This window comes from Glycine soja, chromosome 10 (assembly GCF_004193775.1).
Source record: "Glycine soja cultivar W05 chromosome 10, ASM419377v2, whole genome shotgun sequence".
Lineage (NCBI taxonomy): Eukaryota > Viridiplantae > Streptophyta > Magnoliopsida > Fabales > Fabaceae > Glycine > Glycine soja.
This window is the reverse complement of record NC_041011.1, coordinates 41,742,411-41,795,366: the sequence shown is the minus strand read 5'-3', so window position 1 is coordinate 41,795,366 and position 52,956 is coordinate 41,742,411. Positions and strand designations below refer to the sequence as shown.

The window sequence follows — 52,956 nt, the reverse complement described above, 5'->3', positions numbered from 1 at the left end:
GCCCAATCAAAACCCACGCCGCCACAAACCCACACACAATCGCGGCCCACGGTTCCACAACGGCACAGCCCGATGTAATGGCAGCGAACCCGCCAAGCAGGCCGTTACACACGTCAATCACGTTCCAGTGGCCAGCCAATAACCGCTTGCTGAACAACGTCGTCAGAGCCGCAGTGCTCCCAGCCAATGTCGTCGTGACAGCTGTCCTCCCTATAGCGCTCCATTGACCATAATACCCTCCACTTCCATACCCCTTGGCTATTGTCAGAAACGAACCAGGGTTGAAGCCGTACCAGCCGAACCATAACAAAAACGTACCAAGCACAACTAAAGACGCGCTGTGGCCACGTAAAGCAACCGACCGGCCCGAACGGTCGAACCGGCCGATTCTCGGGCCTTCAATTAAAGCCCCCCACAGGCCCGCTATCCCGCCAACCATGTGAACAACGCCTGAGCCCGCGAAGTCGATGACTCCAGACCCGAATAAAATATTTCCGTCGCTACGACTCGCGCTGGCCCAACCGTCCGAGGACCAGAACCAATGCGAAACGATGGGGTAAACGAAACCGGTTAAGAAAGAAGAGTAGATAAGGTAAGCCACGAACTGTGTTCTCTCGGCGATGGAGCCGCTGGTGATTCCTGCGGCGGCGATGGCGAAGGCCCACTGGTAGAGGAAGAAGCTGTAGTCGCCGGAGGGAGAGGAGCCCATCGGGTAATCTCGTAGGCCGAAGAAGTGGCGGCCGATGAAGCCGTTGGAGGGGCCGCCGAAGGCGAATGCAAAGCCGAATAGGTAGTAGGAGAGACCGCCGGCGGCGGCGTCGAGGACGTTGGTGAGCATGATGTTCATGGTGTTTTTGGCTCTGACGGAGCCGGCGCAGAGCATGGCGAAGCCGAGCTGCATGGCGAAGACAAGATACGCTGAAAACAGAAGGTAGGTGTTGTCGACGGCGTAGGTTGTTTCGGCGAGCTTTCTAGAAATGGAATCGAATTGGGCGCAGAGGTAGTTGGCGGCGGCGGTGTCGTTGAAGAGTGGGGCAAGGTCGTTGGCGGAGCAAGAGAGAGAAGCCATGCTTTGGCTGTTAGAGTGAGACAAGAGTATGGAGAAGAAGTGATGGCGGCAATGATTTTATATATATACTTAGGATTGATGAGGGCCACTTGCTGTTATTTTATCTCTTTGGAGTTCAGCTATTAGGGTTAGTGGTTTTGAGAGCTGCAGAGGGAATCTTTCAATTATAAATCACATGCGCGAATAAATCCTCGTCAAATATTGTGTTGGAATCCTACAGATTGAGTTCCGGATTCGTTGGCTCCTCCTCAACCCTACGTATTTAGATATCTTTCCTCTCCTTTTTTTCTGGCTCACTCACTCCGCTACAACTCTTCTTCTTTGCCTTTCTTAGTCTTAATTTGACAGTGAAATTATATATATTTCAATGGAGGATAATTTTTTATTTTTTAAAATAAAAAATATTATAAATTTAATGTTTCGCTGCTTTGTTTGTTTTTATAAATATCAGATAACTCTCTAAACGTCAAACATATATATTTTTAAACATTATGGTGAGTACATTAGTTAACAAATCAATAAATAAATTTTGTATCAAATTTTTTCATGGGGTTGGCAGCGTAAATATTATGTTTCTTATAAAACATTTTCACTTTTATTTCTTAAATAGTAAATATTATGTGTGTGTTATTAATTGTTATATATATCAAATAAGTATTATATGTTCAGTATATTAATGTTAATTAAGCTTTGGATGGTTGATGTTTAGAAAACTGAACACACTATATGTTTGTGTAATAATAAAAAGTGTTTTACCTACATTTCAAAATCCATTCTTTCTCCTTATAGCATTATACTTCATTTCTTCTAAAACTCTCTCCTTAATTAAGCTTTCAATTTAACTAATAGTTTTAAATTTAAACTTTAAATATACAGTTTGAGATTAAATATTTAAAAAAATTGTCACCTGTAATAAAGATATTTTAAGTCGAACAATATTATTCTGGTGAAAGATATTTGCCGCCTCGTACTAAAAAGAGCTTCTAGATACACCCATCCTTATTAATATTCTCTCAACAATTTTATATCACAGTTTTGAGACAGCAATAATCTTTCTCCCGTAATTCCTAGCCATTCTTTTGTCACATCTGTTCATTCGGATTTACTTTCTTGTTTGCTCTTTAACTGGCATGCTATCCTGTCACAATTTCGTGCCGCAAAATTGAGACCCCTTAACAAGCCAAAGCCATGTTGATAGGTGCATGGAGACTTACTAGCCGAATATTAACCCCATGTCCCTTAAATTTTATATATATTCCGATATTTAAGCAGGTTGATCTCCATATTCACACTAGATGTAATTATTATTAATTTATTTTGGTTAAGGAAAAATTAGGATTTCAGGATAATTACCCCAATCGAAATAGTGCAATATCATAATATTAAACAAATTCAAACTCCCATCATGTATATATATTATGAACAAAAATAACAATAGTTTAACCGTGAGACTCAAAATGATCATATAAAATCGTTTTATATATATTTTATCATTTAATTATAAATTATTAATTTTATGATTTTTAAGATAATTTTATAAAAATCAATAATTTATCATAATTTTGGGTCAAAGACTGCCGATTTTCTATATATATCAGTTAGTTTCTATTAACTGAAAAAAACATAAATCTACTTTAAAAAAACATAAAGATATTTATCATATCTAAACAAATAAATTATTTTTAATTTATTACTTAAAATTTACTTTTTGTTATTTATGTATATTTGTTATGTTTCAATATAATTTAAGTTAGTTTCATTAAGTTAAGTGATAATGTAACAAACAAAATATCATATTATTAATTAAGTTGAAGTTATATTATTATTTATTATTTAATTTATTTTAAAAATTTAATTATTATATTTTATTAACTAATAAAATTAAAAAATAAATAAAAGTCACGTTTTTTTTTTCTTTTTTTTCTCATTATTTTCCCATTTGACCCTAATTCTCTCTTCTCTCTCATCACACGAACTAAGTTACCGTTCCCAACTACACCTTTAGGCCACCTTCATCCTTTTCTACCCTTCATCTTAAAATTCCAAGAGTTAAAACAACAGAACAGAGAAGGCAAAGCACAAAAAAAACCAAAACAAAAAAAACTTCATAATGTATAAAGTTTCTCAGATCTGAGAATCAATACAAAATCAAAAACAAAAATGTACAACACGAGTCTTCGATAAACAAATCTGTATTTGAATAAAAAGAAAATCGAAACTTGAACCAAAGTGAAACCCGCAGCACCCACCAATGTGGCAAAACCAAAGGCCAACAAAACGAAAGCACCACGAACCACCGCAACATCACCACGATCCACAATGAAACTCACCGCAATGCGAAACCACCGCGAACCTCCGAGGAATCTCACTGCCGCGTTCGCGCTCAGATCACTCTGTTGTTGGGTCTGTTATTCATGGAGATTCATCTAACAACTCCGCAGACACCTTAAACGACGACGTCGTTGAAGCCGTCATGACAAAGATGGAGACCCAGCTCTAGCACCTCTTCGACCGCCTTCATGCGCCACCGACGTTCGTCATCAGCAACACGTTTCTCTTCTGGGTCGTCGCCGTCGGGAAACACAAGGGCACGAGTGCACCATAAAAATTAGGGTTATTAGAAAAAACGAACGTTTTTGTGAAATTGAGGCAAAAGGGTGAAATGGGTCAACCTTGGAAGTTCCATTTGAGGAAGCATCGGAGGAGTCTGAGATTTTGGGGTTGGGAGGAACAACAGTGTCGTCTTCTTAGATCTGAGGCTGAGATCTGAGTTTTCTGAGAACGAAGAAACCGGAGAGCGTTGTCTGCACCAAACCCTACCTGGTCGCGCAGGTGACGTGGCTCGAGGACCGCCCTTCTCCTTCCACCGTTAACGGCGACGGCACCGTTTACATGGCATCCGCGGATGGGAGTATTAAGGTTTGGAGGAGGGAAGGCGAGGCGAAAGGACACAAGTTTGACGGAGGTGGTGGCGCGGTTGGACGGTGGTGAGAAGTTGTTTTCCATTAAAAAATAAATAATTGAATTTTTTAAATAGTTTAAATAATAAAAAATAATATATGGGTGATTAGGTTTGATTTTAGCAGAATAAAATTAATTACAATTAATATCAAAAATAAATTTTAGATAATAAATTAAAAATAACCTATATTTTATATATGAAAAATATATTTTAAAAAAAGTAATAAAAATATAAAATAGGACACTGTCAATAATATAAACGCGGCTAAGATCACCAATGAGTCAATATTTCGCACAACTCGTTATGGTTTGCATGATAACTCTTTTGTTTTGTTATATTTTTAACTATAAGCAATCATCTATCAATTGTTCAATTGTAAGTATTCAAATAGTAAGTTATATATGACCCAGTATAAATAGATACGGACAGTCAATGAAAAACATTATAATTTGTTCTGGATCATATATATAGTTTAACTAACTTAAAAGATCCAGCTCAAATGTAATATCCATTGGCACAAAAATTTAGTTTAACATATAATAACCAATTAAATAACAGTATAATTAACGAATAATTAACTATCATCCTAAATGATTAATCTTACTCGTGATAAAGAAGCTTCCAGATCTTGTATATATTTTAAATTTTGCATACATCTAAAAAAGAAAGCAGAAACAAGGGAGATTAGTATCTAATGTGAACTACACCCATTGGGTCAGCCAATATAAAAGGGGTTAACTGAGTTGGGCAAACATTCCAATTGAGAAAGGCATTTTCATGCATTGCACCGTATTTGACAAGCTAGTTCGCGCATGCATTATCTTCACGAAGAGTATGCCTATAAGAGATTGTCCACTGCAAATTCATGATAATTAAGACCGATCGTGAATAAGTTGAATCAAGCTGGCAGAAAGGAATTTTTGTCCATACAGCCTTCAATTATCTAACAGAAATAAATTACTAGTGTATAGATATAGGAAATGGTGAAAGGAATTTTTTTTTTACCCAAAAGTTTAAGGAAAAAATATTGACCGATTTCAGTATAAATAATATATCACGATTAAAAGACAACTTCTATGAGTTTTTAAAATGTAATTTAACTTTAAAAGATTACATGATATCTAATATAAATCGTCTATATATGATTATATAGACAAAATTTATTCTTCTCACTCTTGTTTATATGAAGTTATAATATTTATACTAAAATATCAATTTTCTTGATAAAAATTACTATATATTATTAAAAACAAGTAAAATAACAATCATCCTCTTCTGTTGGTAGTATTCTTAATAATGAGTCAATGAGATTATTTTAGAACTCAATTATCATTCGTATAAATAACAGTTTTGTTGTCATATTCTTCATAGCTGACTTTAAAATTTAACATATGATAATAAATTAACTATTTAAACTTCTAACTTGCAAACAATATAAAAAATGAGTTAGCTTATGTAATTATTTTAATTAATGACTAACGTACTATTCTCTTGAAGAAAAATATCTAGCATTATAGTTAGATCTATAAGATAATATTTTCCTGTGCGTCATATGATACTGACAAAAATAAGTGAATGACTTAATACGAAAGAGAAATATGCAACCTTTGGCGATTATTAAATTTATTGTAGGGTGTATACCCTAATAGAAGTTGTCTTCTCAGTGAAGCTGCCGGCCATTACAATCATTAAAACATCCCACCCACAGTAGAGAAGGCTTAATTATATGTTTTATTCTCTCAATTCTAAAAAATGTTTATATATATATATATCAAATAAAAAAATTATGTTTTTTAGCTCCTTAAATTCTGACGGAGAGTCTATTTTTTTTTTAATTTGAGAAACTAAAAATTTTATTTGAAAGATTAAAAAATAAACCCCATAATTTAAGAGACCAAAAATATAATTAAGTCTTCTAAGAAATTAAGTTAATATAGATGATAAAAATTTATTAGTTTATCTTTTAGTTGAAATTAATTTAGTTCTTTAAAAATATAATTGTTATGTTTCGGTCTTTTAAAATATGTGCAACTGGTGTGTGTAGAAAAGAGCCTAACATATTCACACACACACAAAAAAAAAAAAAAAAATTGCCTAACATAAGAGTAATGTATTTTCCACACCCGTTTGTGAGTAGGAAGCGAATCAAAGGAAAAAAAATGAAGGAGAATGTAAAAGATGTAATGAAAAAGGAAAAAAAAAATAGGCAGTTAAAAAAAGGATATATAAGAAATATAAGAAAAAATGAGTGTGAATAAAATCAAAACTCTTCTTTATTAAAAGTCCCTAGAAAAATATACTGAAAAATATGATGGAAGTGTTGATGATTGATTAATTGTATTTGGTAGATTAATTGTCATTATTAGCCCAAGACAGCGCGAGCACGGACCATCGATCGATGATTGGTTAAGTTTTTATTTTGATGTGTAAAATGTTATTTTATGCCCTCTTGAACCTCCAGTCTAACCCCTCTTCCCTCCAACCAAAAAAAAAAAATCACATACGCAAGTGTAGAGTGGACTTCATGCAATATACAAATCCAAATTATTACGACACTAGGAATCTGAGTATTTTAAACATGAATCTTGAGATTAGCGGCGTCGTGGCTGATCAATTTGTGACTGGCAACTACCAATAGTAATTTTAATTTTGCAGAGAAGTAATATATGATTCTCTCATTCAAAATAAAATAAAGCAATTTGGCCATGTCAACGAGCATGGGTGAATGTGCATGTTGCCGCATAATCTCTTCAACAAGGTGCAACAATAAGGAAAGGTAGAGTGAAATTCACACTGATAACGAAACTTTGCAAGTATTCCACAATTATGCAATTGTAAGATGTAACATTTCTAAGAGTCTTCACCAAATGCTAATAGAAAATGCAATAAGTTCCAAACCGCTGACGAATGGTGTGACGACCCTAATCAAAATGCTAACCAGTCATAGCAAGGGGGAAATCGACAGCATTTTTTTTTCATATATAATTTAATAATCATTAATTGATGATCCTGTACAGTTTTACCACTGGATCTAACCTCTCGTTGTGTTCCCACATGCATGGCAGCATATAAGATTCCGAACATTACCTGCTCTGCTTTGATTTATTTATTTATTAATTTTTATACATCGATCATTTCCATTAAACTTGCTATTCTCTAAATAAAAGAAATTAGTTCTTTATAGTTTACACTAGAGATGACGAAGAATCAGTTTTGTCCGCATAAACCAATTTGCCCTAATCGCACCGGATGCCCTTATTGTTCCATGTATATGACACCAAGATATGGGTACTTCCTATATTCCAACTCAAGTCACGTATTAGTTATCCAAATTTCCAATGTATGACACCAAGATATGGACTATAGCTATAGCTATCTAGGAAGTATATTAGATTCACCAACTGCCTCAACTTTGTCGAAGTTGTTAGAATTGATAACTTATTTGAGAAAAAATATGTGACTAATAAATAAATAAATAATAATTAATAATTAAATTGTAATTGAATTAAATATGAAAAGTTTTTAGAAATAACCATTAGGGATTAGCGATTATAGAGGGATTAATACCTACTAACGTGAAGCAATGTCATCTTTCTGATAGACAAATGTTCTCTCCAATCCCTAGCTATCACGAACTTAGAAAGACAAAAAGAATAGTAAAAAAAAAGTAAAATTTTGTTTCTCTCTTATTTCAAAAAATCAAAGTGTACGGGAGAAAAGTTTTGTTATAGAGAAAGATATACATTGTTTATCTATTATTTGTGAAAATCATATATTTCAAGATCTTACTGGTTTTTTATAATTATTAATTTAGTAAACCCTTAAGATTTACATATGATATCAGAACACAGGTTATAAAATTTATAATTTTTCAAAAATAATTTATTTTCTCTCAATTATGCATGAATTCTAATTATGAAATTTAGGATTTTAATTTCCGTTGGATGTACCTTCAATTATATGTTTGAATAATATGTTTTTGGTGTTGATTTTGTTTTCCACTGTAAAATATGAAATTTTGTATCAAAAAGGAATATTATACGAAACTTCAATGGCATTGGCCTGCACAAAAGGTTTGAACCTTTGTAAAGTTTTCATAGTGTGACGTGTTCAATGTTGGAGAAATTATTGACATATTTAGATACCCTATGACTTACGCACGAAGGACGACTCTTTGGTATGAATTCGGAAATAGGACAAAAGGAAATAAACAATATTGAAAACCATTACATTACATTACATTAAATAAAATTCATTTAAGTGAAATAATTCATGTACGTGAATGTGATTAGAAAAGTTTATTTTATGAGTTATAATGGGAATGTATGATATATATTATGGTTTGGAATAAAATTAATAAAATGATTATGAATTGTTAATAATAATAAGTATGTGTAGGTCTTATATTTGATTGGAATTAAGTGTATGATGAATTTGTTAGTCACCAAAGTGGTCAAATATATAAGATTATTTAATTTCAAATTAATGATTATTTCAATTAATCCTGCCTAGGTTAGTTTTGCTATTCTTAGCCGGTCCCAAGCCCGGATAAAAGGAGAGGGTTGTGTTAGGCTTTCGACAGCCAACGTTAAACTTTGTCGAATCTTTATGATATGGATCAATTACGTAATAATGTGAATGCTAGGTCGTTGCCCGGAAGCAACGCGCTGTATGGCTCGAGTACAGTGTCAAAAGAGCAAGGGCCGCTGCATCGCCGCCCGGATGTAGTGAAAAGTAAGCAAGGGTTCCCACATTTTCGTGAACGGGTGTGGGTAAAGAAGCTAGTTCATGACAGGAGGATTCGCTTTGGTACATGGAATATAGGCACACTTACTGGAAAATCTATGGAAATAGTGGATGTTATGGTGAGGAGGAAGATCAATTTTATGTGCCTACAAGAAACTAAGTGGACAGGTGAAAAAGCGAAAGAATTAGACAACTCGGGATTTAAGCTGTGGTATACGGGAAAAATCAGATCAAGAAATGGGGTAGGGATTATTGTGGACAAGGAGTGGAAGAAGGATGTCGTGGATGTAAGAAGAGTAGGAGATCGTATAATAGCCTTAAAATTGGTAGTGGGACAGGACACCTTTAATGTTATTAGTGGGTACGCACCTCAGGTTGGGTTAGCAGAACACTTTAAGGTAAAATTTTGGGAGGATCTAGAAGGGGTACTTCAGGATATACCCCAAGGAGAGAAAGTTTTCCTAGGAGGGGATCTCAATGGACATGTAGGTAGCGTGGCTAGAGGTTTTGAGGGGGTGCATGGGGGTTTTGGCCTAAGGGAGATGAATGGGGAGGGTAAATCCATCTTGGAGTTTTCGGAGGCTTTGGATCTTTCTATAGCCAATACATGGTTTAAGAAAAGAGAGGAACATCTTATCACTTACAAAAGTAGAGGGACATGTTCTCAGATAGATTTCTTCCTTATCAGGAAGTCTGATAGGAAGTATTGCTTGAACTGTAAAGTTATCCCGGGAGAGAGCTTGACTACCCAACATAGAGTTTTGGTTATGGATGTAAGAATTAGAGATAGGGCAAAGAGAAGAAGTCCTATGGTAGCACCAAGGATCAAATGGTGGCACTTGAAGGATGAGAAACAAGGAATCTTCCAACAAAAGATATGGGAGGGATGGTGTGGACAATCACAAGGAAGTGCAAATGATATGTGGAACAAGATGTCCCAAGAGATTATTAAAGTGGCTAAAGAGACGTTAGGTGAATCTAGAGGTTTTGGACCTAGGGGTAAAGAATCGTGGTGGTGGAATGAAAATGTTCAGAGCAAAGTTAGAGTAAAAAAGGAGTGTTTCAAGGAGTGGTCTAGGTGTAGAAATTCTGAAACTTGGGATAAGTATAAGATAGCTAGAAATGAAACCAAAAAGGCGGTGAGTGAGGCAAGAGCCCAAGCTTTTGACGGACTATACCAAGCTCTAGGAACCAGGGACGGAGAAAGATCTATATATAGGCTTGCTAAGGGTAGAGAGAGGAAGACTAGAGATTTGGATCAAGTAAAGTGTGTTAAGGATGAAGAAGGCAAAGTCTTAGTGCATGAAAAAGATATCAAGGAAAGGTGGAAGGCGTATTTCCACAACTTATTTAATGATGGATATGGATATGACTCTAGCAGTCTAGACACAAGAGAAGAGGACCGGAACTATAAGTACTATCGTCGGATTCAGAAACAGGAAGTAAAGGAAGCGTTGAAAAGAATGAGTAACGGTAAGGCGGTGGGGCCAGACAACATACCTATTGAAGTGTGGAAAACTCTTGGAGATAGAGGTCTTGAGTGGCTCACCGAACTCTTTAACGAAATTATGAGGTCAAAACGCATGCCGGAGGAATGGAGGAGAAGCACGTTAGTGCCAATCTATAAGAACAAGGGGGATATACAAAATTGTGCAAATTATAGGGGAATCAAGCTCATGAGTCATACCATGAAATTATGGGAAAGAGTGATCGAACGGAGATTAAGAAAGGAGACTCAAGTTACTGAGAATCAATTTGGTTTCATGCCGGGAAGGTCGACCATGGAAGCGATTTATTTATTACGGCGGGTGATGGAGCAATATCGCATGGCCCAACAAGACTTGCACTTGATTTTTATTGACTTGGAGAAAGCGTATGATAGAGTGCCTAGAGAGATTTTGTGGAAAGCTCTAGAGCAGAAAGGGGTTAGGGTTGCATATATTCGAGCTATCCAAGATATGTATGATAGGGTATCGACTAGTGTTAGGACACAGGGTGGAGAGTCAGACGATTTTCCCATCACAATTGGTTTGCATCAAGGGTCAACCCTTAGCCCCTACCTTTTTACCTTAATTCTGGATGTCCTCACGGAACAAATCCAAGAGATAGCGCCGAGATGCATGCTTTTTGCAGATGACATAGTCCTCCTTGGAGAGTCGAGGGAGGAGTTGAATGAGAGGTTGGAAACTTGGAGACGAGCTCTAGAAACACATGGCTTTCGCCTAAGCAGAAGCAAATCGGAGTATATGGAATGTAAGTTCAACAAAAGAAGGAGGGTTTCTAACTCAGAGGTGAAAATAGGAGACCATATTATCCCTCAAGTCACATGGTTTAAATATCTTGGGTCTGTAATACAGGATGATGGGGAAATTGAAGGGGATGTGAATCATCGCATTCAAGCAGGATGGATGAAATGGAGAAAAGCATCGGGGGTGTTATGTGATGCAAAGGTACCGATCAAGCTAAAGGGAAAGTTTTATCGGACTGCGGTAAGACCGACGATTTTGTACGGAACAGAATGTTGGGCGGTCAAGAGCCAACATGAGAATAAAGTAGGTGTAGCGGAGATGAGGATGTTGCGGTGGATGTGTGGTAAGACTCGACAGGATAAAATTAGAAACGAAGCTATTAGAGAGAGGGTTGGAGTAGCGCCTATTGTAGATAAGATGGTGGAAAATAGACTTAGGTGGTTTGGGCATGTAGAGAGAAGATCGGTAGACTCTGTAGTGAGGAGAGTAGACCAGATGGAGAGAAGACAAACAATTCGAGGCAGGGGAAGACCCAAAAAGACTATAAGAGAGGTTATCAAAAAGGATCTCGAACTTAATGATTTGGATAGAAGTATGGTACTTGATAGAACATTATGGCGGAAGTTGATCCATGTAGCCGACCCCACCTAGTGGGATAAGGCGTTGTTGTTGTTGTTGTTGTAATGATTATTTCAATTACTCATAGAATAATGGATGTTAAATTATATGATTATTGGTTTATAGGTAATTGAAATTCATTGTTATAAGGCATTTATGATCACCCAAAGGTTCATTAGTTGTTCTTATAGTTAATGAATATAATTGTAGACGATTTGTGTGTATAATTAGTTTTATTTATATATCAAAGGTAATAAGTACTACTAATTGGTGCATATTTAATTTTCAAATAATGGTAAGAGTTTTATTAGCATCATATTGTTTGTATGTTTCGTGTTGGTGTATCTCCCAAAGGAGAACATCTATATGCATTGATTGTTATATCAATGAATTATATGTATGACATGTGTTTTATGTCTCAAAATACTTATGTGAAATTTATTATAAAAAATACTTGATCCCAATTCACTGAATTTTCATGTATCATTTGTGCCAAATTTTTAATGGGCTTAACTTCTTTGATTAGAATGAGCAAGTCCAATTTCACCTTGGTGTATTGGATCTTGATCTTGCTATATTGGAAGAGAAGTTTGTTAATATTACTAATGTCAATAGCAATGAAGAGAAAGCTCATTATAAAGCTTGGGAAAGATCTAACAAATTTAGCTTAATGTTCATGAGAATGACTGTTACAGACAATATTAAGACAATTCTCCCTAAGATCAATAGTACTAAAGAGTTTATGAGATTAGTGAAAAAACACTCTCAAAAAACTGATAAGTCTCTTGTTAGGACATTTAATGAGTACATTGACCACCATGAAGTTTAATGGTTTGCGTATTATGCATGAGCATGTAATTGAAATGACAAACATTACAACAAGACTTAAGATCTTGGGAATGGTTGTGAATGAGAACTTCCTTGTTCATTTTATTCTAAACTCATTACCATCTGAGTATGGCTCATTCCAAATGAGTTATAATACCCTGAAAGATAAATGAAATGTGCATGAATTGCACAATATGTTAGTTCATGAAGAAACAAGGCTTAAGAATCAAGGAAGCCACTCAGTCCATTGTGTAAGTCACCAAAGGAATCAAGGAGCTGGAAAGAAATTTGTGAAGAAACATGATAAAGGCAAGGGGCTATTAAAGATCAATGACAACCCTATGCAAATCCAGGAAAATGCATAAAAGAGCAATAATTTCCATTTTTGTGGGAAATCTGGACACTTCTAGAAGGATTGCCTAAGTCTTGGTTCGTAAAAAAAGGTAAGTTTAATGCTCATGTATGTTTTGAATCAAATTTAATGAAGTTCCCCATAATAAATGGTGGATTGACTTTGGATGCACGACTCATGTTTCTAATACTATGCATAGATTCCTTACAATCCAAACCATAAGTCCAAATAAGAAGTTCAGTTTCATGGGGAATAAAGTGAAAGCTCTAATGGAAGTTTATCTAGGAATTTAGTTTCATTATCTAAACTTGATGTTACTGGATACTCTTTTAATTTTGGTGATGGATGTTTTTCAATTTTTTTAAGCATAATCATCTCATTGGTACTGATGTCCTTTGTGATGATTTATATAAATTGAAATTAGATGGTTTATATGTTGAAACCGTTTTAAGTATGCATCATAATGTTGGCACTAAACATAGTTTAGTGAATGAACAATTTATTTTCTTGTGGCATAAACGGTTAAGTTACATTTCTAGAGAAAGGATGAAAAGATTAATAAAGAATGAAATTCTTCCTGATCTAGATTTTACGGATCTTAATATTTGTGTGAATTGTATTAAGGAAAAATAAATAAAACATACAAAGAAAGGAGCTACAAGAAGCACTTAGCTTCTTGAAATTGTGCATACTGATATTCATGGGCTTTTTTATGTTAATTCTTTCGGAAATAAAAGATATTTTATCATCTTTATTGATAACTATTCACTTTACGATTATGTCTACTTACTGCATGAGAAATCTTAGGCAATGGATATCTTAGAAATTTATTTGAATGAAGTAGAAAAACAATCAGACATAAAGGTGAAAGTTGTTAGGTCTGATAGAGATGGTGAGTATTACGGAAGATACGATGAAACTCGACAACACTCATGTCCATTTGCTAAGCTCCTTTAGAAACGTGATATTTGTGCGCAATACACAATACCTAGTACAACACAACAAAATGGTGTATCAGAAAGGCGTAACAAAACTTTAATGGATATGGTTAGGAGCATGTTAAACAATTCAACTTTACCTGTATCTTTGTGGATGTATACCTTGAAAATTGTCATGTATTTGTTTAATAGGATTCCTAGTAAGGCAATTCCAAAGACACATTTTGAATTGTGGACGAATAGGACACCTAGTATAAGGTACCTGCATGTTTGGGGTTGCCAAATAGAAATAAGGATTTATAATCCACAAGAAAGAAAATTGGATGCAAGAACAATCAATGGATATTTCATTAGTTATCCAGAAAAGTCAAAGGGATATATGTTTTATGATCCTAATCATAGTATAAGAATTGTTGAAACTGGAAATGCAAGGTTCATTAAAAATGGTGAAATCAGTGGGAGTACAGTTCCACGATATGTGAAAATTAAAGAAGTTAGAGTGCAAGTTCCTTTAACTTGTGCCTCTAGCAGTAAGGTGATTGCTCATTTAGTTGTTGTTCCAAACAACAATAAAGAAGAACAACACAATAATAAGTCCATGATACATAATGAACCTATTATGGAAGAACCACACGAAGTAGCATTAAGGAGGTTTCAAAGAGAAAGGAGATCGGCTATTTCGAATGACTATGTGGTATATCTACATGAAACAAAAACAGACTTAAGCGTTAATGATATGATCTAGTTTCATTTTCACAAGCTGTCAGCTATGAAAATTTTGAGAAGTGGTTAAATGCCATGAAATAAGAGATAAATTCCATGGAATATAGTGGTGTTTGAGACCTCGTATAATTGCCAAAGAGTTATAAGAGAGTTGGTTGTAAGTGGGTCTTCAAGACTAAGCGTGACCCTCATGGCAACCTTGAATGTTACAAAGCTAGACTTGTTGCTAAGGGATTTACTCAGAAAGATGACATTGATTATAAAGAGGTGTTTTTACCGATCTCATGAAAGGATTCTTTCAAGATTTTCATGACATTAGTAGCCCATTATGACTTAGAGCTACATCAGATGGATGTGAAAACTACTTTTCTTAATGACAATTTAGAGGAGAATTTTTATATGGACCAACCAATGGGGTTCTCAATTAAAGGAAAGGAACACATGATGTGCAAAATTAAAGAAATCAATATACGGTCTTAAGCAAGCTTCCCACCAAGAATTGTCGACAATATTGCTACAAATTCAACTTCCATGGTAGATGCAACAACAACTTATGCATACGAAATTGCTTCCATTTGTTTTCGTTCCAGATCATTTCTAGGACATTGTACAAAACTAAATTTGTCTCCTTTCTGAATTGGAATGGGTGATGCTGACCACTTTTCCATCTTGAATCTTTCTAGTACTTTATTGATACATGCTTTTTGGGACAAACCCAACAATCCTTGTGATCTATTTCAAAATATTTCTATCCTTATCACATAGCTTGCCTCACCCATATTTTTGCATCTACGGAACTTTATTTCAAGGCTTTGAATTGTCGACAATATTGCTAGGCCGCTAAAAATGTATTGTGATAATCCCGCAACAATATTTTTCTCTAAGAATGACAAGTACTCTAAGGGTGCTAAGCATATGAAATTGAAGTATTTTGGCATGAAGCAAGAAGTTCAAAAACAAATAATGTCAATAGAACATATTAGCACAAATCTCATGATAGTTGACCTTTTAACAAAGGGATTACAACCCTAGACATTTATAGAACATGTTGAAAGTAAGGGCATTATTGTTATTGATAATCATTAACTGTAATTTAACTTATGCATTTTACAGACACTCTGAGTTCATTTATGATATGTTTCTGATTATTTATTCTCTATGTTTGCATGCATATTTGTTTTAGAGTAATGTTAATAGGTTTTGTCTTGAATAAAGACATTATGTTGGACTAATTCTGTACTCCTAACTAATGATCATATTAAGGAGAAAACTAGTGTGTAGTACATGGAAGGGACTATGTCGATTAAGTGATGTACAACCGCCATGACTCAAATTGGTTTCTATTCTTAATTATGAAATTATGATGTACACAATGTATAGAATGGTTTGGTCATTTTAATGCACATTATGTTAGTTTAATCTATTTATTTATTTAGTCCATAATGTTTGGTAATGTCACATGAGTCAAGTGGGAGAATGTTAGAATTGATGTTTCATATGAGAGGCATGTGACTTATGTAAGGACTAATAAATAAATAATTAAGGACTAAATTGTAATTGGGTTAAATAAAAGAAGTTTTTAAAGATAATTGCTACTTGACAAGAGTAGTTATTATAAAGGGTTAATACCCACTAACGTGAAACAAGGTCTTCTTCTTGACAGAAAAGTGTTATCTCTAACAGCTAGCCATCATGAACGTAGAGAGACAGAAATAATAGTCCAGGAAGCAAAATCTTGTTTCTTTCCTCTTCCAAGGAATCAAAGTACATCGGAGAAAAGTCTCACTATGCAAAAAGATACACAATGTTTATCTATTATTTGTCAGAATCATAATATTTCAAGATCCTATTGGTTTCCTATAATTGTTAATTTAGGAAACCCTTAAGATTTATAGAACTTTCTCAACACATACAAAATGCAAATGAAACCATAGATAAAGGAAAATAAAAATTATCTAAATTAGTCGAGTGCTCGATCCATTCAATCCAGAAAATTTTGATGGATCTCAGGACTAATAGAGAAGGGGGTTGATATTGGTACCACCTAATTGTTATTGGCACTACCAAAAATGTTGGAAATTACTCGATTACCTTTCCTCACACTCCCTCCCCTCCCCCTCTCTTCATTCAGAACCATTTTCTCACCCCAAACAACTCCACCACTGCACCACTCCAGATCTAAGCACCACTGTGTCGCACCAGTCCAAGTTTGAGTACCACTGAGGCCATCCACACCCTATCCATGTCCAGATCTATAGCGAGCATCCCACCCACAGTGCAGATGAAGGCGGACAAGAGAAGGAGAGCAGGAGTTGCAAACGATGGTGACAACATCGCTGGAGATGAGGCAGGCAAGGGAGGGGGAGGAGTGGTTGCACTAAGGGGTGGAAGGATTGGGATTTTCAGTCAACAATGAAAATACGATTTTGTTGAACAAATCTACAACAGAAACATAATTTCATTTTGTAAATTTTCAAGTGTGCAAAGAAAACGTATTTTTGTTACATAAATAGGGGTAAAAAAACAAAATACAACAAAAACATGATTCCATTACACACTTAAGCAACAAAATTCTTATTCTACTATGTTTTGTTTTTTGCACCCCATCTACGTAACGAAAATATGTTTCTATTGTTCTTCTAAGGGGAATTTAGGAATATAGCTAAAGAGCACCCAAATGAGTAATGCCAATAGCAAAAGTGGTAGGACTAATAGAAATACTCATTAGAGAATCCTTCAAAAAGTCTAGTTGAACGGTTATCTTTATTTTCTTTTGTTTTATTTTTTAACTTTTTAATTCAACCAAAAACTCCTTTTTAGTTAAATAAAACTAAATGTCAAACTATAAACGTTCTCATTAGATATACTATATTACTATAGATTGTTAGTATTTAATATTAATATATTATTATTGATTTTTCACTTTAGTTGACATATAGCATAGTCATTAACACTGTTTAGCATTGAGTAAGATTACTTTTGATGAAAAATACTTAAGGAAATAATTAAAAAAATACATGGCAATTATTTTTTGTTAATTTAAAATTGAGTTTAATCATAGTCGGTTCAAGTATAAAGTAGGACAAGTTCTTATTTTAGGCATCTCAGGAATAATTTTTTTTTAGTATTAACACTTGAGTTTAATGACAAAGCAAAGAACGAAATGACTGATGGTACATGGGGAAACAAAGAAATTATAGAATACGTTACGATATTCTACCTCAAGTTGAACCACAATCAGCAACAAATTAAGCAGGCTTCCCAGGTCTAGACAAATTCATAAACCGCAACACAAGTATTTCTTAGTTTTTTATTTTTACAGAAGCTTCATTCATGATAGTCTGATAGATACATGAAGGAATATAATGGAAAACTTTTGAGTCTATTCTGGTCTATTGCCCTCCTTGCAAGAAGATGAGCAACAAAATTAGCTTACCTCTTTACAAATGCTACTCTATAGTTAGGATTATGCACAAGGACGCCTTTACACTCTGAAACTATACTTCCTATTTCAGTCAAATCTGTAGCAAAATTGTTGATTTTATCTACAACTCAGTATTTCTTAGTTAGGGAAACAAAAAAACAATAATGTAACAAATGGTATTCTGCTTACTTACCGAGAATAAAAAGCAGAAGTCGTTAAGTACACATACCATTCCACGTTAGAACTTTGGCAGGAAAGATGAAGAAAAATCGAACCTAATCTAGATGCTTAGGGCCAAGTCGAACAAAACTACTGTGTGTATCGTTTTACAACCATGTGATGAGTTAGATACTTTACGACAATAATATACAATTATTAATCACAAACGTAGACCGTGCATCTACTCCATTTACAAGCAAAACTGAGGGAAGAGCACACCTAGAACTCAATCTTTCTTTGATTTGAGCTGTAACCCAAGTAGAACAAGTCCCACCGAGGTAATGCAGACAAGAACGTTGACGAGTAGAAAATAGCAAGCAATGCTCCCTTTAAAGACTGCAGCCAAACATTTAGCGAGGATCAGAAACAAGTTGAAGTGATGCAAGTGAGAAGTTATGTCAAAGCACCTTAGCAAGCAGCAAAGCATTGTCATTTGCATACTGCAACGAACTGTCAGGAATGTTTTGAATTCCCTGCGCTACTTCCCAAGAAAGAATCATATGTTCCAAATTAAAACAAGAATTGAGTTTTCCTTGTTTCCATCCTCTTATAAGAGTCAAGTTTAACTTGGAAAACTTACCCAAAAACTAATCCAATTACAGCCCCGATATTGGCCTTATCTGGTGTTATTTCAACCTGCAATTCTCCAAACTGCAATTGGCAACCATGTTACTAATTTTGCATTTCCATACTAATAGTTTCTTCTTACATAAAACTTGTCAATGCCAGAGACAGAATAATTACAGACTTTCAGCACCCTAGTTTCCTCTTTCAGTTCTTCAACTATCACTGCTGACGTTGAACTAGCAGACAGAGCTCTACCAGCTGCAATCACTGCTTTTGCAATCTATGATGGTTAAACATTGCAACATATCAATATTAGTAAGATAAAAATACACTATTTCAACTATGATGACATAGATTCTGTGTATTTATGTAATTGTTTAGCCATTTTTGTGTAGAGTTGACCTAATTAGATTCCTACCTAGTGTGTTTTGTTGATGTCCTGAGATTAGGTAATCTTTGGCCAAGCTTTTATGGTGTTCTCTTCTCCTTAAAAGTAGAAGCTTCTTCAATTAGCTTCAATTGACCAAATATTAGTTGTTTAAAAAAAAAAGTTACTTTTATTTTTAAGAGTTTATCCAAAACTGAGTTTCTCCTTACTTTTAAAAAGAAAAGTCCAAAAATAGCTATGTCAAATGCTACCTAAGTAATCACACTTTAAGCTATGAAGCAAGTATAACACCTAAAAAGTGATTAAAGTGAAGTACTTTATGGTTCCTCAGTTCCTCTTTTGGTCCTAATAATAGCTTGACATCCTAAATTTGTTTCAATACAAGTTTTCAAAGAGAAAAAATAATTTTGAAAAGAAATTGAAATCACATCCCGGGTATAGGAACAAACAAGAAAAAATCAGAACCATTCATTCTGAACCGATAACAGTTAGTTATTCCCCAAAAAAAATCAATTATTTTCTCATTACATCAAATTAACGGAAGCTAGAGAACCACCGGCACAGATGGAGTAGAGGAAATACCTTTTGTGGCTCACCTTGGCCATACTGTCCCATTGATTGAAACCTTCTTCCAGCAGATACCAAATGCTTTCCAAGTGCTAAGCAACAAAATGAGCAAAGACATCTTAAAGCTAAATCCTTTATAATTTTAGGGGAGGGGGTTGTTTAGAGGAGGTGTTCTATTAAAAGCTCATTATTGATTACTTTCACATCGGTTTACCTGATTTGGCAGAACCCGTCAACTTGACCTCAATCAAAGGGAGCTTTTTCACTAAAGAGTGGGAGGTTGATGTGTCAGCTAGTTCCCATGCTCGAGAGAGATTCAGCAAAGTCTCTCCCAACTCTTGGCCACACTGAGAAAGTATATTCATTTCCATTAAACAAATATATATCCATTATATTTGAGAATGAGGAAAACACCAGAAACACATAGTAGAGACTACAGACATCTTGAGGAAATAAATGGATTAGCAGTTAGCACTAGGTTACATACATGTGAACCTCAAATGAAATGCTTCAGGATAACTTCCATGAATATATTGATTGTGATGAATAAAAGCTATCTCATAGAAACCACCTGTGAAGGGACTATTTTATAGGAGAGCTAAGAGGGCCAGGCCAATCATTAGCAATTTAGTACTGTAAGTTGTAACCCTCAATCTTAATTGGAATCTGAATTGTACTTGCAAATTGTAGCTAGTATTAGTAACAACTAACAAGTACTAACCTCATCTAAAACAGGTCCACTTGAAAGGTGGAACGCAGCGTCGTTTAGCTTCACAAAATTTAAAACAGAGCCATGATTCAGAGCAAAGAAGAATCTTTAATTTGCTATGGATTAACAATGGAAACGAGTGCATGATAATGCTGAGCATGGAAATAGCAAAGGATTGTACTGCACTTACATCTAATCGAAGATCGCGGGGAAGCTTTGCAAAGTAATCAGAAGGAAGATCAAAACTGTCCTGCAACGTAAACGCACATGAACTCTTGAATAACCAAATTTACAATAAATAAAAAAGAGGGTAATTTGTATTTTCAGATGAAATTTGCAACCCACCCAGAAGGTTTAAAGAAGATAACGTTAAATTTGAAACATGGGAAATGAACGACTTACAGCAATTTCTTGGAGAAGAGTTTGAGGGTCAGGTCCTGGATTTGGGAGAGTCGGACTCTGTTAGAGCAAAATGCACAGCGAGAGGTTTGGGAAGATAAACTGTATTGGTTGAGGATATAGGAGTGACGAATTTGAGTGAGGTTAGAGAAGCGAATCGATGGGTGTAACGGTGGGATAGAGGTGCTATCGAAGACCAGAATTGAAGCGAAGCTGAAGCCATTGTTTTCTTCCCAACTTGGTTTGAAGCTCTATGCAACTCAGTGTCAGCCACTGATATTCCGACACAATTTTAAATTAGCAGACATATCTATTAGTGGATAATAATAATAATAGGTCTTTTTAATTTTTCAGTAATAACAAAACTCAATTATTATTTTTGGGACGTTTATATTTAACTAAATTATCATCTCCGATCTCTAATAATTAAAAAAAGGACAATTTTCATGTTTACTGCTTGGACCTTGGAGAAAGTGGAGAATGGCTTGCAGTGAGCCTAGATTCGTGCTCAAACGAGGCCACAATTTTGGGGTACAGATCTTAGACAGAAGAGTTACAATTCACAAGAGATTGGCTTGTAGCTGACTGATACTTAAAAACTCAGCACTTATAATAAAGGAAAAAAATTAAGCATTCTCCTTGCGCAAATCTTGACTTCAACGACGCACTAATGAAGAACGGATGGAAAGTCAAAACCCATACTCTTACCCAGAAAGTTATGGAATAAAAAGTGATATATATGTAAAATGATACAGAATTTATAACGGGGTCAATTGATTTTAATGAGAATGAGAAATTAGAGTATGAAAAATTAAACTTCCACTGCATAATCAGAGTCCCTTAGAAAGACACGCAAACTGAGAGCTAAATTACACCAGATAACGATGCAATAATTTGGGCTCTTCGAGTACTTCTAAAACATGAGACCAAAGACAAAACATTCAATACAGTCATCAAAGATACGGCTCAATCCTGCTATAATCGTGATCCAAGTATCTTCTGTTTTTGCTTCCTTTGCAACAACAATAAAATATTGCAGTACGAAGTAAAAAGGATAACATATAAGATGCAGCAGCAATCCACTAAACAAGGTCCAACGTGTTGAGAAGTTCATATGCAAGACAGCAACATTTAAACTATTTTTTAACTACTAGTTCCATTCAAAGTTGAAAATTGAACCATGTCTTAAAATGACAGTAATCAATAGCCTTAAATTGAAAAAATACAATGAAAAGTAAATAAAATCCTGCTCATAGCACGAGTGAATTGAAATCCCAGGTTTGTGATACTTTATAAGTAGGCCAACTTGCAATGTAAAATACAAACTGGCTATAATTTCTCACCCTAACAACAACGCATGTTAGTCTATTTCTACAAAACAGAACAGATTCCAGCTCGATGAAGTATTCTAGTCAGCTTGCAGCCTTTGCAACCTTTCTTTGCTCAATTTGACCAGTTAACGGGCACTGCATCTCTGTCCAACTTACTGGAACCATAGTTGCACCTAAACAGAGAATGTACAACACATTTGAGGCACATATTGATTCAATCAGGTATTTTCTAGGAAAGGACAAAATGATATGCAATACATCATTCCAACATGTGTCATAGTTACATATGCTTAAATGAAACAACCCATTTCAATATTGCTCAACATTGATGAAAATCCCTACCTGATAAGTGCTCAGCCGATGAAAGTGTACAACTTATAATGCAATTATTAGATTTTATTCAGCGCTTGCTATAAATAAGATGAATCAACAATAAGTGCATAAAACATATTGGAGCAATTAATGTGAAAAGGCACTAAAAGCTCAACAGCTAAAGTTCAAGCTGTGTTCACCAGACTAAAGTTGAAGTAAAATCTAAAACATTTATAATATCATCTCAAATGGGGTCCTTTCATTCATAGCTAATTCAGATTTCAATTAAAATCTTCACAAGCCCAAAGCCCTATTAAGGTCAAACCTACCCACATCACTAATGACTAACTTATTCCTACATACTCAACGATAATTGCTTAACAACTACTGCTGTTAACTGACAAACTGATGCAATTTAATCATATCTGGGACACATTGTGGGGAACATCCAAATAATTCTCATAAAATTTAAATATGCATTTATCCCCTTGGGCTTTAGCAACACTAGACCTATCATCCAAGATAAAATATTCCATAAAGAGAAGTCCAATGAGAAACATGCAGACTTAGATGGAGATTCCTTCAAACCCAAATGTGCTTCCTTTGTTCTTATTGTGTCCCTTCCCAAGGAGAAACATGCAGAAGAAAAACTAGAGTCCCTGAATAGACAGAAAAAGGGAAGAACAGATATCTTCCAGAAACTATATAAAGCAATCACACAAGTCACTAACATGAACATAAACTAGAGGGAACTATCAATAAACTACAACCACAACCACTTATAAGGATTTATCTCCCAGAATATGAGTAAAATCTCACCAGCAATGCTTTCTGCAGAAACAACACCAAGTTCATTCTTTGCAGTAGACAGAAAGTACGCCCGTGCATCTCCAAGAGAAAGCTAACAAAACCAGATTGAATTAAGGCGCTATTCAAGTAGCAAGTGGCAACCAATTGATTCAAGAGCATCATGGAAAATTTGAAATCGACTTAATAAAACTCTTAAAAGCAAGTAATAATACCACAAGGGCTCTAACAATGTCACCAGGATGAAAAGACAAGTGCATGTCTACTTTATCAATCTCAGTCGCTCTAACATCTTGCTGCCTGTCATCAAAATAAAAATTATTAAGTTATATATACTAGAACATTTGTAGACATAAAACTCTTGTCAGAACCCCAAAAGTCAAACAAAATGAAATGCATGATATAGAGATTACCATGCATATATAAACTAAATTAGTTCAATCAAAAGACGAAGAAACTCTAAGCATACAAGATCTATAATCAATAACTACAATTCCGCCAATCCATTGCTTCCTCTTTTTATTTCCCATGTAATCGCTAAAGTCAAACTAAATCCACAAATGATAACTTAGAAGGTAGTAGTATAAGAATAGCAAACCTAATGATGCCAGTAAATTTTTCTCGAACAGACTTTGGTCCAACACACATAATATCAGCTGAAGCGGACCGAGCCATCACTTTGGTGACCTATCAAAGCAAAATGCAGCAGTTGAAAACAAAGAGCATAATGAAAAGTGTATTAGACGACACGTGGGCATAGCCATAGACATAGATATTATACCCGAGCAATGACTACAGATCCAGGCTGTGGAACAGGTCCATGGGCCTTGTGACCAGTTACTTCAACAGTCGGTCTCTGCATATAGTCACTATGATTTCAGTTCAGCTTGCCTCAAATTAAAAAAACAAATAAAGCAGATAAGTTGTTCGGTGGATTCATTTGTTGTATAATATAGTTAGCAAATGAATTGAAAACCCTACCAGGTCGGAAGAGTCGGGGGCGGGAGGTACGGTGTGGCGGAAGCCGGTTAGGGAGGCGTATACGGTGTTGTTGTGAAGCGCCGCGTATGCTCCTCTTCCAGCTTTGACATCGCTGGTTCTACCCAACACTTCTCCCGGTGTTACCATCACTGCTTCTTTCTCTTCTTCCATTAACGACGTTCTTCGCCGCTACCAACCCAAGTGCCACCACCCTTCCACTTCTTCTTGGGCTAAACCACTCCAAAATAACTACTTCATGGACCGGCCCTTTTTTAAATTTAATACTTCTAAAATTAAATTAATTTTATCCGATTCGCGTTAATTCATTTTTTTGGGCAAGATTACTTTTAGGTTTAAATGCTTTTTGGCCGGGATAATAATAAGGTTTAGATATATTTTTTTCATGTATTTTAGTGTTTTTTATTTTTGTCTATGTAAAAAAAATTGTTTTAGTCTTTTTTTAATTTTTTGTCCTTAAAATGTTTTAAATAATATATTTTTTATTCATCAAAGTACTTTTTTGATTATTTAAAATATTATCTAAAATATTTTAAAGATATAAAATAAAATAAACATATTTTACAAAAACTGAAATAAAAAGAATAATTTACAAGGATGAAAATGAAAAAAAAAATTACACCAAATAGGTAGGTATTTTTTTCCTGCACTTTTTTTCCCGGAATGACCATGGGAAGTACAAGAAATAATTAAGGGAATGTAGAAAGCAATTGCCAAAATAGGCCGAGATTGGATAAGCAATCACAAAAGGTTCAGTAAAAAAAAAGGGCAGTCTAGGTTAATGAGTTAGATTTAATGGGAAGTCTACAACTTCTTAAAAATTTCACATGATTTGTGTATTTAGTTTTGATTATTTATAATAACATGCGTGTGGCTTAACCAATATTTTTTTCTAATAAAATACATATTTCTTGTTTTTAGTCCTATATATTTTGTTTCAGTTCGATCTTATAATATCAACTTTTTTTTGTTTTAATCTCTATCATTACTTAATTTTTGTTAAGTATATGTGACTCATGGAAGGTCAAATTAACAATTAACAATGCACAATTATAATAAGACACTAAAACAAAGAAAAAAAATATTACTAGGATCATTTTAAAAAATATTATAGGAACAACTTGAAAAAAATTATAAAAATAAAACTAAAATATAAGTATAGAAAAATTGATCTATAAAAACAAATATGGATTTATAAGGTTAACTTGGTAGTAAAGAGAGAATGAATGAAAAAAGTCATAACTCTTACTAATAAAATACTAATAATTAACATATAACATTTATCGGTAAAAAAATATATAGAATTAGAATTATACCTTTATTTTAAGGATAAATGATAAAAAAAAATTTCTTATCTTATTTAAATTGTCTAAAGATTCAAGATTCAAGCACAACTATCAAAAATGTTAATGTATAATAATGTGTTTTAGTGTTTTATATGTAATTTTTAGAATCTAATAATTAGAACTTTTACATCTCAATATGTTTAAACTCTTCTATTTTGTGTTTTCAAACATACGAGCAGAGTTTTTTGTGAATCACATCACAAGTGAACAAAAACTAATTAATAACATAATTATAACAATAAAATTTGATATTGCTTAACTAATTTAAGTAAAAAAAAAATAGAGAAACAAAAAAAGGTGTATCTTATAATAATCAAAATGTTAATTAAAGTTATATATCGTTGGTTCAAACTTTGCTTCTCATTGTTTTATAGTTAAGAATCGGTCAAACGAGTTTGACCAAAGCAAGAAATATTTATTTTGAGAAAATTGAGTTCAGAGTGCTTCCTATTTCATGTGTTTTTCCAGTTTGCAGTTCGTGTACAATCTAAATCAAGTGGACACGCAAAAGAAAGAAATCAGCACAGACCATTAAATTTTATCTGCAGCTTGAATTTTCCCATTTCAGAAGGCATCCATTTGAAAGGAGACCCTAGTAAAAAGAAAAATTAAAACACATTTCTAGTCCTAGAGGCATGTCATCGTTGAAATCAAAGACAATTTTTATACACCGGCAAATAACAAATAAGCTCAAAGATGCATATAGATATATATGTATGGATCAAATTAGACATCAGCGGTGCAAATCTGGGTCAGCACAATGAGCATGATTCGTAATCAATAAAGAAGACGCGCGCAACATTTGCCTCGTATATATATTTTTGCACATATCATAAAGCCTTGGATTTTTAAGGTCGTGGTTGTGGAATCACATGCAAAAAGATCGAAACTAAAGGAGGAGCATCGTTATTCGTTATGCAGTTCCAAAGCATCTAGTTCGGATAAACTCCAATCGTAGCTACTAGCTAGGATTCACATGTTACCGAACCTCACCACCTTAATTTTTCTATGAACCAAATTACTTCGGGTGCTATTGAATTTCCCATAAAATAAGGCAAGGTAAACTTTTCCTTGCATGAGGGGTAAATAACAGTATTAGTAAATGACCTAAAAATTAAAGCTGACCGGTCAAAGAAAGCATTCGCAACATGGAAAATGTATGCATCCTGAAACACAAGATGCAAATGCATGGTCCTTCTGTCTTTCCTAGCTAGTTATACATATTTTAATCAAATACACAGGCTAGGTGAACTTTGAACGTACATTGAATTAACAAGAAGTATTAACATTATAACCCTAACATATATATATATATATATATATATATATATATATATATATATATATATATATATATATATTCATTTGAAAATCTATCTCTCACAAACCAATAGTAAGTAGTAACTAGCTAGCCTTTATTTTAGAATTTCTTTTCCTAACAAATATTAAGCACGATAAAAAAATAAAAAAAAATTCAAATATTCTTTAGCTAGCTCTATCATCACAATCATTCGGAGGATGGTGCAGTGGAAGAAGACTCGAACTTGTAATGCTTGTCCACTGCAATTGATACGTCCCACGTGCAACTAATTCCCTTGGGTATGGTGACAAGGTCCCCCGCAGCAAATTGTACAAACTCAGACGAACCTTTTGGGTAAACCTTCACTTCCCCTCTCAGCAAATAACACGTCTCTTGAGCATCGAATTTGAGCATGAATTTCCCAGGAGGACAACCCCATCTGAAGAAAAAAAACAAATTATTTCATTGGATCCGTTGATTAATATATGCATATAGTTAAGAAGAAAGTACCTAACAAAGGGAAAGGCATTCAATAAAGAAAGAAAAAGACTCTAGCAATGATCTATTAAATTGATATATATATATATATATATATATCTTGTTCACTCACTTGGGCCACGAATTTATACCCAGCTCTGATAGTCGTGATTTGGAAGGATTGTGTTCAACGGAGATAGTTAGTTCTGAAGATGACCCTGGAGTTGATGTCGATGCCATGGACATAAAAGAAGTTGAAAAGAGGAAAACTAGAGAAGAAGAGAGAAAAAACACAGAAGTCGAGAATCAAACTGTTGGTTAAAGAAGTGGTTGGTTTGCTACTCAGATTTTATATATATATATATATATATATATATATATATATATATATATATATATATAAAGGGCACTGGTCAGAGGTAGAGAAATGGAATTTTAATTGATCAATTAGTACATGATTCCTGCTGTCGTGTTGGTTTTTATCCATATTTTAAAATAACTCGCGAATATACTAATAAGTTTATGTATTCTAACTTTATTATTGTAACGCACGTCCATTAATTAGTTTTTTATAGGCACACCCATTAATTAGCTAGTTTAGTACGTATATATAAATCCTCAATTTAGAATTTATCATATAATTAAGGTTTTTCTTCTTCTCCATGATTTTTTTAGTGGAAATTTTTATTTATTATACAATTATAGTAATTATAATCATAACTATTCAATTATGTTATTCAATTTTCGTTGTGAAAATTTTAAATTATTATTTTCTACTTATAGATTTAAAAATTATAATATAATTAAAATATAAAATAAAAATAATTTTTAATACCAAACATGTAAATGAACAGAGCATTGATAAAGATGTACTAAAATAAATTAGAATAATTTATCATTATTATTAATTATTATTATTATTATTATTATTATTATATAAGGTATTTAAATAATTTTAAAGTAAATAGATGTACTGCTTGTTTTTGAACCGTCAGTCAGTAGATATCATAGAAGTGTTTATACAAAGAAAGAAGAATATTTTTATGGGGTTGTTTTTGTAAATATAAAACTTTCTGTACAGTGCTACACATGGAACGGAACCGTTGATTATGATTTGAGATAGTAAACAATTTTATTTCTAAGTTCAAAAATATTGTATGCATGAACACAATGATAGTTCCCTTATTAATGTAGTACAAATACAAAGGGAAAGAGACAGCGGAAAACGTGCTCCAAACTGCTATATTCTATGAATATTTTTTTTTTCAGCAAGTGTGCACTTATGGAATAAGAACTTAAGGCCCCATTCCAGACTTATTTTCTGTTTCCAGTTTTTAAATTATAAAAAATTAAATTCAGTTTCTTTGAATATTAAGTTTTAGATTTGAAATTTTAGAAAATATTATAAATTAGAAGTAAATAAAATAAGTTCGTTGTTATATTTTATCGTGTATCATTATCAAATTATGTAATATAAAAAAATAATTAAAAAGTACTAATACAATTTTTTCTTAAAACTAAAAAGATAATGACACTAACATAACATGAATAAGAACATGTAAAATTACACAATATTAGAGTACAAGTGTGAGGTGAAGTCTCACATAGAATAAAATTGAAAAAGTTGAACACCATAGTGAAGAGAAAATCCATAAACCTAAATTTTAAGATTTTAAGTTAAAGTGTGGTATCATGTTTTCTTAAAAATTACCTGTCTAAGACAACTTTTTGGTTCAAATATCATGCCACTGTGTTTGTCACTATGAATAACACCTTTTTGGTTCCAAGACAAAACAGTGTTGCAGTTAAAAGATTTTGGTGGTATAGATATTTATCCTATCGTTACATGTCAAAGGACACTCCCAACATTTTGGATTCACAGTAGAGTTAGGACGACATGGTTTTTGCCTTGCTTTAAGGGGTTTTCCAGATTCAACAGCCATCATCTCACCATTTTGGGTTTATTCCCAACCTTGTTGGAAAACCAAAGACAAAACCATCTGCCGCGGGAAGTTTAAAAGGGTTAATGATTGGTACATCACTCTTTGGGGGTGCTCTCAGCCTAACAAGCTCCTCAGGTGGCAGTGTCTGAGGTACCTGCTCATAGGTTCAAATGTTCAATATAGTCAGCGTTGCATCTTTTTCTACAGAAAGAAAATTAAAAACCAAATGTTCAATTGCCCTCTTGAAAAGGAGAATGTGAACAGGTTTTTGCATCCCCTTCTAGAATTTAGAAGGAGCAAATCTGGGAAGTCTTATTCATACTATGATTCATAGAGACTAGATGACTTTGTATTAAATTTTGATAGAGTTGATTTTGAATCATTGAAGATGATTGAAATGTGTGTCCAAATTAATTAAAGTCACAAATTTTGTTACATCAAGCGTTAAGGCAGGAAAATTTGATTTTTCCCTAAATGAATTATGTACTAAAACATATAGCAAAACTTAGGACATGAAATTATTAGATCAGTTAAGGGCTTAAGGCCATTGAATTCTCCTGTCAGAAGGCCATTGTAAAATATGGTTATAGTCAAGGAACCAAGCCAACAGAAAAAAAGTTTGAATCTAACTTTGTAACATTTAGATCAGATGGCAGCAACAAGTTTAAAACTATTTTATCAACCTAATGTAGAACCAGGCAATGGGGGTAATACATGCAGATAATTTTCATGAAATTTATCTGCTCCATAGAGGCACAGGGGAATAAGGCTTATTAGCATTGGACTTGTAGTTGCTTACTATTTTCAATTTTATGCTATAACTAAATAGAATGTATTGAATTAGGAATTGCGATAAATGTAACAAATATACATACATGCCACAGTATATTTCCCTAGCTAGTCTTTCCACATGACCATACATTGAGTAATACCTGCAAAAACAAATAAAAAAAAATTGTTTAGTAAGTGAAGCTCCACCTCTACCCGCACGAGATCCCTTCTGAATCGCACAACCGAATCGAGGCTAAGCCAAACTGAGAAACCAACGCTCTGTTGACGTTGCGATATTGCGAGTTCCACGGCCGCAGTCCTCTCTGACTCTTCTTCACCTGTGTTTGTGGGGGAGTGATTCTCTACTCTGACAGAGCGCCGACCTTCGACGACAAATCCAACCACGTCGGTGAGGCGCCCAATTCGACCACCGGAAAGAACTGGATGGTGTGAACGAAGGATTCTCCGGCGGCAACAAGGGGAAGTCCATCGAAGGTGGCAGCATCGTCGACGACAGCGGTGGTGTTGGAGTTGAGGATGCGAAGCTGTATGTGACAGCATAGGGATGAGGAGCGTTCACATAGATAGAAAACTTAAACAGAAAGCATAACACCTTTTTTTTTTTTTTGGAAATTGGTCCAAAACTGTTGCAAAACTGGTGAAAAAACAAATTCGATTCCAATTTTGTCAAACACGTTTCCATTTTGAAAATGCATGGTAAAACTGAAAATCGTAAACTTGTCACCATCTTCCGTTTTGAAAATGCATGGTAAAACTGAAAACCGTAAACTTGTCACCATCTCGAACGGGGATCATGGCAACTGATAAATTTGTGAGAGTTTAATTCTGTTTTGGTGTGATGTAGATTTAATTGTACTTTAGATATAAGAGAGAATAACAGAATTTTAAAATTCGTTATAAGTGCCTAGCCTAAGTGTGAAGGATTATTATTCTGTTGTTGCTTGTATAAAAGAGCATACATACATCTTAATAAAGTGAATTATTCATTCTATCATTTTTAGTCTCTAGTGCTATTCATAGTGTGTAGGTGTGCAATTCTTTGCTTGAAAACAGTGAGTGATACACGAGTGAATGTGTGAGGGAGTGAATTGCATCTCTTGCAATTGAGTGAGGAACAGTGTGTGTTCCAACAATTGGTATCTAGAGCATTGGTTTCGATAGAAAGGGCAAGAATCGCAAAAGAAAGGTTCTTGGAGGTGTTCTTGAAGGAGTTCTTTGATGGCTGCAGTATCTGGCTCAATTCCTGCAAATCTACCAGTTCTCACAGGAAAGAATTATGAAAATTGGAAGATTCAGATTAGGGTGGTGATGCGATTCCAAGGGATTTGGGAGTTCATAGAAGAAGGTTATATACCTGTCGGAGAGAGAGCAACAGATGAACAAAAGGCTGCTATAGAGAAAAAGAAAAGAAAGATTGCAAGGCACTTTTCATTTTGCACCAAAGTGTAGATGCTGCTAACTTTGAAAAGATAGCAATGGCTCAAACCTCCAAAGAAGCATGGGACATTCTGCAGAAATCTCATGATGGAGCCACAAAAACCAAGAAGATCAAGCTGCAAACTCTAAGGAGACAATATGAACTACTACAAATGGAAAAGAATGAATCAGTTGCTGAGTACATCACAAAAGTGCAGACAGTGGTGAATTCAATGAAGGGCTATGGAGAAAAGATAACTGTGCAATCAGTTGTAGAGAAGGTGCTTAGAACCATGCCACCCAAGTTCGACCATATTGTGGTAGCCATCGAGGAATCCAAAAATCTTGAAGAGCTTAGCCTAGAGGAATTGCAAGGATCTTTGGAATCTCATGAACAGAGAATGAATGAAAGGATAAATGAGAAGAAAAGTGAACAAGCCTTGCAAGCACGGTCTAATCCAAAGAAGCATGGTGATAGATGGAAGAAAGAGAAAACTGAAGCAAAGAGCAATAAATGGAGGGGAAATCAGAACAGTGATAAGGACCACAAGAAAGGAGGGGGATCCAATTCCCAAAACTCTTCAAATAGAAAGAAGTTCGACAAAAGAAGTATTCAATGCTTTAACTGTCAAAAGTTTGGGCATTTTGCTGATGAGTGTTACAGCAAACCCAATAACAAAAGAGAACCTAAAGGTGATGATGCAAAATTGGCTCAGGAAGAAGATGATGACACTGAACAGGTACTGCTAATGGTAACTACTCAAATTGAAGGGGCAAGTGATAATTGTTGGTACCTAGACACAGGTTGCTCCACTCATATGACAGGAAGAAGAGAGTGGTTTCTCAACCTTGATCAATCTGTGAAGAGCCAAGTCAAATTTGCTGATGATAGAATCTTGACTGCTGAAGGAATTGGGAAGGTCCTTATCAAAACAAAGGATGGAGGTCAGTCTTGCATCACTAATGTACTCTTTGTACCAGGTATGAAAAGTAATCTACTCAGCTTAGGTCAATTATTAGAAAAGGGCTTTATGACTAAGCTTGAAAACAAGATGTTGAGAGTATTTGACAGAAATCACAAGCTCATTTTGAAGTCCCCTCTTTCAAAAAATAGAACATTTAAAATTGAGATTGATGTGATAGAACAGAAGTGTTTTACCACTACAGTAAACAGTGAAGAGTGGTTATGGCATTACAGATTTGGCCATTTAAATTTTAGAGATCTGATTAAGCTAAACTCAAGAGAAATGGTGTTGGGTTTGCCTCAGATCAAGCCTCCTAGTGAAGTATGTGATGGTTGTTTACAGTGTAAGCAATCAAGAAGCACTTTCAAACAAAATGTACCAATCAGGGCAAAAGAGAAACTTGAGGTGATTTACTCTGATGTGTGTGGCCCTATGCAAACTGAATCTCTGGGTGGAAACAAATACTTCATATCCTTTATTGATGAATTGACTAGGAAAGTATGGGTTTACCTAATAAGAAGGAAGAGTGATGTCTTTGAAGTCTTTGAGAAGTTCAAAAATATGGCAGAAAAGCAAAGTGGCTCATTGATCAAGATATTGAGAACAGATGGTGGTGGTGAATATGTTTCTGCAAAATTTCAAGAATTTTGTGATCAAGAAGGCATAATTCATGAAGTGACTCCTCCCGACACACCTCAACATAATGGAGTTGCAGAAAGAAAAAAACAGAACCATAATGAATATGGTAAGGAGCATGTTGAAAGGCAAGAGTCTGCCCAAGTACTTGTGGGGAGAGGCAGTGTCTACAGCTGTCTTCATCTTGAATAGGAGCCCTTCAAAGAGACTGGAAGGAATAACACCTGAAGAAGCTTGGAGTGGTGCTAAACCAAATGTGAGCCATTTCAGAATCTTTGGATCACTTTGTTTTAGGCATATCCCAGATCAGTTAAGAAGGAAGCTAGATGATAAAGGTGAACAAATGATCTTACTCGGATATCACTCAACTGGAGGCTATAAGTTGTTTGATCCGAAGAGTAAGCAGATAATAATCAGTAGGGATGTGGTATTTGATGAATCTAGAAGCTGGGACTGGGAGCAGAATACTGAAATGAAGGGACCTTCAATAATGATAAGGTCAGAAGAGGAAGAAACAAGTGAAGGGAATGGTAATACCACTCAAAGGGAAGTGAGACCCCAGAGAAATGCACCCAAACCAACTAGATTTCAAGGTTTTGAGATGTTGTCTGATGCTGATGTAAGTGCAGATGGGAATCTTGTACATTTTGCTCTGTTTTCTGAAGCAGAACCAATAAATTTTGAAGATGCTATGATTGATCAGAGGTGGGTTGAAGCTATGACAGAAGAGCTTAAATCTATTGAGAAAAATCAAGTGTGGGAGCTGGTATCTCAACCAAAATCAAAGAAGCCCATTGATGTGAAGTGGATCTATAAGATTAAGACAAATCCAGAAGGCAAGGTGGTCAAGTATAAAGCTAGACTTGTGGCTAGAGGATTTTTGCAGAAAGCTGGGATTGACTATAGAGAGGTGTTTGCACCAGTTGCTAGAATTGAGACTATTAGAACAGTAGTGGCAATTGCTAGCCTAAAGAATTGGACAATGCACCAACTAGATGTGAAGTGTGCTTTCTTAAATGGTCCTCTTGATGAGGAGGTCTATGTGACTCAGCCACCTGGATTCTCTATAGTTGGCCAAGAGTCAAAGGTTCTCAGGTTGAGAAAAGCTCTTTATGGACTTAAGCAAGCCCCAAGAGCTTGGAACAAGAAAATTGACAGTTTTATGATGAAAATTGACTTTGATAAGTGTAGCTGTGAGTTTGGAGTCTATGTAAGATTCAAATCAGTAGGTAATATCATTATTGTATGCCTCTATGTGGATGATTTGTTGATCATTGGTGGTAATGAAAGTGAGATAGCAGAACTGAAAAGGGAATTGATGAGTGAGTTTGAAATGACTGATATGGGGGTTCTATCCTATTTCCTTGGACTTGAATTCAAGAAGACTGAGAGAGGTATTTTGATGCACCAGAGCAAGTATGCAACAGAAATATTGAAGAGATTCAACATGGTTGAATGTAATTCAGCAGCAACACCAACGGAGGCAGGTCTTGTACTTGAAAAGGAGGGCAAGGAAGACAAAGTTGATGCAACTGAGTTCAAACAGATTGTTGGTTCTCTCAGGTACTTGTGTCATTCAAGACCTGATTTGGAATTTGCTGTTGAACTGGTAAGTAGATATACGAAAGGACCCAAAATTCCTCATCTCCTAGCTTCCAAGAGGATTCTAAGGTTCATAAAAGGGACCATCAATGCTGGAATTTTATTTCCAAATAAAGACAATAGCAACTCAGAGGAATTGATGGGATATACTGATGCAGATTGGGGAGGAGACAGAGATGACAGAAAGAGTACCACAGGTTACATATTCATGTATGGTGCAGCACCAATATCGTGGTGTTCTAAGAAGCAATCCATAGTGGCTCTATCAACATGTGAAGCTGAGTATGTTGCAGCGGCAATGAGTGCTTGTCAAGCTGTCTGGTTGGACACATTACTACAGGAATTAAAAATCAAGGAGAGTGATGGAGTGAAGCTTTTTGTGGATAATAAGTCAGCTATAAGCCCGTCAAAGAATCCAACCTCTCATGGTAGAAGCAAACACATAGAAACAAGGTTTCACTATCTTAGGGATCAAGTGAACAAAGAGAAATTGAAAGTGGAGTACTGCTGCACATTTGATCAACTTGCTGATATTTTAACCAAACCCCTCAAAAGGGAGATGTTTAAAATGTTAAGGGACAGAATTGGCTTGATGAACTTAGGAGATCAGAATTAAGGGAGGGTGTGAGAGTTTAATTCTGTTTTGGTGTGATGTAGATTTAATTGTACTTTAGATATAAGAGAGAATAACAGAATTTTAAAATTCTGTTATAAGTGCCTAGCCTAAGTGTGAATGGTTATTACTCTGTTTTTGCTTGTATAAAAGGGCATACATACATCTTAATAAAGTGGATTATTCATTCTATCATTTTCAGTCTCTAGTGTTATTCCTAGTGTGTAGATGTGCAATTCTTTGCTTGAAAATAGTGAGTGATACACGAGTGAATGTGTGAGAGAGTGAATTACATCTCTTGCAATTGAGTGAGGAACAGTATGTGTTTCAACAAAATTAGGTCAAGGATTGACATAGTGGAGGCAAAACACGGGTGAGTGACTGAGAAGAGTGTTCTAAAATGGAAGTATGAGAAAGTGCAATGGCTACAATTAACATGACCCACCCATGTGCCTTTTGTAATTTATCTTGCTTGGAGGCCGGCGGCATCCAAATTCGGTGGTGGACTGGGAGGCCACTCAAATTAACTGCCACGAATCGTCTTTTTCTTGTATTTTACATTCAGTCATTAACATGTTTAACGAAACGTTTACATGCTGACTTTGCTTAATTTTGCTGGTTGTCATGGATTTTTTTTTTACCTAAAGTTTGTAAAAGGGTATAATTAATCCAAGTTGGATAAGTAAAACTTGATTAAAAATTATTTTTGTTTAGGATTAAATTCACCTAATATTTAAACAATTCAATTTTAATCTAACACATTAACTCGTTGTGTCCAATTAATTAGTTTTTCATGCATGTTTGTATTATGTATTAGTTTCCTTTAGCAAAATATATTTTTATAATTTATTGAGAGATGTAGAAAATTCTTTTTTAAAAAGAAATAATTGTTTTTTTTTGTTGATCGATAAGAAACAATTGTTTTAATCACAGCCATTCTGAAGCTTTTCCTTTTTAAAACCTTTGCCTCTTTGAACCTTAATATGTCCTTTAATTAGTTTATAGAGTTGGGGATCAACATCTTTCACTAAGCAATAATAATAATAATTCATTATCAAAAGGTTTTACTTTTTCGTTGAGCAATGATAATAAATATAAGACTGTTTGAATATATATCATATGATAAAAAAATATACACAATAGAATAAAATAAAATTTTCATATCAATGTTTGAATATTTATTACTAATAAAATGTAAAGTTGTCTCAAATGCGCTAAACCTTTAATTGAAAGACATAAATATAATTCATAAACAGTTCCATCTCTTTTGATCTCATTTTTATTCTATTCCATGAGTACATAATTCCATTCCATCCTTTTTTGTCTAAATTTTATTCTATTCCGTTATATTTTGAAAAAAGCTAAAGCAATATAGCACTATGTTATTCCATTCCATTAACTTCCTTTTCAAACAAGGTCAAAAGCAAAAGTATACCACGACTAACTGAAAAATGGAGTATCTTTTGGGGAAAAAAAACCAAGTTGTGCTCCCAAACCATTTTCATCTTCGATTTTATTCTAAAAATAACGTACAAAATATAGCTTTAGTTTTTGCTCTTGGGGATAACCTAGGGGAAAGGGGAAAGCCAGGGAGAGTTTTTTTTTTTAAATACTAACTGAATTGACCAAAACATCCATGTGCTTATTTAATGAATTTATATTATCATTGTTTTCAATAGTTCTCTTCAAACAGTGAATGTTGGTCAACATAAGGATATGTTTCAGCTATGGAGGCTTGTTGCTGGTTTCACAAATGGATGGTTATTGATTATATATTGAATTTCCTACAGAAAAGAAATAAAAAAATCTTCTTGGAAAGCATTTGCTATGTATGTGATATTTAACTTTTTTGAACTTTGGTAGGGTTAGTAGGAATTTTTGTCAGTAGATGACTCTGAAGTCTGATCTGCACTGATCATACAGAATCTGAAGTTTGGATAACTACCTTTGATTTGAGAGCATATTAAATGTCATATGATAGAGGGAAATTGATGAACCAGAATTGATTCCTCGTATTGCTGAAGCCAGCTATGTTAAATATCCATGAGGTTCTGTTCAGGAGCTTGCGATTTGCGAAAGCTGCTTATGTCCTGATTCTGCTACTTCAAAGTACACAACAGTTCTGTATGCCACTAAATATTGTCACATAAAATCCCTAATGATATGGCTAAAACAGTCATTTCCTTATTCACTTGTTTCTCAAACTAAAAAATATGCCACTAAATATACAAATTATAATGAATACTACAACAAAGAATTTGTCTCTGCATTTTACACATATTTGTCAATTACTTTTTCTGTCTTGTTGAATTTTATTTCCATCTCTTTAATTTCAAGTGTACCCATACGTGTGTGTGCTCACAGCTAGTGTACAACTGTATATTACAAAATGGTGGTCCAGTGCTCAATGCTTCCAAGTTCCACCATTGTGGGGTTTGAGGAGGTTCCTCTCAAACTTACCCATGTGAGCAGACTTTGGTTGTTAAAAGTTGGAATTAGTACTAGTATGTCATTTTGTGTAGATATTTCTTGGACAGTCTAAATATGAAATTATTTTGCCTTCACTCTCCAGTCACCTTCAATGGCACAACAGCTAAAGGAGCCTTTATCAAAATTCTATCTATATATAGATATATGACAACTGACTTTAAGTTAATGCCAAGCAGTGGTAATATAATTTTCTTATGTTCTCTCATTATAGAATTGATTATTAAGATGAGGAGTTATCATCTACAACTCCACAGAAGCATGCCTAATTATGAGAAGGCAATCATTCGTATTTTTACTTTTATAAAGTTTCTAATTATTTTTACTTCCTCTCTCACTTAAAAATCAATTAGTCATTATTTTTAATCAAATAGATTGTCTCTCAATATATCAATACTCAACAATTTTAAAGCTAATTAGTCATTGGGGAGGCATTGTTGGACCCCCTTAAAGCTGCTGGTCCTGTTCAGATAATTTCACAATGATTAATCATTAATGAACTTTGGTAGTTTGGTGAGGTGTAGGAGTTTGGTGAAGGGGACCTTCCTGATGAAAGATGCAAAGGTTAGTCTATATGAATGAGGTAAATGACAGCATGCATGACCCTGAAATTTAAATCAGCAAAGAGCATTTTGGTATGAGTGTGAGGACAAATGATTCTGTGAAAAATGCCAAGATCAATTAAAAATTTAGAGACGGGTCTGTTTTACCACCCCAATTAGTTTGGACTGAATAAATTTTCTTGGAAAATTAGACCTCCACCATTGTTTTGAACTGCTGAAAAATAGGTGGTGTTTTGGACTTCAGCTTAAGTGGATAAATCCAAGAGTGATGTAGGCCAGGGGCAGGACCCCGCAAGTTACTAAAATTTAGTTCAAGAGTCTCAGTATAATTAATTAATTAGGAGTAATTTAGTACTAGCAGTAGAAGATGATGAGGGCAAGCGATGAGCTTTGACAAAGAAGAACAAAAGTCAACATCAATTTTATTACTGAATGGTGTATTACAATTTACAATGATGAAAAATAGATTTAAGAACTACTAAGTGAGGTTGACCCAATTATCTGTAGTGTCATGTAGTGTAGGAACTGGGGGTTGTTGTTTCAGAAACTGAAAAGGTATTATGTACATTAGTCGAGGAAACTTTAGAAACTAAAGTAGGTGATAGATACACTTTATTGCAATTTGGGTAAAGAGTAAAGGCACGCTTGTTTGAGGCTGTGAAAGATTATGAAATCTGTAGGGGCCATCTGCATTCTACACGGACTAAGTTTTTTGGTAAAGCACAAGGGTTATGGTTTTAGTGGTGAGGTGAATGTGGAGGTGTGCCATCATTGATACCTTGACTATTGGTGTATTTTCCTTTAAGCTTAATTGCAAATTTGATCTCCTATTGATGTATTTCTCAAATTGAGTCTCTCATTTTTTTTTATAATTTTAGTCCCACCCCAAATTTAAATATATCCATTTAAAACTAAATAAAATTAAATGAAAATCCCAGTAAATAAACCCAGGCTTATGTACAGTTTAATTAAACATATCAACTTTATAATAATATATTATCAAATTTTACTACTCTAATTTTCATTTTCCTATTTTTTTCACTTGTATAAAACACAACCAACTATAATTTGACCAATCAAAATTTAGATTAAATATTTTTTATTCGTAAAAAATAAATATAAAATAAAATAATTTATAATAATTAATATATTTTGTTCAAACCATCTTTCACATGTTAGTTCTTTAAAGGAAGTTCCAAAACAAATTAGGGATAAGAACCATAGTAAACAGTAAAATATTATCCCAATCATTAAAAAAATGATATTGTTATATATAAGCATTAAAATAAGGGAGGGACCTTAATTCTTAAGGAAGCTACACCCTATTTATATAATATTTCTTAGAGTAGCCGTTATAAGGAGTTGTAGTGGCTCCCTTTAAGTTTAAAATAATCTATTTGATTTTTAACAAAAATAATAATAAACTGTAGTATTTGATTTGGTTATCTTTGTAGTATTTTTTTTATAATAAATGCTTAAAAAGTTGTTAAAAAATATATTAGGTAAGAGTTTTTAAAGTATTAAGAAATTAAAATGAAAACGATTAATTCATTAAAATCTAAATGATATTTATTATTTTAAAGTAATTTAAAACTTAAAATGTTTAATATTTTTTTTGGTAAAGATAGAAATTCTTTTGGTAATGTTTAAAATATTTAATATATACAGTTAATGTAGTAAAATACAATTACTATTTAGTGCAAAATCCGTCCGTATATATTTTTGTATGTACTCATATTAATGTGGATTAGTCGATGCGCATGAGAAAAAAAAGTCTAACTTTTTTGGTGGTTAAATATAATACAGGGAATTATTATAAATTCTTCTAACACTATTTTTTATTCTAACGAAAAAAAAAATACTAATGTGAATCATTAAATGATTTATCATTTATTAATCCATTTATAAAAAATTGTTATAATATTCAGTAATTCATTTTAAGTTTAACAATTATTAATGGATTTGGACGCAGTCAAATAAGAAAACGTGTAAAATGAAAGGAAATACATGCATGTCAATTTATATTAAAATAAAATTAATTATCTTTAAATTAATGATAAATATATTCTTGTATCTTATACACTTATTACTTCAAATAAAATATGTTTTTAAGATAATTAAAAAATGTTAATTGTTAAAATATTATATACTCTCATGCTTTAAAAAATATTATGTACTCTCTTGGTTACATTATAATTGACATCCTATATTTTTTTACACAAATTAAGAATTATCAATAAATAGATGAAAAATAATAATTTTATAAATTATCATTATCATCGTTAATTTATTTATATTTTTAGCGTATATTATTAATATTATAAGAAATATAAATGAAAAATAATTAATATTATATTTGAAAGATAAAATAACAATTATCGAAGGATAATTTTTTTTCTTACGCAATAATGTTATGGAACGAAAGGAAGGATATATTGTTCGATTTTTTAATTATGTTATATTTTAATATTTATAGTACATGTAATAGATATATCTCATGATAGTGTAATCATATAATGAAAGTTATGTCATTAGTTGTAAGAAAGAAGTCGAAAATCCTTGCCGGACACTTTATAACACAGACATAGGGTTCTATAAGTCAAACATAGGGTGATAGGAAGTACTCGAGGAATTATGCAGAGCACAGCCAAGCCACAGAGCAACTGTACGAGGAACTGATGCTGAGGTACTTGGGTTCAGCCTCCTCATGTTCAGGAACTCAACTTTATAAATCTCTTCCATGCTTGGGTCCCACTCTCTAAACACTATACATACACTCTCCTTTTCTTTTTCTTTGTTTTCTTCCTCTTCCCTTTTCAAACACAAGAAAGAAAGAAAAGGGAAGATCTCAAAGGGATTTATTTCTGTCTGCTTCTCTGCGCGATCTGCATCCTTCTCTTATCTTTGACGCGTTGATTTCTGCAGATTCGCTCAACTCTGGTATGGTCGGTGAACCTTTCTTCTGTTTTCCCCCTCACTTTTGTCTCATGTTATGAGATTTGCCAATACAAGCGAATTTTTCTTGGGTGGTTTTCAAAGCCCTCTGACTTGGTGCCATGGAAATTACTCCTCCTCTTCTTCATCATCTGTGGTTTTTGTTGTTGCTGCTGCTTTGTTATCTTGTTCTCTGTGCTTCTGCCACCGATGTTGAATTTGACAACTGCAACTGCGATGACGGGGAAGGTATTTGGAGCATACATAGCATACTCGTTGGCCAAAAAGTCAGCGATTTTTTCATTGCCGTTGCGTATTTTTCCATACCCATTGAACTCCTTTACTTTGTTAGCCGTTCAAACGTTCCATTCAAATTGCTCTTCCTTCAATTTATTGCCTTCATAGTGCTCTGTGGCATGACCCATTTACTCAATGCTTATTCTTATCATGGCCCTCCCTCGTTCCAATTGCTGCTTTCCCTAACCGTTGCTAAATTCCTCACCGCTCTTGTTTCCTGTGCAACTGCTTTAACCCTTCCCCCTCTCATCCCTCTTCTCCTCAAAGTCAAAGTTAGGGAGCTTTTCCTGAGGCAGAACGTGATGGAGCTTGGCCAAGAGGTTGGGATGATGAAGAAACAGAAGGAGGCAAGCTGGCATGTTAGGATGCTCACTAGGGAAATTAGGAAGTCTCTTGATAAGCACAACATCCTCTACACCACCCTTGTTGAGCTTTCAAAGGCGTTGGATTTGCATAATTGTGCAGTTTGGATGCCGAACGAGGACCGACGAGAGATGCACTTGACTCACGAGTTGAAAACCAACTCTGCCAAGAATTTTCAGAATTCTATTCCGGTGAACGACCCTGATGTGTTGGAGATAAGAAAGACCAAAGGGGTGAAGATTCTGGGGCCCGAGTCTGCTCTAGGAGCTGCGAGTAGTGGTGGCTCTGTGGAGTTGGGTGCTGTGGCGGCTATTCGCATGCCGTTACTTCATGTGTCAAATTTCAAAGGAGGGACGCCGGAGTTGGTTGAGACGTGTTATGCTATACTTGTTTTGGTTCTGCCAAGTTCAAGCACTAGGGTTTGGACCTACCATGAGATGGAGATAGTTGAAGTGGTTGCTGATCAGGTGGCTGTTGCCCTGTCTCATGCATCTGTTCTTGAAGAGTCTCAGCTGATGAGACAGAAGCTGGAAGAGCGGAACCGAGCACTGCAACAGGCTAAAAAGAATGCAATGATGGCCAGCCAGGCACGGAAGTCGTTTCAGAAGGTGATGAGCCATGGAATGCGGAGGCCTATGCATTCTGTTCTGGGGATGCTGTCATTGTTTCAAGAGGATAATTTGAGGTCTGAGCAGAAGATTATTGGTGATACAATGTTGAAAGTTGGACATGTGCTCTCCAGTTTGATTAATGATGTAATGGAGATTTCAGAAAATGAAAAGGGAGGCTTCCGGTTAGAGATGAAACCTTTCCTTCTGCATTCAATGGTGAGGGAAGCTGCTTCCATTGCCAAGTGCTTGTGTGTTTATGAAGGCTTTGGTTTTGAAATTGATGTCCAGAAGTCTTTGCCTGAAACAGTTATGGGTGATGAGGCAAGGACTTTTCAAGTAATTTTACACATGATTGGCTATTTATTGAACATGAATGACAAAGGGACTCTCAATTTTCGAGTTTTTCTTGAAAGCGATGGTGGAGACAGGGATGATAAAAATATTGGAATATGGAGGTCAAGCAATCAAAATGAATATGTACATATAAAATTTGATTTTCAGATAACTGAGAGTTCTCAGTCAGATGAAGCAATTTCAACAATACATTATACTGGTAGGAGGCAGTACTACAACAATGAACCTAAGGGGGGCCTGAGCTTCAGCATGTGCAAAAAGTTGGTACAGGTAGATGCATCATTATCTATATCTAATTTATGTACCATCATCTATTTGATTATAGTCAGATGTATAATTTCCCTGTTAACTTTTTAGCTGTAACTTATAAAGGACACATTCCCCATCCTCTAGTGAATTTATGTGGTCATCCATTAACTGTATAAATTGTTAGCAGTTAGCTTTAGAGCTTAGAATTGTATTGGTTAAATTAAACTAATCATTTGGTCCTTATTGGTGACACTCGTTTATGAATCAGTTCCTGTATGAAAAAAATTGAAGTTATAGTCCACTTACACTCATATTACTTATTGGTACACATTGGCCCCTACTTTTACTATATTTCTTAAGTTTTAGTCCCTATGTGCCCTTATAGGGACTAAAACTTAAGGTTTTTGCATACAAGAATTGATTCTTAAGTGAGTGTCACCTATAAGGACCAAATGGTTTGTTTAACTCACTACATTTTATGCTTAAAGAATGATGTTTGGTTTGACAAATTTGCTTGCTGACCTGAATTTTCAGAATTATCCAATGTAGAATTGTTTATGATGTTGGAAATGGGTGGTGAAACTATCATAATAAGTTAGATTGGGTGATATTGCTGACAGATCAGATTTAATAATACTTAGGAAGCTTTCTATTTAGTCAATGCCTCAACAATTCTTGTGCTTGGTTATGTTCTAACCAATATGCATATTATCATGGTTGCTAGTGTTACAAAACACAATTTTGCTTTGAAAGTTTGCTTGCCTCTTGTCAGATTCTGCTTTTAGCTCTAATTGGGGGAAATAATTCTGGGGATATCAAGTTGAATTCCAGTTCTAAAACGGCTATTGACATCTGCTGTTTCACTTCAATGATTTTTTGTGTCTATACAACTCTTATTTTTCTAGAGATGAATTTGAGATTCGATGCATAAATATTGAACCCAGAAGAAATAAAATATCACACAACCTTTTCACCTTCTACATGCCTCAAAATTTTTGGTTATCACCTTAGCATTTGGAAGTTATATATAGAGCATGGTGCTCAGTAGTGGAATCATTGTTCCTTGCTTTTCATGTTTGCATTAAGCTAAATTTGGCTCATATGTTACTGAATAATAGTGGCACCCTAGGATGCTCAAAGGGGATGTTCTACTCCAAATTGACCACGCACTGATCTATCACTTATGCTGCCATTTTTTTCATTAAAATTTTATGAATTAATATGATAACTTCAACTTTAGCGAAAGTATTTTTTAATTTTGTTTCTTCCAACAATTCATTAGGAAAGTGTAATTATGGGCAAATCTGTTAATACAAAATAGCTGATTACTTATATTTGACACAATTTTGCATAGATTTCTCTCCTTACGGGTTTCATCTAAGAGCTGACATGCTGTTTCTGTCATAATCTAACTCAAGTCATGATGTCCTTGGCTTAACATATCGTTGCAGAGAAGCTATTTTCCCCTGTATTGGAAAGATCCTTTTGTGTTTACCTCACATATATGTAAACATCACTTATCCTTCTTTGGGAGCTTATCCTAGATAACTCTGAAAATACGGATTCCAGCAGGCTGACAACACAGGCATCACAGGAAACATGGAGATTATATTAGCAGAAATAAATTGCAATGATTACCATTTTATTTTTATTTGTAAAATCATCCAATTAGTTATAGAATTTTCCTACCATAAACTAGACTAGAAAAAATTATTTATTTCTTTCATCAGTTGGATTAGGCGACCAATAAGAAAGTTCATGCATTTTGGGGTTAAGTGGGTGAATAGCTCTAGCAAATGCTGAAGTGTTTTGCCACAAACCCAAATTTCTTTCTCTGAACTTGCCTATCTGCTAATTTGTTCAGCAAATGAACCTTATGTAATGTTTTTTAATTGATCATTATATGATTGTTTTTGTAACTCTGACTTTACAATGTGGAATAATATGCAGATGATGCAAGGTAATATATGGATATCACCGAACTCCCTTGGTTTGGTGCAAGGCATGACACTTCTTCTCAAGTTTCAGATAGGACCATCACTTGAAAAATCCATATTTGCACCTAAAGATTATTCAAGCTCACAGTTCAGAGGCCTTAAGGTTGTGTTAGCCGAGGACGATGGTGTAAACAGGACCGTGACCAAGAAGCTACTTGAGAAGCTTGGTTGTCAAGTAATTGCTGTTTCATCAGGGTTTGAGTGCCTGAGTGCTGTAAGTGGTGCTGGTAACTCATTCAGAATTATCCTGTTGGATCTTCACATGCCCGAAATGGATGGCTTTGAATTGGCAAAGAGAATCCGGAAGTTCCATAGCCGTAGTTGGCCCTTGATTATAGCTCTTATAACAAGTGCAGAAGAACATGTGAGGGAGAAATGCCTACTTGCAGGAATGAATGGATTGATCCAAAAACCTATCGTACTTCATCAGATAGCAGATGAACTTAGAACAGTCCTACAAAGAGCAGGTGAAAAACTGTGAGAACAGTTTTAAAAGCATGCTTCGGTTTAAGAAAATATGATTTCATTAGTAATTACAAAAAGGTCATGTTATTTTAGTTCTGTTTCCTATTTTCAAGCATTGCGGGCTATGCTTTTATTATTTTGTGAACAAATTCTTGAAAATAAGAAACAAAATAAAATAATGTGTCTTTTATAATTACTAATGAAAGAGTGACTCAATTTTCTGAAGTTGCTCAAAACGGCATTGTGAACTTGGGGGATTTCTAACAATATCAAATAATAAAAGTAGCCTTTTGTCCAACCATATGTTATGGCTTTATACGTTACTACTTGCCTCCATCCAACTCCAACCGAGAGAGACGATATTAGGAGATGAATCAAAATACGGGTTCATCACTTGATCTTGAGTGTTTGGAAAATTTTCGATCAAATTAGTTTTGGCTATTGTTAATCTATTATTGCAATGTCAATCAAGTGGCCCTGCAATGACTAATCATTTAGCAAAGTTGACTTATATTTCGCAATAATATCACCATGATTTTGCCACATAAAGTAAACTAAATAATTTTAAATCTTTTTTATCTTTAAAATATACCAATTAAAATATCATATTATATAAAAAAATTTCTTCTAATCCCAACCTTTTATCTTACAAATTTCTTCTAATCTCTGAATCTTACAAATCGTTTTATAATCTGAATTTGTCTTAAATATTCAACTATTTATCAAAGAATCTAACTATATAATATGTGAATTTGATTGTTATGGATAAAAAAATCTCAATTATTTGAAAATAAAATAATGATTTGATGACAAATTTCCAACTTTAAAAATCTATGATTAATTCTTAACTTAAAAAAATCATTTAGTTAAGATCATTTTGTAAACAAATTAAATTGAACGAAGTCACCCAAAAAAATCATTTAGGAACGGAACGAAGAGTGAGTGAAAATGAGTAGTGAAGGCGAAGCAGAAGCAGAAGCAGAAGCGCAATACTTCTGCAAGGACTTCGACTGGGAAGACCTAAGAGCAGAGATCGAAGCAAACCCTTCCTTTGCCTACCACTTGGAATCTTCTTCTTCGTCATCATCAGCACCACCAGAATCAGACGTACAAGCATGGAAGCAATTTCACCTCCGTCACGCCTCTGGAAAATTCTTCAAGGTTCCTTCCCTTTCCCTCTTCGCATTTTCGCATTCACTTTCCCTAACTAGCTGCTTCGTTGCATTCAGGAGAGGCGCTATCTGTTGAAGGAGTTCCCCGAACTTCTCTCCTGTCCCCCAAACTCTATGCTCTTGGAAGTTGGTTGTGGCAATGGCAGCACCGCTCTTCCTATTCTACGGTTCTCTTCTTCTCTTTCTCTTTCTCTTTTCCTATCTGTGTGACGTAGCGGCTACTTATTTCAGATTAAATGTGTATGTGGAATTGCCTCGAATCATGTTTAAATACCACTTAACATTATTTTAGGTCAATATTTATCCGTTTGGTTAATTGATTCTGGACTAAGTTGATGCAACTCTAGGTAGCTTTAACATTTGCCATTGGATATTATTCTGATGAAACTTTCCTGTGTAGGGCCAACAAAGATTTGATTGTTTATGCATGCGACTGTAGTGATGAGACTCTTGAGAGGGCTAAAGAGATTATAAGTGCAGCCTCCACAGATGCATCCTTTAAGCATCGATTCCGCACATTCTGTTGTGATCTTTCCACTAATGGATTCCCGAACTGGTTGGCGTGCAATCCTTCCCAAGATAATTTTTTACAGAAACAGTCATACTGCTTATCAGGTTGCTTTGCTTTACCTTTATGCTGCTGATTTGTACTGATTTATGCAATGGCTCCATAAGAATTTGTACTTGGTTCTTTATGTTTTTCTCCAGGTGTCAGAGAGGATAATGGGCTGCATTTTACCAATCTGTCTCCCTCGGAAGAATTTGAATGTTGTGGTGGTGGAGTGGATTTTGTAACATTGGTCTGAGCTTTTCTTCTCTAAAATTATCATAAGTTCAATGATATGGTGGTTCAAGACCTTGAGCATATGTTAGATCCATAATCATCACCATGGGTTGCTTAAACTAATATATTTCAGATGTTTATCTTTGGAAGTGCTGTCTCTTGACACCATATTCCTAATCCTAACAACATGTGTCAACAAATATACTCTCCATTTCAAAATATTAGCCTTTTTTTAAATAAAAAAATGTTTCAATTTATCTGTCATTTTAGAAAATTAAAGTTTGAATTTTTTTTGTCCCAACTATATCTTTGTCTCTCTTATCTCTACCAAGTGGAATGAGAGATAGCAATGGCATTAGTGGAGTCAGGAGTGCCAATATTTTGATAAAAAGGAAATAAATTATATTTTATGATAATTGAGACTAATTAGTGGCTTTCTTAATCTTTGTGCAATTATCTTGAATGATATATTCTGAAACGGATCAAGTATTATAAAAGTGGTTTGAGTGTTAGACTGCAAATTATCTTCTCATTATGTTGCAAATGTTCCTTTTCTCTACATTTCATTACTTTAATTTGGAAGATACATCCATTCAAGCTTCTAATCTCAATAATTTTCCATGCTTAGTTCTAATCTACTTGTGGCTCTAATTTTTCAGTTGCTCTATTGTTTATTACAAGTTTCAATACACTTATATGATTTATGGTTATTTTTGTGTTTATCCCAGATTGATAAAATATGAATTGGAAAATGTGTGTTTGCCAAAATAAGTAGTTAGTGAGATGGACAGGGTTGTTAATGAGAGGGCAGCTCTGTTAAGTAGTTAGGTAGGTTAATAAGTAGAGGAAGGTTGTGCAGAGAAGTCATTTGGTGAGATTGTTTGCAGAAGTGGGTCTTGGAACCCAGTTGAGAAGGGTTTACCCTTGTGAAGGATTATTTTCCTTTTTCATTCATTCTCCAATAACAGATACTGCATTATGTCCTCTTCTATATTCTATTCATATTGCATTTTGCTACCTATTGGCATTTTTCTAAGCCGTAGAAGCAGAGCATTTTGCTCTAGTGATGTTTACTTCTTTTCTTATGTCAGCTCTATATCTTTTCCTCATTTCCTTATGGTGATAGTGCTCCATATTTCTACATCACTATAATTTGAAATATACATGCATTCATAGTTTAATCTCAATGGTCTCATATGTAGTTTTTAGTCTACTTTTGACTATTATATATCAGGTGGTTTAGTGTTTACTTCGACTTTCTAAGACTCATTGTTTATGATTGTTCAGCCTTTAGAGATGTTTAATCTTTCTATATTAGCTTCTCTAGATTCTTCAACATACACAAATAACAACTTTATCTCTTATCTATTGAGTATATAATATATCATAGACTCAGTTGAATATTGTAAGTTAATGACCTCTCATTGTGTAAGTTTCTTTTTTTGATGCGTCATGTCAGATATTCACTCTATCAGCAGTACCACTGGAAAGGATGCCAAAGTCCGTCAAGGAATGTTTTATTGTGTTAAAGCCAGGAGGCATGGTTTTTTTTCGGGACTATGGTAATAAACAAAATAGCCAACTTATTATGTCCAGAGGTTTTGGGAAAATAAAATTTTAGCTTTATGTCATAATTGTTCTTTAGAAACCTAAGGTGCTGGCAATGACTGAACCCTGTGTAACAGGCCTCTATGATATGACCATGCTTCGATTTGAGCCAGACAAGCAAGTGGGATTCAGGGAATACATGCGGTCAGATGGAACACGATCATATTTCTTTTGTTTGGATACTGTCCGGAGCCTATTTTTGGGTGCAGGCTTCACCGAGGTACTTTTCTTTTTTAATTGGAAGACGAGCTTTTGGGATTGGTACAAGTTGACTTGTGCTCCTACATGAAGTTTAATACTTGTTTGCTGGTTCTCATGTATGAATTGGGGTTAGAATCTGTTTACTGTTACAGTGTTTGTTCACATAACCTCCCATTTGTCAACCTTCCTATAAAATTTTGGGTGTCTCCAATGTCTGTGGAGTGTTTCTGACGCATCATTTTCAGCTGACTACCTCTAATTTGTTAGTTTATGAACTGTGCAGCTCGAGCTTGATTATTGTTGTGTTAAGTCTGTAAATCGCCAGAAAGGAAAGTCCATGCAAAGAGTGTGGGTTCACGGGAAGTTCCAGAAGCCTGCACTGAGTTGTCAATAATCTCCCTTGGTGTGCTGTGTGAAGTCGGATGAAAAAGTACACTTATTCAAGTTTATCATTGATTGCTTTCAGCAACACAGAAAAGTATAAAAGAGAAGCAGGTAGAAAAGACAAGAACTCTGATGTTTGTGTTGTCCTTTTTATTTAGTCTCGCGTCAGGACCATGAATATCTCACCATCCATTAGGTTAGCGACTAATTCGGTTCGGTTCATGGTGCATGGCTGTAGTCCTTTATTTTCACTTCTAAGTTTTGTAGTGCTGGAAATCTGAATGGCTATTTTGGATAATCTATTTCTGACTGGTTTACGTTTGTGGTATTCAATGAGAATTTGGGAAGCTACAAATTTCTTTTTCTTAAAATTATTTTACTAATCTGGAAATTACAGTCAAGATTCATGCTAGTTTTGCACTAAATTACAAATAAATAAATGAACACTGGGTTAAGCAATAGCTGTTTTAATGATAGCTAGAATCAGGAATGAGATAAGCCATAAGCGTGTCTTGGTGAACCGTCTGGAAGAGTTTTGAGGAGTTTTCATGGAACGAGAGTACGTCTTAAACTTCATGTTGTGGACCATTATATGAATGAGAGTGTCTTTTTCCCGATCGTCTTCACTTCTCGGGCTTAGTGCTCGAGGGATAAACATTAACATAACATGGAATTACATACATAACCCGTAAGCCTATAAAATCATTAGGGTTCAATTTATTACATACTCACTTATTACTAAGTATAAATTTTTAAAGAATAAAGGACATTAACATCCAAAAATTGTCCTTTATGAGAACAGAAACCAACTACTATAATCAAGTAATGAAACAATACAAGTGTGTGTTGGACTTGATATATATATTATATCATGCGGTAAATAATTCATATTCCTTATTTTATAACTCAGTTATATACCATATCTTATGTCAATAGCTTAACCAGTTAACAAACTCTTCCAAGTTCCAACCAACAACCAACAATGCTATGCGCCTGTTGATTCCAATGACCTTGTTCAGTTTAATAACATTGCTGTGTCACGTCAAACAAGGTAACGCTGGATACAATTGCACTCTAATTTAATTTGCTAGACATGATTTAACTTTTTTTTATCTTTGAAAATTGAAGACATATATTAAATTTATTTGCAATAACTCATATCTTATTCAATCAACTTAGACTCTCTTAAAATGGTAAAAAAAATTCCTTAAACATTTATAAGAAAAAAAAATTAAACTTCTCTTTTAAATTAAAATTAATTTATAAACCTCAACTTTTGGAGAAATTAAATATAAAACTTTTATAAAAGTGAAAGAAATTCTATAAAAATTAAATTTATTTTACTTTCTTATTTTTATCCCACCATTACTTATGAAGAAATTTATGTAAATAAAATATATGTCTAAGACACATGTCCCTGTTACTCTTCCACAATGGTGAAGGTGAGATGTGTTCCAAATCTAGCTTTCTCTTACAGTCAAATTCCAATAGTGAATTTAAGAATTTTATGAACAACTCTCATTATATATATATAGAGAGAGAGAGAGAGATACAATGCTGGATTGAATAGTTAGTACTTAATAATTACTCAAATTTAAGTTATTCCAAAACTAGTTACATTATTTGTATAATGAATTTTTATAACATTTATAATGTTACCTTTTGTTTTTCTTTTTTTTGACTGCTACTTTTTATTTATCTTATACTTTTTTTCCTCCCTTCTTATCTCTTAAACTTTGGTCTTTGCATAATATTATTTATCCACTTTTATTATTTGAAAATTACATAATATTTGATCTTGCATACGTCGTCATATACAATTTTTTTTTTCTGTGTACACACGTTTTAAAAATACTTAATAAAAATTAAACGAAATAAGTCAATGTTTCTTTGTACACAAAGCATTTTCCATATTTATCAATTGATTGTGTTACGACCCTCCGAGTATATAACACTATAACAGGAAGCTATGAAGCATTAATCCACTCAAACCCAATTAAGATATGTGTTAATGTGTTATTTAACAGAATGGTTTATCCTTAATTAAATCAGCGAAAGAGTTGGATGCTGAAAACTTACGATCAGCATTTTCCCTGAAACAACCGTCTATGTTTCTCTAGCAATAAAATATAGCTTATTCCTATCCTGATTATGTATAAAGTTTTTGTGCTGTATTGCTCCACTTTTAATGCATTAACAGCTACTACCTTAATGTCAAACCATCATAGGGTTCCTTTCCTTATCCCCTGGATTACGTCTATCCCGTCATGATCAAACCAACAGTAGAATGATGCACGTGATTGGTGTAGCTGTTCTAATTATTGTTTCTAATTAAATATAATATATGTAATTATTAAGTGAGTTTATTTAAATTTAAAAAATAATTTTAATAAAAATAATTTTTAAAGAAGTGATTTGTTGAGAAACAGATAAAATTTGTTTCTTAAAAGATATATATTTTTAAAAAATTATTTAGACAAACAATTGGTAAATATAATATTTATTAATAAAATGATATATATATATATATATATATATTATACCAAAAAATATTTATTAATACATTTAGATTTATGATATTTCTATTAATAATTTAATTTTCGTTAGATAGAATCATAGAAGTTTTTTTTTTTTTTTGCTGAGTGATAAAATCATATATAGAAGTTATATTGATAGAAATAAACTTGATTCTTAACCGTTAGTATATGATTATTGTTGTAGTAATTTTAATACGAATACCTTTTCTCTTTCTAAAATATATATAGATTTTTTTTGTACAAAAAATATATATAGGTATATGTAGATAAGCCAAAAGATTCTATACTAAAAGAGAAAAGTTTGCTTTGTCTACTATAAGTAATAAGTAATTTTGGACGAGCCAATTGATGGAAATGATTCGCCCAGGCGCATCTTTGACACATAAATAAATGCATTAGAATGCTATATGCATGTTTTTAAGTCCATGCAAATGCTATTAACGCATTTTAAATAAATGCATTTTAATGCCTCTCATTACTAAAAGCTTTATTACCTTTGGGTTAACTTTGAATGAGAATGGATTGAAAGATAGTATATTTACCTTTTAAAAAATTGAATCTATAGTGAATATTTTAATATTGATATTTTGATTTTTAAAATTGAAAGTATTAAAATAAGTGCTAATAAAAAATACTATCCTATTAAAAATGTT

General features: G+C 34.1%; 6 protein-coding genes, 1 long non-coding RNA gene and 1 pseudogene across 7 annotated transcripts in view; 2 read left to right on the top strand and 6 right to left on the bottom strand.

Annotated features, from left to right (window-relative positions):
- Positions 1-1,369, bottom strand: part of LOC114369696 (ammonium transporter 1 member 2-like) — a 2,149-nt gene extending 780 nt beyond the window's left edge. Inside the window, exon 1 of the mRNA XM_028326941.1 lies at positions 1-1,369. This exon is cut by the window's left edge and continues 780 nt beyond it. Within this exon, the coding sequence (XP_028182742.1) occupies positions 1-1,069 (1,069 nt within the window). The 5' untranslated portion in view covers positions 1,070-1,369.
- A 1,781-nt stretch (positions 1,370-3,150) lies between these two features.
- LOC114369698 lies at positions 3,151-4,127 on the bottom strand. The gene is made up of 2 exons (XM_028326943.1): positions 3,742-4,127; positions 3,151-3,628 (listed from the first exon to the last, which is right to left on the bottom strand). Exons 1-2 carry the CDS (start codon positions 4,073-4,075, stop codon positions 3,516-3,518), a joined length of 447 nt encoding a protein of 148 aa, XP_028182744.1. The 5' UTR covers positions 4,076-4,127; the 3' UTR covers positions 3,151-3,515.
- Positions 4,128-18,009: 13,882 nt separating this feature from the next.
- Positions 18,010-21,145, bottom strand: LOC114369699 (annotated as a pseudogene).
- A 743-nt stretch (positions 21,146-21,888) lies between these two features.
- LOC114369697 (exosome complex component CSL4-like) lies at positions 21,889-24,449 on the bottom strand. Its single transcript, XM_028326942.1, has 6 exons — positions 24,190-24,449; positions 23,990-24,064; positions 23,807-23,895; positions 23,424-23,508; positions 23,221-23,302; positions 21,889-22,262 (listed from the first exon to the last, which is right to left on the bottom strand). Exons 1-6 carry the CDS (start codon positions 24,358-24,360, stop codon positions 22,171-22,173), a joined length of 594 nt encoding a protein of 197 aa, XP_028182743.1. The 5' UTR covers positions 24,361-24,449; the 3' UTR covers positions 21,889-22,170.
- Positions 24,450-26,947: 2,498 nt separating this feature from the next.
- Positions 26,948-27,664, bottom strand: LOC114369173. Its single transcript, XM_028326364.1, has 2 exons — positions 27,464-27,664; positions 26,948-27,292 (listed from the first exon to the last, which is right to left on the bottom strand). The coding sequence occupies exons 1-2, from the start codon at positions 27,574-27,576 to the stop codon at positions 27,061-27,063; spliced, it is 345 nt and encodes a 114-aa protein (XP_028182165.1). The 5' UTR covers positions 27,577-27,664; the 3' UTR covers positions 26,948-27,060.
- A 1,201-nt stretch (positions 27,665-28,865) lies between these two features.
- On the bottom strand, positions 28,866-30,798 carry LOC114370836. Its single transcript, XR_003657936.1, has 2 exons — positions 30,149-30,798; positions 28,866-29,427 (listed from the first exon to the last, which is right to left on the bottom strand). It is a non-coding gene; the product is annotated as an uncharacterized LOC114370836 (long non-coding RNA).
- A 10,105-nt stretch (positions 30,799-40,903) lies between these two features.
- On the top strand, positions 40,904-45,918 carry LOC114371212 (protein EIN4-like). The gene is made up of 2 exons (XM_028328659.1): positions 40,904-43,176; positions 45,106-45,918. The coding sequence occupies exons 1-2, from the start codon at positions 41,404-41,406 to the stop codon at positions 45,631-45,633; spliced, it is 2,301 nt and encodes a 766-aa protein (XP_028184460.1). The 5' UTR covers positions 40,904-41,403; the 3' UTR covers positions 45,634-45,918.
- A 599-nt stretch (positions 45,919-46,517) lies between these two features.
- On the top strand, positions 46,518-50,137 carry LOC114369190 (methyltransferase-like protein 6). Its single transcript, XM_028326383.1, has 7 exons — positions 46,518-46,778; positions 46,847-46,956; positions 47,190-47,404; positions 47,498-47,589; positions 49,033-49,135; positions 49,259-49,401; positions 49,666-50,137. Exons 1-7 carry the CDS (start codon positions 46,566-46,568, stop codon positions 49,774-49,776), a joined length of 987 nt encoding a protein of 328 aa, XP_028182184.1. The 5' UTR covers positions 46,518-46,565; the 3' UTR covers positions 49,777-50,137.
- The last annotated feature ends 2,819 nt before the right edge of the window (positions 50,138-52,956 follow it).

What these genes read in the sequence shown, in the direction of transcription:
- LOC114369697 (XM_028326942.1), bottom strand. Translation starts at nt 24,360, where the DNA reads ATGGAAGAAGAGAAAGAAGCAGTGATGGTAACACCGGGAGAAGTGTTG. An exon ending in ACATTGTTAGAGCCCTTGTG is followed by an intron (nt 23,303 to 23,423) that starts GTATTATTACTT and finishes TGGTTTTGTTAG; the next exon opens with CTTTCTCTTGGAGATGCACG. An exon ending in TTCTGCAGAAAGCATTGCTG is followed by an intron (nt 22,263 to 23,220) that starts GTGAGATTTTAC and finishes TTCTCTGTTTAG; the next exon opens with GTGCAACTATGGTTCCAGTA.
- LOC114369698 (XM_028326943.1), bottom strand. Translation starts at nt 4,075, where the DNA reads ATGGAAAACAACTTCTCACCACCGTCCAACCGCGCCACCACCTCCGTC. An exon ending in CCTCAAATGGAACTTCCAAG is followed by an intron (nt 3,629 to 3,741) that starts GTTGACCCATTT and finishes GCGACGACCCAG; the next exon opens with AAGAGAAACGTGTTGCTGAT.
- LOC114369190 (XM_028326383.1), top strand. Translation starts at nt 46,566, where the DNA reads ATGAGTAGTGAAGGCGAAGCAGAAGCAGAAGCAGAAGCGCAATACTTC. An exon ending in CCTCTGGAAAATTCTTCAAG is followed by an intron (nt 46,779 to 46,846) that starts GTTCCTTCCCTT and finishes CGTTGCATTCAG; the next exon opens with GAGAGGCGCTATCTGTTGAA. An exon ending in ACCGCTCTTCCTATTCTACG is followed by an intron (nt 46,957 to 47,189) that starts GTTCTCTTCTTC and finishes TTTCCTGTGTAG; the next exon opens with GGCCAACAAAGATTTGATTG.
- LOC114369173 (XM_028326364.1), bottom strand. Translation starts at nt 27,576, where the DNA reads ATGTCCATGGCATCGACATCAACTCCAGGGTCATCTTCAGAACTAACT. An exon ending in GGTATAAATTCGTGGCCCAA is followed by an intron (nt 27,293 to 27,463) that starts GTGAGTGAACAA and finishes TTTTTTCTTCAG; the next exon opens with ATGGGGTTGTCCTCCTGGGA.
- LOC114371212 (XM_028328659.1), top strand. Translation starts at nt 41,404, where the DNA reads ATGGAAATTACTCCTCCTCTTCTTCATCATCTGTGGTTTTTGTTGTTG. An exon ending in TGTGCAAAAAGTTGGTACAG is followed by an intron (nt 43,177 to 45,105) that starts GTAGATGCATCA and finishes AATAATATGCAG; the next exon opens with ATGATGCAAGGTAATATATG.